Consider the following 72,089-nt stretch of genomic DNA (forward strand, 5'->3'; position numbering starts at 1 on the left):
CAGTCATGGCTAGGATGTAGAAAAAGATTAGTTGAATGTAAGGTAGGTCTGTTCAAGAGTTTGATGGCAGCAGGAAAGAAGGTATTCCTGAGTGAGTTGATACGCGATCACAGACTTTTGCATCTTTTTTCCAACGGAAAGTCGAAGAGAGTATGTCGGGGGTTTGTGTGATCCTTGATTATGCTGGCTGCATTTCTGAGGCAGCGGGATGTGTAGACAGAGTCAATGGATGGGAGACTGGTGTGTGTGATGGACTGGGCTTCGTTCATGATCCTTTGTAGTTGCTTCCAGTCTTGGTTAGAGAAGGAGCCTCTGATGCAACCGGAAATAATGTGTTCTGTGGTGCATCTGTAAAGGTTGCTGAGAGTCGGAGTGGACATGCAGAATTTTCTTAGCCTGCTGAGAAAATAGAAGCGTTGGGGGGGGGGGGGGGGCTTTCCCTTGGCCTGGAGGGACCAGGACAGTTTGTTGGTAATCTGCACACCTAAAACCTTGAAGCTCTTGACCAAAATAAAATGGCAGATTGATAACGGCAGAAAATAAAGGGACAAAATAGAAAGTCTGTGATTGCGTAGAGTACAAGAGAGAAGAAATGCAGGAACTGGTGGTGCAAGGCTACCATGAATAGAAAGAGAACAAGTGAAGATATCAAAATAGTGCGTTCAGGAATTGTGCACTGAGCTTCATTGGAATATGAGAGAAGACGAAGGACAGAGAGATCAGAGTGAAAACAAGTGAAGAATTAAAAAGATAGTGGGCCAGAATTCTGAGCAGAAGTGGAGCCACAATTTTGGACTGAATGGAGAAATCCCAGAGGGTTAGTAATCGATCTTTGTTTGGTCTCCACAATCCAGAGCAGAGCATGATGTGAACAGCAAATACGATTAATTTGGGAGAAGAAATTGGCCTTTCATCTGGAAGTAATGTTAGAGGCGTTGGACATTGAGTACATTCGATCGGGGGTGGGGGGGGGGGGGGGGCGTGCGGGGGGCGGGGGGAGGCGGAATTGCTTTAATTGATAGGACATGGGCGAAGGTGTAAAGAGGAAAATCTCCACTCAGAAAATTGAAAGGACTGCAGAGGGGAGTGGAGTTCTAGTGGTGGCAACAATCTAGAGTTGGCAGAAATGACAAAGGATGATGCATTGAATGAGAAGAATATTGGGGAAGATGGTAAAGTGAAGTTTGGTTATTTATCAGTGTCCCAAGTAGGCAGACATTAACACTGCAATGAAGTTACGGTGAAAGTACCCTAGTCGCTGCACTTCAGCACCTGTTTGAGTACACTGAGGGAGAATTTAGCATGGCCAATGCACCGAACCAGCATATCTTTCGGACTGTTGGAGGAAACTGGAGCACCCAGAAGAAATTCATGCAGCCATAGGGAGAGCGTACTTACTTCAAACAGATAGTGACCTAAGCCAGCAATCGAACCCAGGTTCCTGGCGCTGTAAGGCAGCAGTGCTAATCATTGCACCACTGTGTCGCCGTGATGAAAAGGGGAAAACTTTCATCGTTTTAGACGGGAAGGGATGAGGGTGAAAACAGGGAAGTGGGACATAAAAGCTTGAAATCCCTGTCAACCTCAGTGAGAGCAGATCAACTGGTGAGGAAACAGGAAAATGGATTAGAATTGTTGGTGTGATAAGTTCCATATTCCGTCCTCACTGTTCAGATCCCTAAACACAAATTCCACATGTAAGATTGATTTCTATATTTCTTTTTTTGAACATGTTATTTTGCTTCACAAGCTGTCTGTCATGTTGGGCAGATTATTTATTTATGTATTATTTATTATTTGATTTATTATTGACATATGTATTAACATACAGTGAAAAATATTGTTTCTTGCGTGCTATACAGACAAAACATACCGTTCATAGAGAAAGAAACGAGAGAGTGCAGAATGTCGTGTTACAGTCGTAGCTTGGGTGTGGAGAAAGATCAACTGAATGCAAGGTAAGCCCATTCAAAAGGTTGATGGCAGCAGGGAAGAAGCTGTTCTTGAGTTGGTTGGTACTTGACCTCCGACTTCTGTATCTTTTTTTCGACGGAAGAAGATGGAATCGTCCAGGGTCCTGGGGTCCTTAATTATGCTGGCTGCTTTGCCGAGGCAGCGGGAAGTGCAGACAGAGCCAATGGATGGGAGGCTGGTTTGCGTGTTGGATTGGGCTATATTCATGACCTTTTGTAGTTCCTTGCGGTCTTGGGCAGAGCAGGAGCCATACCAAGCTGAGATATATCCAGAAATAATGATTTATTTGGTGCATCTGTAAAAGGTGGTGCGAGTCGTAGGTGACATGCCAAATTTCCTTCGTCTTCTGAGAAAGTAGAGGTATTGGTGGGCTTTCTTAACTGTCGTGTCGGCATGGGTGGACCAGGACAGGTTGTTGGTGATCTGGACACCTAAAAACTTGAAGCTCTCTATCCTTTCTACTTCGTCTCCGTTGATGTAGACATGTGCATGTTCTCCTTTACGCTTCCTGAAATAGATAACAATCTCTCATTTTGTTGACATTGAGGGAGAGATTATTGTTGCCGCACTAGTTCACCAGATTCTCTCTCTCATTCCTGTACTCTGTCTTATCATTGTTTGAGATCAGACCCACTACGGAAGTGTCGTCAGCAAACTTGAAAATCGAATTGGAGGGGAATTTCGCCACACAATCATAGGCGTATAAGGAGTATAGTAGGGGGCTGAGAACACAGCCCTGTGGGGCACCGGTTCCGAGGATGATCGTGGAGAAGGTATTATTGTCTATCCTTTGTTATTGTGGTCTGTAAGTTCGGAAGTTCAGGATCCAGTCACAGAGGAAGTGACTGCTTCGTGAAACTCTTCTGTTCAGTTAATAAACATCACTCGGATTTCACAGTCTCCTGTCATTTCAATTTTCAACCTTGCTTTATACTGATCTTTCCATCTCAGCCTCCTGCAATATTCCAATGAAAAGCTTAATGTAATTTCCAGGAACAGAAACTCATCTCTCAATGAAACATTTTACAGCCTTCCAGACGCAGCACTGAGTCAAACAATTTCAGACATTAAACTCAGCTCCATTTTGCTTCCAAAATTTCGTTGCAGGTTTTGGTTTTTACCCTCTTGTTTACTCTTGTTTTTGTTTTCACTTCCTTCTCAACACAAACTTGGTTTCTTTACCTCCCGTTTAGACTTACCCCAATAAATGTTTTGTCATTGAAGCATTGCTGTAATTCACTGTGTTTAGATGCAACAAGAGAACAGTTCACTCTCGAATCAGTGATGAGCGACGAATGAGAATTTATTAATGTTCTGACAGAAAATGAACATCTCCACCTTCTCCCTGTAATCCTGTACATTTGTCTTGTTCATGTAACAGCCTAATTCTTTTTAGAATGCTTCAATTGAACTTACCTCCATCACACTCTCCGGCAGTGCATTCCTCATATTAAGCATTCACTGTGTGAGAAAGGTTCTGTTTGTGTTTCTATTCCATCCTTTGCTAATGGTGTTACATCTGCTTTCTCATCATTGATCATTCCAAGATTAGTTATAGTTTGTCCCTATCCACTCCATCCAGACGATTCATGACATTTAATACCTCCATTAAATCTCCTTCAATTTTCACTTCTGCAAGGAGAACAATTCCAAAGTCTTTGATCCATTTCATTCGTGAAGTTCCTCATTCACAAACAATCTCATGAACCTTTTATGCACTCTCTCCACCTAAAGTGTGGCTTCCAAAACAGGCTGCAATACTCCAGCTGGATGTTTTAGTGTCTTACACCTTTTGAACATAACCTCCTTGCTCTTGTACTCTATGACCCTGTTAATAAAGGGTAGAATTCAATATGCTTTATTAAACGTATCTTAACTTGTCCTGACCTGTTCAGTGACATATATACATGCACAACCAGTTCCGTCTGCTCCTGCACCTCATTTTGAGTTGTACCCTTTAATTTATTTTGTCTCTATAATCTTCTCACCAGAATGAATCCCTTCAAAATTCTCTGCTTTAAATTCCACTGGCCTCTTTTCCATTCATTCGAACAACTTGGCTATGTCCTTTTTGAAGATTTGCACGATCCTCCTCACATTTCGCAACACTTCTAAGTTTCACATTATCCACAAATTCAGGAACTCTGCCCTGTACAACGTTACCCAAATCACTAATATATGCTGATGCATTTTCACAGTATTTCTAGCTTGTGTGCAGATACACGTGATTCACTGCAGATTGAGGCGTTTAACGAGAGAAATGAAGCGAATGTAAATATCTGTCTGCAAACTCCACGTAAAAGTCACAAATGCATTGGTGTTGATTTCAAGAGATTTTATTATCAGTATTAACAGAGGATGATTTTGATCCATCAACTTCTGGGTTGTGGGCCCAGCACGATTCCGCTGTACCACTCTGCTACAGCACTCTGAACTTTTGCTGCCCATTAATATAGCCAGATAAATATTCATTTCTGTATTGTTATTTAACCCCAACACCAGTATATCGTCCATAGTTGACCCTGAAAATGTGATGTGAGCTTCCCCCTTGAACTGCTGCAGTCCCTGAGGCGTAGGTACTGCCACAGTGCTCGTAACCTAATCGTGTTCGGGAGGTTGGTCCAGGATTTTGCGACATTGAACGTACGGTGACATTTTTCCAAGCCAGGACGGTGAGTGCCTTGGAGGACAACTTCTAGGTGCTGGTGTTCCCATGTATCTGCTGCCACTGACCTTATAGACGGTAGCAGTTCGTGGGTTTGATTGTGCTGTCCAAGAAGAGTAGATGAAGAAAAACTGTTCCCATTGGCAGAGTGGAGAAGGATGTTTTTTTAATGTGCTGAGAGATTAGGACCTGGAATGCACTGCCTGAGCGTGTGGCAGAGACAGCATCAAATCAGGATTGTCAAAGGGGAAAGGAATTAGCACCTGAAGAGAAATGATTTGCAGGTTTATGATACAATGTTTGGGAAAGAGACGAGATGAGTTGTTCTTGTACAGGACAGCACACAGACAAAGGGTGTAATGGTCTCTCTCTCTCTCTCTTTTGTATCTATTCTAAGATTCAACAGGTGCTGGACGTATTCTGTCTCCGGTACAACATAAGTGTGTGATATTCATTCTAAATCCAGCTGAGACACTTTGCAAATCTGTACTCATTCTACCCGGAAGATATCGAATTGAAATTGGGCCTTTCGATGCACTTAGTACATGATTCCGCACGATCCTCTGCTCAAATTTTTAATGTAACATCATCTGCTTATCTCTGAATTCCATTCTCCATCGTCTCATTACCTAGATTTCCCTTCAATACAGCTGAACTAATCGAGTCAACTGCTCCAGCCTATACCAAGTTCCAAATTATACCGACTGCATGGGAAAGTACGTTAATATTGAATTCTCTATTGGATTTAATGCTGATATCCAATCATTAATTCCTGTTTGATCTGACTCTGCAACACTGACAATTCATGGAGGTATCTTCCGCTCTGTTTCAGTTCTGGGTTGCGGCCAGTAGATGTCAGCACACTCTGGCAGACTAAAGTTTATGCTGTGGAGATGTTTGTGAACAGAACTCCCACTCACCTGCCGAAGGAGCAGCGCCCCGAAAGCTAGTGGCGTTTGCTACCAAATACACCTGTTGGACTTTAACCTGGTGTTGTTAGACTCCTGACTGAAGTTTAGACATTATCTGTTGTGACCCTATCAGTTGCCTAAATTTCAGCCTGCCGACAGTGTGCCGACATCTACTGGCCGCAACCCAGAACTGCAACAGAGCGGAAGAGATTTACATGAGTTGTCCCTGTTGCAGAGGCAGATCAAACAGGAATTAATGATTGGATGTCAGCATTAAATCCCATAGAGAATTCAATATTAATGTACTTTCCCATGTAGTCGGTTTAATTTGGAACTTGTTATATTGAATGATATTGAACCTGGGACGGAGGAATTTAGGAATACTAAATGCATTGGCCTTATCATTTCCAAATTTATCAATAGGCTGCTTTCCCCTGTATTCACCATTTCAATCCCGAAAAATCAGCAAAGGCTATGCTTTTTAAGTGAAAATGTTAGTACCGGCAGGCATTTTATTTTGAACCAAGTGGCATTTTGAATCATTGCTGTTTAGCATAGTTGGAATTTCATTAAGCAACAGCTTAATTATTAGTGCAAACCTATTAAAACATCGGACACAGTAAACTTTACTTCCCTTTGATTGGGGATGGTATATAGAGAGAAACTTTATTTTCTTGATTTATATTACTGACCTATATCTTGGTGTATAGATTTCAATCTCAAAATTTGCCAATGATGGAAGACTTGGAATATAATGAACTTGAGTGAGAAGAGTATTGCACGACTTCAAGAAGATATAGACAGGCATTTGGAATGGGCAGACACATGGCACATGACATTTAATTTGAGGATTTTCACAGTAATTTCATTGCAGTGTTAATGTCAGCCTACTTGTGACTAATAAATAAACTTTAATTTATGTAACAAGTGTGAAGTGATACATTGAAGTCCGAAGGTCGATGAGAGGTGTTATCCTCTTCCTAATCCATGTTGTAACTTTACCATGATGTGGAGATGCCGGCGTTGGACTGGGGTAAACAAAGTAAGAAGTTTCACAACACCAGTGTAAAGTCGAACAGGTTTATTTGGTAGCAAAAGCCACACAAGCTTTCGGAGCCCCAAGCCACTTCTTCAGGTGAGGCACCTTTACCTTACCAAGATTCCAGAGTTTATTTACCCATCTCAAAACTCAGAACAACTTTCCATGATGCAAAACTTGAAAATATTATGCACCGAATGAAGGAGGAAATTGATCGTCGTCAAGAAGATATAAACTGGGTGACGGAATGGGGCAATTACGTGACAGATACAATTTAATGAATGTAAAAAAGTATGAGGTGATACATTTCGTTCAGAAGGTCGAGGAAAGGTGATATGAAATAAAGAGTATACCTTTACCCGTTCTAATCGCGATTGAACCTTTACCATGCCAAGATTCCACAGTCTATTCACCCATCTCAGACCCCATTGAATATCCAGCCTGCAGTCTACATTGCACATTCTATTGGTACAGTGACCATTAAACATTTAGCGTTCCCACTTTCCTATTTACCTTCACCCTGCCACGTCTTCGTGTTCCGTCACACAACCCAGTCAACATTGGCACCTCCACTTTGTCCACTGCCAATGGTGGTTTCTGCTGCCCAATCCTCATTGTGTTTCAGCTTGCTGAGTTATATTGATCAGATTGCACACTGCTTCACCTTTTATATTCTCCGTGAATAATAAATGAACAAATAGACCCATCCATGATTAAACACTGTCACTTTTTAATGTTTAGCGGTGAGTTTCATGAAGTGCCGTGTGTGATTCCCTTCTTTATGCTTCTGTACAAATTTGGTCAAAGGGAAATTAGGGTGGTTCTTGATTAATAAGGTGGTCAGGGGTTATTGGGAATGGGCAGGAGAATGTGGATGAGAAAGATATCAGCCATAATTGAATGGTGGAGCAGACTCGATGGGCCGAGTGGCCTAATGTTGCTCCTATGCCTGGTCTTATTGTCTTATCCAAATATATCTTGAATTCTCTTCTCTTTAACAAAGAACTGAGCGGGTGATGGACACAGTTCTAAAAGAGTTTTTTTTAAAAAAGAGAATGGATTTCAATATTTACACATCTCAGGGTGATATCAATGCTGGGAGAGGTTTTCAGGCTGTAGCAACTAGAATAAGAATTAATTTTATTAATTCGAATTGTTCAAAATCATACAATGGAGCATCCATGTGGATGAAAGGAAACTTTAAACTGTGCTGCTGTGCAGTGCTTCAGGAACTTGTTTCACAGAAATCTTCATTCATCAAAAGTGTTGCCTCACCTGCTGAGCTGTTTCCAGCATTTTCTGTTTGTGTTTCAGATTTCCAGCAACCACACTATTTTGCTCTGTTTTCTGTGCAGGTGTTTAACTGGAACAGGGAACACTTTCTGATCAGCACTGTGACAGGCAGACTAGAATGTGGCTCCAGACGATCAAACCTGCGAGATTGTCCAGGAGAATGAGGAAGAGAGAGAGAGGGAGCAGCATTCTGTGCTGGACAGATTTCGTTTAGAGAAGACACAAATATGTGTATTTGCACAGCGCTTTTCACAGACATAAGATGTCCTGATACGACTTGTAATCAATGAAGTTCCTCTTCACAGTTCTCGATGTTGGAGCTACGAGATTGTTGGACTTTCCGAGAGTTTCTACATTGTCAAAAATCCATACATGAGCTTCTAAATTCAGTTTCGTGCGTAGAAGTCTGTGGCCCAATGGGTAGTGTTTTGAACTTCTAAATGGTAGTCAGCTTTTAAGCGGTTGTGGGTTCGAATCCCAGCAAACTCCAATTTTGGATCAGGTGGGTCGTCGGTTCAGAGCTTCAGCTTTTTAGGTGTCCAGATAACTGACAACCTGTCCTGGTCCCCCCATACCTCTACTTTCTCAGAAGACTAAGGAAATTTGGCATGTCAGCTACGACCCTCACCAACTTTTGCAGATGCAATATAGAAAGCATTCTTTCTGGTTGTATCGCAGCTTGGTATGGCTCCTGTTCTGTCAAGACCGCAAGGAACTACAAACGGTTGTGAATGTAGCCCAATCCTTCACGCAAATCAGCCTCCCATCCAATGACTCTGGCTGCACTTCCGACTGCCTCGGCATAGCAGCCAGCATAATTAAGGACCCCACGCACCCCGGACATTCTCTTTTCCACCTTCTTCCGTCGGGAAAAAGATACAAAAGTCTGAGGTCACGTACCAACAGACTCAAGAACAGCTTCTTCCCTGCTGCTGTCAGACTTTTGAATGGACTTACCTTGCATTAAGTTGATCTTTCTCTCCATCCTAGCTATGACTGTAACACGACATTCGGCACTCTCTCATTTCCTTCTCTATGAACGGTATGTTTTGTTTGTATAGCGCGCAAGAAACAATACTTTTCACTGTATGTTAATACATGTGACAATAATAAATCAAATCAACAGAGAGGGAAAGTTGCGGCAACATTTTCTGCTCTGCCATCTTTCCACGCTGTTTCTGTTTACTCGGTTCCCAGAAAAACCACGGACTTGAGGGCGGCACGGTAGCACAGTGGTTAGCACTGCTGCTTCACAGCTCCAGGGACCTGGGTTCGATTCCCGGCTTGGGTCACTGTCTGTGTGGAGTTTGCACATTCTCCTCGTGTCTGCGTGGGTTTCCTCCGGGTGCTCCGGTTTCCTCCCACAGTCCAAAAATGTGTGGGTTAGGTTGGTTGGCCATGCTAAAAAAAATTGCCCTTAGTGTCCTGAGATGTGTAGGTTAGAGGGATTAGTGGGTTAATATGTCGGGATATGGGAGTAGGGCCTGGGTGGGATTGTGGTCGTTGCAGACTCGATGGGCTGAATGGCCTCTTCCTGTACTGTAGGGTTTCTATGATTTCAAATAAATCGCAAATCCTGTTTTTCTTTAATAGTGTTTGGCACAACGTTCGCCAGTTCGGTTAGTAACAGTAAGAACATCAGAACATAGGAACATGAGAAATAGGAGCAGGAGTAGGCCATCTAGCCCCTCGAGACTGCCCCGCCATTCAATAAGATCATGGCTGATCTGATAGTGGATTAATTCCACTTACCCACCCGCTCCCCACAACCCCTAATTCCCTCATTGATCAGAAATCTATCACCCTGTGACTTAAACATATTCAACGAGGTAACCTCCACTGCTTCAAACGGCAGAGAATTCCAGAGATTCACTACCCTCTGAGAGAAGACGTTCCTCCTCAACTCTGTCTTAAACTGACTTCCCCTTATTTCCTCTAGTTCTTGTTTCCTTTCTAAGTAGAAAGAATCTCTCTGCCTCTACCCTGTCGAGCCCCTTCATTATCTTATATGTCGCTATAAGATCTCCACTCAGCCTTCTAAACTCCAACGAGTACAGGCCCAATCTACTCAATCTCTCCTCATAAGCTAACCCCCTCATCTCCGGTATCAACCTGGTGAACCTTCTCTGTAATCCCTCCAAGGCCAATACATCCTTCCGCAAATAAGGGGACCAAAATTGCACACAGTACTCCAGTTGCGGCCTCACCTGTACCTTGTACAATTGCAGCGAGACCTCCCTGCTTTTATACTCCATCCCCTTCGGGATAAAGGCCAACATTCAATTTGCCTTCTTGATCACCTGCTGCACCTGCAAACTGAGTTTTTGCGATTCATGCACAAGGACCCCCGGGTCCCTCTGCACAGTCGAATGTTGTAATTTTTCACCATTTAAATAATAGTCCATTTTACTGTTATTCCATCCAAAGTGGATAACCTCAAACTTGTCAACGTTATACTCCATCTGCCAGATCCTCGCCCACTCACTTCGCCTATCCAAACCTCTCTGCAGACTTTCCGCATCTTCCACGCAATTCGCTTTCCCACTCATCTTTGTATCATCCGCAAACTTTGTTGCCCTACACTCGGTCCCCTCCTCCAGATCGTCTATGTATATGGTGAACACTTGAGGCCCCAGCACCGATCCCTGTGGCACGTCACTTGTCACCAACTGCCAACCAGAACAGCACTCATTTATTCCAACTCTCTGCTTCCTGTTAGATAGCCAATCCTCAAGCCACGCTAACACTTTACCCCCAACTCCGTGTCCCCTAATCTTCTGCAGCAAACATTTGTGAGGCACCTTATCGAACGCCTTCTGGAAATCCAAAAATACCACATCCACCAGCTTCCCTCTGTCAACCGCACTCGTTACATCTTCATAAAAATCCAGTAAATTCGTCAAACACGACTTTCCCTTCATGAATCCATGCTGCGTCTGGTTGATCAAACCATTTTTTCCCAGGTGTCCTGCTATTTCTTCTTTAATCATGGATTCCAGCAATTTCCCAACTACGGACGTTAAGCTAACCGGCCTGTAGTTACCCGCATTATGTCCACCTTTTTTAAACAGTGGCGTCACATTAGCTGTTTTCCAATCAGCTGGCACTTCCCCAGAGTCCAGTGAAATTTGATAAATTACAACCAATGCATCCGCTGTTACTTCTAGCATTTCTTTCAGTACCCTGGGATGCATTCCATCCGGGCCCGGGGACTTGTCTACCTTTAGTCCCATTAGCCTACCAAGCACTACCTCTTTAGTAATAGTAATCGTTTTAAGGACCTCACCCCCGACAGTCCCACGACCATCAATTTTCGGTAAGCTATTTGTGTCCTCGACCGTGAAGAACGACACAAAATACTTGTTTAAGGCCTCGGCCATTTCCTCATTTCCCATTATTAAATCCCCCTTCTCGTCTTCTAAGGGTCCAACATTTACTTTAGCTATTCTTTTCCTTTTTATGTATTTGTAAAAACTTTTACTATCAGTTTTTATATTTTGTGCTAGTTTAGTTTCATAATCTATTTTTCCTTTCTTTATCGCCTTCTTGGTAGTTCTTTGTTGTTTTTTAAAGCTTTCCCAATCATCTAATTCCCCACTAGTTTTGGCCACTCTGTACGCATCGGTTTTTAATTTAATACTCTCCTTTATTTCCTCAGTTATCCACGGCTGGTTATCCCTTTCCTTACATTCCTTTTTTATCACAGGAATATATTTTTGCTGAGTACTGAGGAAAATCTCCTTAAAAATCCTCCACTGTTGCTCAGCTTTCCTACCAACAAGTCTGCGCTCCCAGACTACATTAGCCAATTCTGCCCTCACCCTTTTGTGCTCCCCTCTGTTCAAGCAGAGAACGCTGGTTTGGGACCCTGTAACATCCTGTTCAATTAGATATTTAGCTTATTTACACGAAACGAACCGTAAAGAAGATGAAGGAACACACACAAACAAACAATTTATAAATAAATGTAAATAATAAATACATGAAGGGTGGATCAGTAAATTTGCTGATGACACCAAGATTGGTGGAGTAGTGGATGAGGTGGAGGGCTGTTGTAGGCTGCAAAGAGACATAGATAGGATGCAAAGCTGGGCTGAAAAATGGCAAATGGAGTTTAACCCTGATAAATGTGAGGTGATTCATTTTGGTAGGACTAATTTAAATGTGGATTACAGGGTCAAAGGTAGGGTTCTGAAGACTGTGGAGGAACAGAGAGACCTTGGGGTCCATATCCATAGATCTCTAAAGGTTGCCAGTCAAGTGGATAGAGCTGTGAAGAAGGCCTATAGTGTGTTAGCTTTTATTAACAGGTGGTTGGAGTTTAAGAGCCGTGGGGTTATGCTGCAACTGTACAGGACCTTGGTGAGACCACATTTGGAATAATGTGTGCAGTTCTGGTCACCTCACTATAAGAAGGATGTGGAAGTGCTGGAAAGAGTGCAGAGGAGATTTACCAGGATGCTGCCTGGTTTGGAGGGTAGGTCTTATGAGGAAAGGTTGAGGGAGCTAGGGCTGTTCTCTCTGGAGCGGAGGAGGCTGAGGGGAGACTTAATAGAGGTTTATAAAATGATGAAGGGGATAGATAGAGTGAACGTTCAAAGACTATTTCCTCGGGTGGATGGAGCTATTACAAGGGGGCATAACTATAGGAACATTTAAGCGGTTATTGGATAGGCACATGGAGCACACCAGGATGATAGGGAGTGGGATAGCTTGATCTTGGTTTCAGATAAAGCTCGGCACAACATCGTGGGCCGAAGGGCATGTTCTGTGCTGTACTGTTCTATGTTCTATGTATAATAGTGTCCTGCAAAGAGCTGTTGTTGTTCCGATGTATGTGCTGCGCTTTCCCTTCTAGGTTGAAGTGGTAGCAAGCTTGGAAGGTGCTGTCAAAGGAGCCTTGGCGAATTTCTGCAGTGCAACGTGTCGATGGGGCACACTGCTGCCATTGTGCGACCGTGGTGCAGGGAGTGAATGTGTGTGGATAGGAAGCGAATGAAATTAGATGCTTTATCCTGGATTGCGTCAGACAGACGTAGTGTTGCTCAAGATGCAGACACCCAGGAATGTTACCTCTGGAAACCAGGTGTTCTGACTTCCTCCCACATTCAAAAGATGTGCAGGTTGGGTGGATTGGCCATGCTAGATTGCCCCTCTGTTTCCCAAGATGTGCAGGTTAAGTAGATTGGCGGGGTGGATGCATGGCGCTCTGGGGATAAGGCCTGCGTGGAATGCTCTGTCGGAGAGTCGGTACAGATTCAATGGGCGGAACGTTCTCCTTCAGTACTGTTGTGATTCTATGATTCTAAGGCAAACGGACTGTGTTAGAAATTCACTAAGAGAAAGGGGGAAAGCTGTGTTTGGAGCATTAAAAGGAGTGAGTTTGTTGCAGTTTACTTCAAGCGAGAGCTGATGAAAATTCCTGTATCCTCTAAATAAACAGCAGAGATATTTGCGGGAAGTATCGAAATGTGGTTATTTTGTATCTCTGCAGAACACCTACTGGAAAGTGAAAAACAATATTAACTTGCAAGAAAGTGATATTTGGCCTTGTGCGATAGCAGAGATCACTTGAAAGAGATTTAACCAGCTCAGCCGCAGAACCCGATAGTCTTTGTCGCACTCCAATGGAATGTCGGAAATAAATTTCAGCTGTGGTAGTATCTGTGAAAATAGAGATAGCTCACATTTCAAATCTTGGCCTTTCACTAGACCGACCTGTTTCTCTCTCCACAGATGTAATGGGTTGGGTATAGAATCATAAGTCAAAAAAATACAGAATCCCTCCAGTGGCCAATCGAGACTGCACCAATTTCCCAGTAAACCTTTCAAATCTGCCCTCCCCCCCCCCCCCCCCCCCCCCCGACATTGTACATCAGAGAATATCACACACATCACTCAGTGAAACCACTCGGCTAAACATTGAGCGGCCTATCGTGAGCTGGGTTCCATTTACTGTGTTCAGATACATATCTGATATAAAAGTAGCCATGTTCAGGATGTGATTCACACACCCAATTTTCTGCTCTGAATTCAGATGTGCTCCTCCTGTGACAGGAGATGATTTCTTTAGAACTTCATTTATACGGGACATGTGTCTCGCTGGCCCGGGAAGCATTTATTGTCCAGAATTAATTATCTCTCAGAATTTGACAGTGAATTCATTATTGAGCCACTGCACACCTTTCCGGCAGGGAGTTCCAGGATTGCGAGCCAGCCACAGAAACGGCGATATATTTCCAAGTCAGGATGGCGTGTGTCCATCGGAGTGGGACTTGCAGATGGTCGTTTTTTTCTGTGCATCTACTGCCCTTGTGTTTCCAGGTGGAAGATTTCGCGGGTTTGGATGGTGCCTGGCGTAGGAGGAAAAAGCAATGCCAGGCGTGGAATTTGAACTCACGCCGCGAGAGGAGACAGCGACCTTAACACAGCGCCTTAAACTGCTCGGCCAGCCTGACTCCGTGGTTAGACAGCCGAATCTGCACAAGTCGATTTAAATTCCATCTTCATTGTCATCTCATTTAAAATTCGATGTACTTTTCCATTTTTCAACCCCAGCCAGAGGCCCGTATCTGAGTCCCATCATTCCCGAAGCCGCCGGGTGGAGGGGGGGGGGGGCGCGGGGTGAAGAGTTTCTTATTGCTGCATTGCACTGTTTGCTCAAATCAACAAAAATCCAATTCCCGTCCTACCTGTTCCTTACACGAAGATTTTGAGATTGTAAAATCTGAGCAACGTGAAGTATCCAATTGGAGAGTTACATCCTGGCAACAGGAATATCTCTCCACAGCTGCTTTCAGAACTGCTGAATATTTCCAGCATTTCCTGTTTCTCATTATGTGTCTTCATTTCAGGAGTGCATTTACTGGCAACCCAAAACGTGTCTCTCGAACACAGCTCCAGACACAGCTGTTCTGTGATCTTCTCACAGACAAGTTCACTCTTCACCTTCTGACACACATGCTTTAAAATTGGCTGTTTTCACACTCAGCATCCTGAGGCATTGCCGTCAAACCTCACCGCATCCCCACCCGCCCACCAGGGTCACAGGAGTAGAAGTGTTTTGTCATAGGATTTGACAAGCGCAGGAGCAGCACTGTGCTTGTGAGGGAAAAGAAGGGAGTAATCCACACTCACAAACAGACTGATAATGAGTCAATCTCTCTCTCTCCCTCGCGCACACACAAACACACATACACACACGCACACACACACACACACACACACACACACACATACATCCCCTGCCACGGCAGATGGTGAAATTCGAAATCAATAAAAATATCTGCATTAATGACCTTGAATCGATTGTCGTAAAAAAAACGGATTCTGTAATGTTCTATGGGGAAGGGTTTCTTGGTCTGGCCGACATGTGACTTCCGACACACAGCAATGTAGTTCACCCTGAGCTGCTCTTGGAGTTGACCTACCAAAGCATTCGGTTTGAGGGAAATTTGGAGGCGATGGTTTTGTGGTATCATTGCTGGAATATTAATCCAGAAATTCAGTTAATATTCTGGGGCCATTGCAGCTGGTGACATTTGAATTCAATAAAAAATATCTGTGATCAAGAATGTACTGATGACCATGAAATTACTGACCATCGTCGGAAAAACTTATTTTGTAAAGTAATGCACTTTAGGGAACAACATCTGCCGTCCTTGCCCGGTCTGGCCTAAATGTGACTCCAGAGACACAGCAATGTGATTACCTCTCAACTGCCCTCGGTAGCTAGGTTTGAGCAATAAACTAACCTGGTGGAGTTTTTTGAAGAAGTGACGAGAATGGTTGACGAGGGAAGGGCCGTGGATGTCGTCTATATGGACTTTAGTAAAGCGTTTGACAAAGTCCCTCAAGGTAGGTTGGTGCAAAAGGTTGGATCTCATGGGATAAAGGGGGAGGTGGCTAGATGGGTGGAGAACTGGCTTGGTCACAGAAGACAGAGGGTGGTAGTGGAAGGGTCTTTTTCTGGCTGGATGCCTGTGACTAGTGGTGTTCCGCAGGGCTCTGTATTGGGACCTCTGCTGTTTGTGATTTATACAAACGATCTGGAAGAAGGTGTAACTGGGGTGATCAGTAAGTTTGCGGACGACACGAAAATGGCTGGACTTGCAGATAGTGAGGAACATTGTCAGAGGCTAGAGAAGGATATGGATAGGCTGGAAATTTGGGCAAAGAAATGGCAGATGGAGTTCAATCCAGATGAATGCGAAGTGATGCATTTGGTAGGACTAACGTAGGGGGGAGCTATACGATAAATGGCAGAACCATAAAGGGTGTAAATACGCAGAGGGACCTGGGTGTGCAAGTGCACAGATCCTTGAAGGTGACGTCACAGGTGGAGAAAGTAGTGAAGAAGGCATATGGCATGCTTGCCTTTATAGGACGGGGCATAGAGTATAAAAGTTGGGGTCTGATGTTGCAGTTATATAGAATGTTGGTTCGGCCGCATTTGGAATACTGCGCCGAGTTCTGGTCGCCACACTGCCAGAAGGACGTGGAGGCTTTAGAGAAAGTGCAGAGGAGGTTTTTACCAGGATGCTGCCTGGTATGGAAGGGCTTAGTTATGAGGAGAGATTGGGTAAACTGGGGTTGTTCTCACTGGAAAGACGGAGGATGAGGGGTGACCTAATAGAGGTGTATACAATTATGAAAGGCATAGATAGGGTGAACGGTGGGAAGCTTTTTCCCAGGTCGGTGGTGACGTTCATGAGGGGTCATGGGTTCAAGGTGAGCGGGGGGAGGTTTAACACGGATATCAGAAAGACGTATTTTACACAGAGGGTGGTGGGGGCCTGGAATGCGCTGCCGGGCAAGGTGGTGGAGGCGGACACACTGGAACGTTTAAGACTTATCTAGATAGCCACATGAACGGAGTGGGAATGGAGGGATACAAAAGAATGGTCTCGTTTGGACCAGGGAGCGGCGCGGGCTTGTAGGGCTGAAGGGCCTGTTTCTGTGCTGTATTGTTCTTTGTTCTTTGTTCTTAAATGCTGCCCAGCCAGTGACGCCCAAGCCCCAAAATGAATAAAAACATAATGTTGGCTCTGTCAGCGACGCTGAAAAAAATGCATCGGAAATTCAAAATGAAGAGATCCATCAACTCGTTTACAATCCTCGAGATTGCAAATACGGAATGAATTCAAAACTAATTTTTACAGTTCCCGGAGCTGAGTGTCAGAACAAATCGCTTGTACACGCACAGTTCCATGACAGAATGAGAAAGATCCCAACCCTCACACAGCAGCAGATAATGGAAAACACAGTCTGAATATGACACAGATATAAAGGTAAAGTCAGCATAGTCCCAAATGACCATCCACTGATCCCCACCTCAACAGGGAGGGTCTACTGGTGATGACTTAGTCTCAGGATTACCATACCTCAGCCGAGAGGCAAGGCTGAGAATATCTAAAGTGCTATCTAATAGCTAATCAGCATTTTCTTTGCAGTAAATTGTTATCAGATCCTTGCTTTTGGTTATAAAGCCACGGATACTGTCCGCTTTATTAACGGCACTTCCAACCTGTCCTGCCACCTTCAATGATTTATACAAATGCCCACCCATTTCCCGCGGTTCCTGCGCCTTGTTTTGTAATTATACCCTTTCTTTTATATTGTCTCTTTGTGTTTTTCCCACCAAAAGGAATCACTTCATTCTTCATCTGCCACATGTCCTCCCATTTGACCAACCTGTCTGTGCCCTATGGGAGTTCTACTGAAATTTCTGTAGCTCTTTTCAAAACCACAGGACGTCCCAAAATATTTTAATGACAATGAAGTATTTTTGAAACTATACAATTGCTCAATTTTTGAACTGTTTGTTCAACGACGTCAGAAATTCCCACATGAGAATGGGGAATAAATGCTGCAGCTGCGGCTCTGTGGCGCAAAGAATGACATGTTGGACTTCTCATCATTGTCTGGTGAGATATTCAAAGGTTGTGGGTCAGAATCTCATCGGAGTCGGCTTTTTAGATAAAGTTTGTAGAAATAAGGAACTGGTGTATCAATGTTCTCAGAGAAGTGAAACTGCCGCCTCGAACTTCATAGAATCCCCACAGTGCAGAAGAAGGACATTCGGCCCATCGAGCTGCACCGACAACAATCCGACGCAGGCCGCATCCCCGGAACCCCACATATTTACCGTGCTACAGTCGCACCTCACAATTTAGGGCAATTTAGCATGGCCAATCCAGCTAATCCAGCACGAATTTTAAAGACTGACCTGCCGATTCCGGAAAGACAAAATCTGCCACTCGGGCCGCAAATGAAGCTGGAGTCTACTTTGAGGCTTCAGAAACCACATGTTCTCGTGGTGCCAATCTCCCGCCCAAAGCTAGGGTCCTGATTTGAATCGATTGCCAGATCGAGTTTCTCATTGGATTCGGAATCTGGAATATGGATTTGAGTTGGAATATCCACCCATCAAGATTGTCCAGCTCTGTGTCCAAACTTCATCTTGGTTCCGTGAATCTCAAAACACCAAAGAATCATCAGTTCACACTCAATAAAGAGAAAATGCACCACCGACGAGGATGGGATTCGAACCCACGCGTGCAAAGCACAATGGATTAGCAGTCCATCGCCTTAACCACTCGGCCACCTCGTCATGCAATGGCTACTTTTCTAATCACCTCCTGTGATTTTAACACATGGAACAAAGAACACATTTCTCCTGTAGGATAATTTTGTGTTTCTACCTTCTTGTTAATTTTGGTTCGCTGTTACTCTTTCATTCGATGTAAATCCCGAGCAAGAAAAGAGGGAGTCAATTCCCTGTTTGAGTTTTGAATTCACCGAACATAACCCAGATGTAAAAGAGCAGTAAAAGCTGTGAGCTTGTGGCGCAACGGTAGCGCGTCTGACTCCAGGTCAGAAGGCTGCGTGTTCAAATCACGTCAGGCTCATGGGGAGTGACAGATCTCGAAACTATGGAAGGAGTTACATTTTATGAATGCTTCCGGTTCGCATGCTCAGTACTTTTATATTTGAACAATGTGTCAGGGATGTGATTCGTGCATTGCTTGTAAAGTAAAAGCAAGGTTCACAGTCCCAAGTGTTTCTCGGGGTCATCAAAGGGGATAGATAACTGGTGGTGATTTAACCGAAGGAGTCGCACATCAGGCGAGGAGCAAGGCTGAGAAGCCGGGGCCTCCATGAACAATCTCAATCGATACAAGAATTGATCCCGAGCTTGTAGCTGAAAAAGCTGTCCAGCCAACTGAGGCAAAGAGTAAGGATAACGAGACTGGTAACTTCAGTTATCACAATCTGTTTTCGACCAGGTGGTTGAGAAAATTGGGCAGCAGCCAAATGTTTCATTTGACGTGAGTGAGTGAGAATATGACAGCAAGAGAATGGTTTCAATCCAGCGACCTCTGGGTTATAGGCCCAGCAGGCTTCCGCTATGCTACTCTGCTCCGGAATGTTTTCCGGTTCCTGCCAATTCCTGGTGCGCGGGAGAGAGGAAGCTGTTCATTGCATTTTTATTTCAAACAAGACCCCCGTGTTGGGAAGCTCACCCTGGCTGGACAATGACATGTAACTCTTCTCTCTTTTGTGGAACGGGATCTGCCGTTGACAGATCTTCACTGTGTTTGTGTCAAATTCTTCCCTGTTGTGTAAATATGTGTTCCCGGTTGTGTATATATGATCCGTCTTGAGCAGAAGTTTTCTCTGTTCTGTAAAGGTGTTTCCTGTTGTGTGACATGTTTTCAGTTGTTCTATATGTTGTCTGTGGAAAACAATCGACGGAAATTACAAGGCCACCATTGCAGAGACTTGCTTTCAATTCCAGACTTCGATTGGCTGAATGGCCTCTCCTGTTGCTGTTTTCTATCCATGTTTCTATGTATTAAATCAATGAATTTAAATTTCACCAGCTGCCGCGTTGGGATTTACTCCGTGTCCCCAAAGATTAGTGCGGGTTTCTGGATTACCAGCCCAGCGACATAACCTTTCATCCCTGTAAACAAAAACAGTTCATTTAGATAATGATTAAACCTCTTCCGAGGAGATGAGAATTCCCTCCACAGAATTTAATGAAACCGATCGAAACAAAGCATTTTATTCTCGTTGAGAACATCAATAATTTATCCAGAACAAACAGATATTGTGGAATTGTTCGGAGGTAAAATTATTAGCATGAGTGGGAATTTTATTGACAAAATAACAAGGAAATGTATTGTGAGAAACAGACCTGCAATGTTTGAATAAAAAAGTGGACTTCATATGACGCGAAAAAACTCGGTTCCCAGGAAGTTCCACCAGATTTCGCTTTAAAGCGGCCGCGGCAAGACTCGAACATGGAAACTTCTGATATCATCGTAAGAAATACCACAGTCAGGCCATGCGGTCAGCTCACGTGCGCCTCAGCTGACGTGATCATCATGTGAATAAATAATAGAAATCCTCCAGTGCAGAAGGAGACCATTCGGCCCATCGAGTCTGCACCGACCACAATCCCACCCACGCCCTACCCCCACATATTTACCCGCTAATTCCTCGAACCTACGCATCCCAGGAATCTAAGGGACAATTTTTAACCTGGCCAATCAACCTAACCCGCACATCTTTGGACTGTGGGAGGAAACCGGAGCACACCCACGCAGACACGAGAAGAATGTGCAAATTCCACGCAAACAGTGACTTGAGCCGGGAATCGAACCCGGGACCCTGGCGCTGTGAAGCAGCAGTGCTAACCACTGTGCTACCGTGCCGCCAATATCATGGCAATATTATTTTTCATTCCATTGTAAGGTGATCCACAGATTCCCAGATCCCCGAAAATACAAGGGAAAGCTCCAGCAACGTACGTAATACTTTTCGACGTCGAAAAAGCCTTTTACCCTGTGAGTCGTGAAGAATCGTGGAGCGTCAGGAATGGAGCATGAGTGTATGATTATAAGAGCAGCAAGGCAATGTTGGAGCGGCACAAAACATTGGTGAGGCCACAGTTTAAGTACTGATTGCAGTTCTGGTCTAATCACGATAGGAAGGATAGGATTGTACTGGAGAGGGGACTAATGCAATTCACCCGGATGTTAACTGGAAGGGAGATTTCATAGGCTCGGGTTGTTTTCTTGAGAGCAGAGAAGGCTGAGGGGAGACTTGATTGAGGTGTATAAGATTATGAAGGTTCTGGAGATTTTGGATAGGAAGCAGATGTTCTTCTCAGTTTCAGGATTGATAACAAGGGGCAGCATTTTAAGGTGAGGGGCAGGAAGTTTAGAAGGGATTTGAGGGAAACATTTTTTTTCATCCAATGCTTGGTGAGAGTCTTGGATTGCAATCCCTGGGAAGGTAGTAGAGGCGGGAAAATGTCACTAAGTTTACAAAGCATGTGGATGAACACTTGAAATGTCATAACGTTCAGGACCATGGGCCCAGTGCTGGAGGGTAGGATTGGTGCAGGTTTCATGTAGGATTGTCGGTGCAGATTTGATGAGCTGAGGCGCCTCTTCTGTACTGCATGACTCTCTCGCCATTATCCTCAGACTTGTCTGCTCACTGACATGTGTTACCATCCTCTGCCTACTCCACAATCACATGCAGTCAGTGACGCTCACCAAGTGAAACAACACAAACCCCGTTCAGTGAAGTCTGCAACCAAACAAGATTGTGACATTGCCCCAATTCTCTTTTCCATTTTCCTCACTGCAATACTGCACCTGTCACCCAGCAACTTACTCTGGAGATTACCAAAGGAAGGACAGGACATTGTTCAACCTGCACCCTCTTCATTTGAAAGACACAGTTTCTCTTCAGTCATTGAGTTCTAGGCTGCAGGGAAAGCTTGAGTGGTTGTTAACTCAGAAACATAGCCTCAGCTCACTGAGCGTTCCTTCTGAGAAGCAGATAGGACTTGGTCGGTAACATTCAGAAAACTAAAGATCATTTCCAACATCCCTGATTCAGAAACACACACAGAAACAGCTCCACAAAGAACTAACTGAAGGATTGCAGATTAATAGGAAAAATCAAACCCCTCCCAGCTTCACACAGAACACTGACTGACCATCGGAACACACAGGTCCTTTCAAACATTGTCTGAGCATTGAGTTACAGGTATCTCCTCCTGCCTGTCTGCATTCGCTGATGGAACTTGTTTTTTCAAATAATTGCTGAAATTGCCAACTCGTCTTTCTCATAGGATTAGAAAGATGGGTATATTGAATGGTGCTCTACTATTCACTCCTCAAGCATATCAAACGCTGTGTCCAAACTTCACCTCCTGTGACTGTGTGGCCAAATTCCTCTCCAGCTCGATTTTCAAGTCTCTGTCTCTGTTAGTCATTAGTACTGTGTGAGAGTGTCAGAGACATTCTGATCTTGAGTGAGTGAGCGAGTCTTGAGTGAGGATACATTTTCAGTGGAGCTATAGGTGAATGTTAGATTTATTCCCTTTCTGCCATTTTCTGGTACATTGTGTCTGAGATATATTTCATCAAAATGTTTCATTTCCTCCAGTCTGGTCAATGAAGAATCTCGCTCTGAACCACTCGTCTTCGCACAGCCGCCCATTCCATGTGTCCAGTTGGAAAGCTTTCTGAAGGAACATGCTGTCTGACAGAGCGCCGACGATAATCCTCCACTGTCTGATCTAAAGCTACAACAGGAGCTGCTCCTTTCATCTGTGATAAACGTGTTGGTCTTTACGTTCAGTGGTGTAGATTCACATCATCCTTCTTTCGAGCTGTCTGTCACAAAGATTCTGGAAAATCTATTGAGCAGGTACCCGCTGATGTAAATGTCCAGTTTGCAATCTGCCCGAGGAGTGAGCAGACAACATTTTGGAACGATTTGAATTTTCTGCTGAATGGTTGTTCTGAGATTGTCATGAATTTATTTCTGTGAAGTTGCTCTGATGGGAAAGTGGGGAGTGATTGGAGTTGCCTTTAACAGAATGAAGCTCGGGCCGGCAGTTCACTTTTCAGAGAACATTGAAAAACCTGTTCCTACTTTTTCAAACTTTGTGTAAAGGAAGACCTGCTGGGATTCGAACACACAGCCTTTGAATCTCTTATCAGACAACAATTCGAAGTTCAACATGCCAGCCGTTGCACCTTAGAGCCACACCTCCAGCATTTATTTCACATCCCATTTCCCATATGGGAATTTCTGACATTGTTGAACAAACAGTTCAAAAGTTCAGCAATTGGACAGTGACGACATTTCAAAATACCTTACTGTCAGTAAAATGGTTTGTGAGGTCCTCTGGTTGTGAAAAGAGCTACAGAAATTCCAGTAGAACTCGTGGAAGATTGTATGTCAGAGTGTGTGGGGAAGTTGGTGGAATGGGAGAACATGTGGCATTTGAAGAATGAAGTGATTCATTTTGGTGGGAACAACAGGAAAACAAAGATGAAAATGGAATTCAAAACAGGTTGTGTGGAGAGTGTATATGCATTACCAAGTGTGTCACGGTGGTCGACTGGTCTAAGGCGCTGTAATCAGGTCGCAGTTTTCTCTGGAGGCGTGCGTTCAAATCCCTTTCCTGAGATTATCTGTTTTTACCCTTGACGAGACACCATCCAACCTACGAACTCTTTCACTTGGATGCCCAAGGGCAGCAGATGGAGTAAAACAACGGCCATCTGCAAGTTCTACTTCAAGCCCACCCTGACCAGGAAATATCTCCCGTTTCTGTGGCTGGCTCGCAGTCCTGGAATTCCTTCCCGAACAGCAAACTGTATGTCCATACATTACATGGATTGCACTGGCTCAAGAGTAAGCCGACCACCAAATTATTGGTTATATTCAAAATTAATTGCCTTTACATCAAACGATTGTATCTTTCAGTCTTTCCGCGGTGTTTTATTTGCAATGTGTGGAAACAAGTTGGATGTGATGTTGAAGTGTTTCACATCAGTTCATTCATAACAACCCCAGAGCTGCTGTGATGGAAATGGAATTTACTGACAGAAACTACATTTCCAACATTTCACATCTGGCTGCGGAGTCAGGACCTGTGTGAAAGCCAACCTTCTTTCAGATTTTTGAAGGGTGTTAACAGCTGTTTTGGTAAAGCATTTCCTGATAAGGTGGCTGAGTGGTTAAGACAATGGACTACTGGTCCATTGTGCTCTGCACGAGTCTCCTTGAATCTCATCCTTGTCAGTAAGACGTTCCCTATTGAGGGCGAACCAATGATTTGCTTTGGAATTCACGAATGAAATTTCGAGTCGGATTTGGATGGTGAGGAGTTCAGCACTATTCCATGTTTTCGTATTCCTAACCGCAGGAGAAATTCGAGCTGATGATCGATTCAAATCAGGACACCAGCTTTGGGCAGGAGTTTGCCACCATGAAAACATGTGGTTTCAGAAGCTTCAAAGCAGACGCCAGCTTCATTTGCGGCCCTCGTGACAGATTCTATTTTTCCAGAATCGGCAGATCAGCCAATAAATGAAGAAAAAATGATTTCATAAAACCAGAAGACTTGGGAACAGATGACTGTTCAGCCCGCCGAATCTGCTCCACCTTCGTGAGATCATGATAGATCCGATATGATCAAAATATCTGTCTACCTCAGCTTTAAGCATGCTTACTGACCCAGCCTCTACAGCTTCCTGTGGTAAAAATTCAACAGGTTCGCAAATGTCTGAGAGAAGAAATTGCTAAATGCCTATTTTTTAACTGGGCAGCGCCTTTATGTGAGATTATGCCATCTGGTCCTCGACTCTTCCATATGGAGAAACAAACTCTCTGCATCGACCCTGTCAAACACCCTCGGAATCCTATGGCCTATCCCTCTCTTGTCCCTCCTACAGCCCCAATACACAGTCTGACAGTTTGCCTCCCCTATCTCCTCACTCTGTTGGAATGCATAGCAATCTTTCCTTGTTCTCTCTCTGCAACTAATAACTACTGAACTCTATCCTCCCCACCTGAAGTCTACAGGCTCACACTGAAGCTTGGTGTCACTCAGTTCCTAATTTATAATTTATATCCCGTTCTCTGCTCTTTATTCCCTGTCTGTTTCCGTTGAACTCGGTGAGTTTTGACCATTTGATTTGATTTGATTGATTATTGTCTCATGTATTGAGATACAGTGAAAAGTATTGTTTCTTGCACGCTATACAGATAAAGTATACAATTCATAGAGTACATAGGGGAGAAGGAAAGGGGAGGGTGCAGAATATACTGTTACAGTCATAGCTAGGGTACAGGGAAAGATCAAGCTAATAAACGGTCTGTCCACTCAAAAGCCCGATGACAGCAGGGAAAACGCTATTCTTGAGCCCAGGGAGAGGTCTGTCATGATCTGCCGCAATGGAACAGCAGGCTCGAAGGATCAGAAGTAGGCAAATTCAACTCTAAATCCCATGTTGCTGTGAAGTCAGCTGGTAAGTTTAGTTAGTACCTTTTTCCGAAATGAAAAACGTGGAAGATTGTATGTCGGTGTGTGTGGTGATGCTGGCCGCTTTGCTGAGGAACTGTGGATGGAATTAATGGATGGGAGGCTATTTTACGTGATGCACTGGCCTACGTTCGCAACCCTTCGTTGTTTTTTGTGATCTTCGTCAGAGCAGAAGCCATAGCAAGCTGAGATGCATCGAGAAAGGGTGTTTTCTATGGTGCATAGGTAAAAACTGGTGAGAGTCGCAGCGGACATGCGAAATTTCCGAAGAATTCTGATAAAGTAGAGGTGTTGGTGGGCTTTCTGAGCAATAGCATCAGCATGTAGTGAGCAGGACAGGTTGTTGCTGACCTGAACACCTAGAAATTTGAAGCACTCGACCATTTCCACTTCATCACAGTTGATGTAGACGGAGGCATGTCCTCCACTCTGCTTGCTGAAGTGGATGACTATCTCCTCCGTTTGACTATCCATTTCACAGATTAGATTTCACTCTAAATACCGTTAACCCATTCACTCTGTGCTCACTGACAAACGCTGACTCGTGGTTAAGCAATGCCTGCATTTTAAAATTCTTACCCGTGTTTCCAAGTCCCTCAATTGCCTCAGTTCTTTCAACCTTTTTCTCATTTCCAGCCCAACACCCCACTGAGATATCTGAACTCCTCCAGTTTTGGCCTTCTGAGCATCCCTGATTCGATTCACTCCATCAGTGATGGCCGTGCTTCCAGTTTTTTGGGACTCAGCTCCAGAATTCCTTCTCTAAACCTCACTGCCTCGATCATGCTTTCCTCCTCTTCCATTTCTATCGCGTTTCCTCCATTTATTTCCTCTCTTCTTTCCCCCAAGTTCGACTTCGCTCACGCTCTGACTTTCACCAATCCTGTTGTTGCTTTTACAGCCAAAAGAGAATTATGGTTGTCCAATGGTAATTCTCATAACGGTTCCGCTTTAAGAATTATTTACCCGTCTCCAGCTATCTGATTTCTCAGAGGCTTCGGCCACAGATCGCAACATGCAGATCCCGGTATGACGCATGACGCTGGTTTGGGAGAGACGCTGCTGGAGTCGAACAACAGCGCCGCAATCCGATTGGTTTGTGTGTTACAGCGGCGTTCTTCAATTGGCTCAAATCGATGTCAATCGTACTGTGGGCGGGTGTTGAGCGGAGCAGGTCGCTCTGCTCCCGGCCGTTATGAAGCGTCATTTCCATTGTTCGCGCACATTTCAGACAGACTGAGCTCACCGATTGGATGATCAGGATCAATCAGCGCAAAAGCGTTTACAAGAATGTCTCAATTTCTGATTGGTTTCGTTCGCTGTCGGTGACAGGTCGGCTTCTGTGATTGGACAGAGGACGGGATTACTCTGGGCCCATCAGGCACCTGGCGACAATGTCTGGATCCTGAGTCAGCAGTGGAACTCCAGATGCGCGAAGGGTTTTGGCAGCGGAGATCCCGTTCCGCCTGGCTGCAAAACCGCAGCTGAGTGTTTCCAATGGCAGCTTCCTGTGTAAACATGTCACGCTGCAGTTGCCCAGTCTAGGCAGTGGCGGCGCTGCAAACCTCGTAGAGTCAGACCAATCAGCACAGAGACTGGGATCTTCCTGTGCTATGTGTGTGGGTCTCAGTGCCACACCGGGTTAGAGCATTTCACATTGCAGAGGCCAAGGAGACAAACTGGGATATTCCTGTCCTGTGCTTTGGGGGTGAAACTTGGTTTCTCTGAATGGATCTCTCTCACTGTTTGGTTCTAATTACAGCCTCTCTCTCTCTTACAGTCAGTCTGGGTGTTTCAGACTGGGCAGAATGGCCTGATCTCACCCGAGATGATGATGATTCTGAACTCCACCCTTCTCTACACTCGCTCACTGAGGCACAGCCGTTCCTTCTTCATTCGTTTCCTCAGGTTGTCAGGTACATTAACATCTTCATCTGCTGTGAACAGTGACCTGACAGTGGAAATATATTGGAGCATGATGGTGCAGCCAACCATGTCAAAGGTGTGGACAGGTGGAGAGGGATGACGAGGGTTGCCCAGCTGGGTAAGACTGCACTCGCCTCGTCCTATTCTTATCTTTCTCGTCAGAAGCACAATATCACCAGCAATGGTTTATCTTTTCCCTCCTGTGTTGTTACCTTCCGAATCCCCCAAGGATCTATCCTTGGCTCCCTCTTTTTTCTACACCTTACCCCTCAGTGACACTTTCTGAAGAACAGTGCTCGTTTTCACATGTATGCCGACAACACCCAGTTCATGCTCACCATTACCACTCAGAACCAATCCCTCTTAATAAATTATTAGACTGTTTATCCGACATCCTGTACTAGATAAGCGGAGAATTCCCCATTAAATATCTGGAAGACCAAAGCTCCCACCACAAATTCCATTCCCAGTCAATGATTCCATCTCTCTCCCTGGTCCCTGGCACATCATCACACTCGGAATTTAGATTCTGACCACATATCTGTTTCAGCACAAACATCACCTATTTCCAGCTGTGTAACTTCACACGTTGTTGATAATGCCTGAACTCACCTGTACATGAAACCCTCATCCATGCTTTTGTTACCTCTGGACTTGCTGATTCAAATACACTCCTCCTGCCCAGCAGATTTCCTTCCCTAAAGGGCATTAGTAAACCACATGGGGTTTTATGACAAATCGAGAATTAATTCCAGATTTGTCTTGAATTAAAATTTCACCAACTGCCCTTTTGAACCCAAGTCCCCATTACCCAGGATCTCTGGATTACTTGTCCACGATGCCACTGCCTCTCCCAAACAATGTCAGGAATGGGATTTGAACCCTCGCCTTTTCCATTGCCCTCATGAAAATATCGAGCAATTTCATTAAATATGATTCACCTTTCGTAATTACGTAGGGCTTTTCCTGATGTTGAACTGATTGGATTGATTCTTACAACCTTTTCTGAAGTGGTGTGTTTTCCATTTGCAGTTCTTCAGTCCTCCGGCACCATTCATATAACGAGCTGGGTGAGAAAAAAATTACCCATTGCCTCTGCAATTTCCACCCTTATTTCCCTCAGTATCCATGGATCCTTCTCTTCCAGTAACAAGAACACAGCAATTAAGAACAGACACTGACCTCATGGCACATTGACTCTGTTCCACCATTCAATTCGAGCAAGAGTTATTTTGTTTATTTTTTACCAGACAGTGAAAAACACAGTGACAGTATTAAAAACAAGAACAGCAACAACAACATCAGACAATACATAGATAGAAAACACTCTATGTTTCTGACAAGTGTTCTAAAAGTCACGACACTTTTCAGCATTCACAAAAAATCAGGAAAAGCATATCAACAATTCTATGCGGGGAAAAAAACTGTGACTATTAACTGTGAATCAATTTTCTGTAGTTTAGACTGACGCCCACACAAAATACTTTATCTATGGATAATTAACTTTTCAAGCTTGTGTAGTAAGGCCATGTATCATAGAATCACAGAATACGACAGTGTAGAAGAGGCCCTGGCCTGCACACCTAATACCGCTTGCCAGGACTCGGCCCATAGCATTGAATGTTATGGTGTGCCAAATACTCATCCAAGTATCTTCTAAAGGATATGAGGCACCCGTCCTCTACCACTTTCCCAGGCAGCACATTCCTGACCGTCACCTCCTCTGAGTAAAATCCTTTTTCCTCAAATCCCCCCTAAACGTCGCACCACCCACTTTTAACTTTTGTCCCCTCGTAGCTGACCCTTCAACTAAGGGGGCTAGCTGCTTCTTATTCACCCTGTCCATGCCCCTCATAATCTTGATCACATCAATCAAGTCGCTCTCAGTCTTCTAGGCTCCAACGAAAACAAGCCAAGTCTATCCAAGATGTCTTCATGAATTAAATGTTCCGCCCCAGGCAGCATCCTGGTAAATCTCCTGTGCACATCCTGCAGTGCGTTCACGTCCTTCCTATAATGTGGCGACCAGAACTGCACACAGTATTCTAGCTGTGGCCTCACCAAAGCTCTATACAACTCCATCCTGACCCCTCTGTATTTCAATCTATACCCCGATTGATAAAGGCGAGTGTGCCATATGCCTTTTCCACCATCCTCTTAACCTGCCTTTCCGCCTGCAGAGATCTATGGACAAACACGCGAAGGTCCCTTTGTTCTTCAGAACTTCCCAGTGTCAGACCTTTCATAGAATACTTCCATGTCAAATTAAAATATATCAATTTATAAACTTGAACTGAACCATGAATCAGCCTTCTCTAAAGATTGCAATCCAATAACTCTTAAATCCCTCATAAAGTAGTCCTGCATGCCTTCCATTTTTCTGGTAACACATCTTCGCACTCTCTCCATTAGCTGTATTTTTCTTTGAAAGTGTGGATTCCAAACTGTGGGTGCAGACTCCGGATGTGGGCGTACCAACTGCTTGTAGAGTTTCAGATCTTCGCTTTCACCTCCATTTTATTCCTTGATTCTCTGAGAAACCAAAGTTTGTCTATTTCAGCCTTAACTGTCAGACAATCCTTACCATGCAGATGGAGGCCATTTGGCCCATCGAGTCTGCACCGATTCTCTGACACAGCATCTCACCCAGAACCTATCCTGGTAACCCCACATATTTATCCTGCTAATACCGCTAACCAATATAGTTGGGACACCAAGGGGCAATTTAGCATGGTCAATCCACCGAAATGCAAACAAGGGGAGGACGTGGAAACACCACACAATCACCGAAGGTGGAATTGAACCTGGGTCCCTGACACTTTGGTACAGTGTGTGTGTGGGATTTACTACTCGCTGATATCGTGAGAGTGTGGGATTTACTCACTCTCTGTTAGTGTGTGAAGGTGACGATCATTCTGTATCTAACAGTATCGGGCACTATGTGGCTGATGGAGTCATTCTGCCTCTGGTTGTGTTGGAGACTCATTGTGTGTTTGCAAGTTAGTGGGGGCTGAGAGTGAGTGCGGGATTCATTCTCTCCCTGGAATGGTATGCCAGTTTGGGATTAATGTTTTAACTGTCATTCTCGGCCACTCCATGAGGGGGCTGGGTTTATTCTTTACCTATCAATCTCTGCAACTCTCTGTGGGAACCATCCTCTAATTGTCAGTCTCTGGCAGTGCAAATCAGTGTGTATTCTTTGGCTATCAGAGAACAAATAAAATTACAGCATCGGAACAGGCCCTTCGGCCCTCCAAGCCTGCACCGACCATGCTGCCTATCTGAACTAAAACCCCCTTTCAGTCTGGGGCACCGAGTGTGCTCTCTGCTCAATTTGATATTGGAATTCAACATGTATCCGTCAGCTAATCGCAATGAATGGGAATGTGGGAATCATTCTCAAAATCTGAGCATCTTTGACACCAATTCTCTATCTGTTTATCTTCAGCGCTGTTTGTGAGAGTAGGATTAATTCTGTCAGTCGGTGGTGCTGTGTGTGGGATTGGGATGAATTGTTCGGACCTTGTATATAAATATACGTAGCCTCAAGCATGTGTAAGTGAATCACATTGAAAAGGATGTGAAACTTTAGTTATTGAGATAAACTGGGGAAGTTTGGACCACTTTCCTTGGAGCAGACGAGATTGAGAGGAGATTTGATAACAGTATTCAGAATCACGAGGAGTCTGGACAGGGTAGACAGAGAAAAACTGTTCCCATTGCTGGAAGGATTGAGAAGCAGAGAGAACAGATTTAAGGGAATTGGGAAAAGAAGGAATGGATACATGATGGGAAACGTTTTGATTCAGCGAGTGATTATGATCTGAGATGTGGGTCCAAACAGTTTGCGAGAGGTTGCTTCAAATCGAGGCATTCAAGAAAGAATCGGATCATTGCCTGAAATGGAAGAATGTGCAGAGATGTGGGGAGAGTGGCACTAGGTGTGTTACTCGCTTGGACAGCCAGGACTTGACAGGCCAAAAATCCTCTTTCAGTGGTGTAAGAAGTGTGTCTCTGTGTGCTTGACTATGTTGAATACACATACCAGATTCTGGTGCTCTATGTGAATGTGGAATTCATTCTGTGTCTGCCAGGATCTGATGCTGGGTATGAGTATGGCATTATTTTATTATAGTTCAGTGATCCTCCCTGGGAATGTGGAAAACCTGTATGAAAATGTGGGTCTGTAACTCTCATTCTTTAATATGGAGTGTGTAGTGTGTGGGCACATTCATCAGTATATGTGGATTTGTGATGATTTCTGACTTTGTGAGTGGTTCCATATCTGTGTTTCAGATTGATTAGTGTCATTGAGGATGAGTTCAGTTGCTGTCAATGAGTTCAGTAACAGTCTGTATCTGTCAGTGTCTGGTAATGGACATGTGCTCGAGAATGGTTCTTGATCTGTCAGTTCTGCTACTCGAACAGTGTGGTATACATTACAGAACCTCAGGCTCTGGGACTGTTTAACAATCTGAGTTCATTCCATATTGAAATTTCAGGACAGAAACAAACCACTAATGTGGGTTTTAATGAAATGATTGAGAATTTGGCCTAGTATTAAATCACTTTCTATTTGAACACAATTGGGAAGGACCATGTATCTTTTCATCTCACAATCGTTGCAAAGTGAAAGAAAGTGTTATTCAATTTTTATTAATCAAATTGATGCTTTCATGATTCACTCTGGTTGCAAGAACTTTATACTTGAATGTTGAGCTTAGTTTTCACTGTTAGAATATAATATCTGCCATACACTGTATGAGGCATTAGGTTGGGTATGTAATCTGTATCTCTGGCTGTACTCATCAAATTTATATGTATTCTTATTTTAATAATCACATTTGTGTCTCGGGTTATACTATTATTCAGTCTTATTTGGTATTTAATTTAATTGCAGCTAATGCTGCAACATTGCAGGACTGACACACTGACAACCTGATCGTGGGTGAAAATTTGGACGGAGATTTATGTATCTACCTGTCAGTGGTCCTGAGTTGGAGTGACATGGAAACAATGTCTGTCTCTCCACCTCTGACTGATTGTGGTATCTCAGGAAACACATTCAGTCCATGGTGGCTATCCGTGCAACAATCCAGTCAGTCCCATTCCCCTGCACTATCCCCATAGCCCTGTACGCTTACTTCCCTCAAATGTCAATCGCAATTCCTCTTTGAAAATTTTCAACGTCTCTGCTTCTACACTCAGAGGCACCAACTTCCAGGTTGTTACTCACTGCATGAAAAGTATTTCCACACGTGCCTTCTCTGTGTCTTCCCAAAACCGTCAACTTGTGCCCCCTCGTCCTTGTACTATCAGAGAATGGGAACAGCTTTTCTTTGTCGACCTGATCCACACATGCCACAATCCTGTCCACCTCTATCAGATCTCCCCGTCAATCTGCTGTGCTCCAAAAAGGTCAACCCCAGCTTCTCCAACCCAACCTTGTGGTTAAAAGCCCTCATTGCTGAAACCATTCTGGCAAATCTCCTCTGCACCCGCTGAATGATCCTCACACGTTTCCTCAAGGATGCTGAGCAGAACTGGACTCAATACTCCAGCTGTGGTCCAATCAGAGCTTTCTAAAGGCTCAGCGAAACGTGCATGATTCTGTACTCAATGCCTCTGTCCTCATGGGGAGGGTCACTTGTGTGGATGAGGAGGGTTTGAATTAAACTGGCAGGGGGATGGGCAACAGTATTTCGAATTAGAAAGGAGGAATATCCAGAGAAGGAAATAGGACCATATAAGATCGGAGTGGATGAAGATGGAATCTAAGAGGAATACAAGGACAGGTTTAGAAAGCATGCGTGTAATCACACAGAGGGTGGTGAATACGGTTGGTGAGTTAGAAGCACAAAACTCCACACAGGAATACATGAGAATGGCAATGATGAAAATGCGGTTCAGAAATGGAGAACACCGGGCAATTACTATTCAATACAATGTGAACAGGAGTGATAGAGAAGGAAAAAAGAGAGGTGTGGTGAGAAAGAGATAGAGGAGCAAATCTGTATGCAGATCATGGATGACAGATACAGAATTAATTACATTCTCTCACAGACTGACGTGGAGTTGCCGGCGTTGGACTGGGTAGGCACATTAAGTAGTCTCACAACACCAGGTTAAAGTCCGACAGGTTTATTTGGTAGCACGGGCTATCTGATGAAGGCGCTCCGAATGCTCGTGCTACCGAATAAACCTGTTGGACTTTAACCTGGTTTTGTGAGACTACTTACTGTGCTCACAGACTGACAGGAAGGTTGACCACATGAACCAAGTGTCAGTGGGTGGTCACTTGGGTAACAGTGATCATTGTATCACAAGCTTGTCATTAGCACGAAACAATCTGAAGAAACAATCTGAATTGGAAGAGAACTAACTTCAATGGGAGGAGCTGGGATGAGCCAGAGTCAAATGGAGCCAAAATCTGGCAGGAAAAACTATAACAGAACAATGGGTGATCTTTCAGGAGGACATGTTTCAGGCAAAGATTCGGTACATTTGAATTTGGGTGAAAGGGAGGGGAACCAAAGTCAGGGCTCCTTGTATGATGAGGGATGTAGAAAATATCATTAACAATGGGCTAAAAGTGGTCACGAAAAAGCGTTGGCCAGCAGGATTAAGGAAAATCCCAAAGTTGTTTATACATACGTAAAGAGCAAGAGGGTAGCCAGGGAGAGGGTTGGCCCACTCAAGGACAAGGGAGGGAATCTCTGCGTGGAAGTAGAGGAAATGGGTGAGGTATTAAATGAATACTTTGCGTCAGTTTTCACCAAAGAGAAGGACTAGGTTGATGATGAGTCTGGGAAAGGACGTGCAGACAGTATCAGTCATGTTGAGATCAAAAAGGAGGAAGTATTGGTATTGTTGAGAAAAATTAAGGTAGACAAAGTGGGCCTGATGGGATATACTCCAGAATATTGAGAGAGGCAAGGAAGGGAATTATTGGAGCCTTGAGAGAAATCTTTGTATCCGCACTGGCGACAGGGGAGGTCCCAGATCATTGGAGAATCACCAATGTTGTTCCTTTGTTTAAGAAGGGTAGCCAGTATAATTCAGGTAATTACAGGCCGGTGAGCCTTACATCAGTGCTAGTGAAATTATTGGAGAGGATTCTTCGAGATTGGACATATTCCCACATGGAAATGAATGGACGTATTCGTGAGAGGCAACATGGTTTTGTAAAAGGGAGGCCGTGTCTCACGAACTTCATCGAGTTTCTGAATGGAGAGCTGTGACAAGTGGGCGATCCCCGGGGATCAGTGCTGGGACCTTTGCTGCTGCAATATTATATAAATGAGTTGGAGGAAAATGTAACTGGTATGATTAGTAAGTTTGTGGACGACACAGAGGTTGGTGGATTTGTGGATATTGATGAGGACCATCAGAGGATACAGCAGGACATAGATCAGTTGGAGACTTGGACAGAGAGATGGCAGATGGAGTTTCATCCGGACAAATGTGAGGTGATGCATTTTGGAATGTCTAATACAGATAGGAAATACACAGTAAATGGTAGAACCCTTAAGAGTATTGATAGGCAAAGGTATCTGGGTGCACAGGTACACAGGTCACTGAAAGTGGCAGTGCAGGTGGAGAAGGTAGTCAAGAAGGCATACGGCATGCTCACCTTCATCGGCCAGGGCATTGAGTTTAAAAATTGGCAAGTCATGTTGCAGCTTTATAGAACCTTAGTTAGGCCTCACTTGGAATACAGTGTTCAATTCTGGTGTCCACACTACCAGAAGGATGTAGAGGCTTTGGAGAGGGTACAGAAAAGATTTAGCAGGATGTCGCCTGGTATGGAGGGTATTAGCTATGAGGAGAGATTGGAGAAACTTGATTTGTTCTCACTGGAACGACGGAGTTTGAGGAGCGACCTGCTACAAGTCGACAAGATTATGAGAGGCATCGACAGAGTGGATAGTCAGAAGCTTTTTCCAAGGGTGGAAGAATCAATTACAAGGGGGCACATGTTTAAGGTGTGACGGGCAAGGTTTAAAGGCGATGTATGAGGCAGATTTTGTACACACAGGGTGGTGGGTGCCAGGAACTTGTTGCCACGGGAGGTAGTGCAAGTGGATTTTTCAGTGACTTCAGTGACTTCAGTGACTTCAGTGACTTCAGTGACTTTTCAGGGGCGTCTTGACAAATACATGAATAGGATGGGAATAGAGGGATATGGTCCCCGGGATGGTAGGGGGGATGAGTTAAGTCGGGCAGCATGGTCGGTGCAGGCTTGGAGGGCCGAAGGGCCGGTTCCTGTGCAGTAATTTTCTTTGTTCTTTGTTCACCAAGAGAAAATCCACGCAAATACGGGAGAACGTGGAGACTCCACACAGACAGTGACACAAACCCGGGTCCCCAGTGCTATGGGGCAGCAGCAACTTCCTATTCACTCTGTCCATAGTCTAAAAATCGCATACACCTCAATCAGGTCTCCACTCAGCCTTCACAGATTGAAATAAAACAACCTGGCACAATCCAGTATCTCTTCATCGCTCAAATTCTCCATCCCAGGAAACGATCTGGTAAATAGCCACTGCACCCACTCCAGAGCAATCAAATCCTTACTGTCGTGATTTGTGGTGATGTGGCGTCACCAAAATTTGGTCCAGCTCGATCTGAACCTTCCTGCTCTTACAGTCATTCAGTAATACTCCATCCCTCACGCTGCATGAATCTTCACAACTCACAGACTCAAAGGTTTTTCCAAGATTGAAAAACACAATGTGCGGCAGCTGGAGGTTTCTTTTGTATTTTCGAGGATCTGGGAATCAGTGGATCAACCAAAAATAGAACTGAAAAAATATAAAATCACAGTATTTATTGACAGTATGCTAATATCAGGGCAGTTGTCAGGTGTTGACTACGTGGTATGATGGATAAAGTATCTGGCTTCCATCTTGCCAATGATTTAGTGGTAACGAAAAATTGCAGGTTCGTGTCCTGCCGCAGTCACTTTATGTAGCATCTGTGTTGTTTGCTGGGAACTGAGTTCTCGCTCATCATCTGAAATCCACTTTTTCTTCCAAACGTTGCAAGGCTCTTTCTCAGAATTTATTTCCTTTTAATTTTACCCATTAAATTTTCAGTAATGTCGGTATTTTTAGCTCCCAACAATTCCACAATGTCTGTTTGATCTGGATACATTATTGATGTTCAAAAGTCGAACAAAATTTGAATCAATCGGTTGATTGAAATTATGTAGAGGAAATCCTAATCTCCTCAGGAAGAGGATTAATAATGAGCTGAATTGACTGTTTTTGTTTACACGGATGAAAGGTTATGTCACTGGGCTGGTAATCCAGAGGCCGTATTGACCTTTGGGGATACGGAGTAAATCTCACCACTGCAGTTGGCGAAATTTAAATTCGCTGATTTAATACATAGAAACATGGATAGCAAACAGAAACAGAAGTAGTCTATTCGGCCTAAATAAGTCTGTAATTGAAAGCTAGCTTCAACAGCAGCGGCCTTGAAATTCCCGTCCATTGCTTTCCCACAGAAAACATCTTCGCAGAACAACTGAAAACATTTCACGCAACAGGTAACACATTTATAGAACAGAGAAAACTTCTGCACAAGGCGGATGATGTTTACACAACCGGGAACACATTTACACAGCAGGTAAGAATTTGAAACAACCACAGTTAGGATTTGTCAGCGGCAGAGTCCCAGTTCCACAACAGAGAGAGCCGTTTCGCAGCAGAGAGCACAGTTACACAACAGGAAATACATTTCAAAACAGGGCCTACCTTTGTGTAACAGGAAACAGCTTTTCATAAATAATCAGCTGACCAGCTCAGTATCTTGCTTGTTTGCTCCGCATCTTTTCTGTCTGCATTGTGTGTGTGTCCTGATGGTCTCTGACTGCTTTTCTGTGTGTCTTTCTCTGTCTGCTACATTCGGGTTGATGTTACGTATTATTGTCCAACGAGGGTGAGCTTCCCAACACGTGGGTCTTTTTTTTAAATAAAAAGAGACAGTGAATCGTTTTTTTGGCTCCCGCGCAACGGTAATAGGCAGGAGAGCTTCGACGTATGGAGCAGAGTGGCGCGGCGAAAGCGTGCTGGGCCCACAACCCAAAGGTCGATGGATCGGCCGCTGCCCACTGGCATATCCTGAATTTCTCAGCATTAAATTTGCCTCATTAACTTGATCTCCATTACAGTGGGTGGAACAGTGCATTTGTCCAAGTTGGCTAGACAGTTCATTGAGCCAACAACTCGGGATCATTTCCTGTATTGGTTGAGATTATTCACGAAGGCCCCGCCTTCTTAGCCTTGCTACTCGCCTGAGGTGTTTATCCTCCGGATAAATCACCAGCAGTCAGCTCTCGTCTTAGACGATCCAAAGAAATATCTGGGAATGTGGATCTTGCTGTAATTTTACAAGCCATGGACACATCACGTCCCTGACACCTTGTCTGGATGTAAAACTGTGCAAACAAAAATATAAACTGAGCATGTGAACAGGAAGCATCCCTAAAATATCATTTCTATCAAAATTTAGAAATTCATAATTTTGGGAACATTTGCAAACGATCAACTTTACCAAGACACAAAATCTAAAGACCAACTGCAGAAACGTTCCGTGAACCTGACGCGATTGGAACACGCAACTTTCCAACCTGGAGTCAGAACGCTACCGTTGCGCCACGAGAACTGTCTCCCTTTTTAGCCTTCTGTGGATTTACATCGAATGGAAGAGTAACAGTGAAACAAGATTAACGAGAGAGCAGAAACACAACATAATCCTGCTGAGAAATATGTTTTTGTTCCGGGCGTGAATAACACAAGAGTTGCTTTGGTGCTACCTTTAGCATGACGCGGTGGCCGAGTGGTGAAGACGATATAACTGCTCCTCTACTATGCTCTATACAACTGGGTTTGAATCCCATCTTCGTTGGTGATGATTTTGCTCTGCCTCCGCATTGAGGGTGAACTGATTATTCGTTCAGTTAATGTGTCGAGGTTCACGGAAACAAGATGAAGTTTGGACCAACAGGCTTGAGGGGTGAATAGACCAGCAACATTCCATATTCCCATATTTCTAATCCAATGAAAAACTCAAGCTGACAATCGATTCAAATCAGGATACCAGCTTGAGGCAGGAGTTTGCCTCCATGAAAACATGTGGTTTCAGAAGCTCAAAAGAAGATGCCAGTTTCATTTGCATGAGTGGTGGCAGATTTTGTCTTTCCCGAATCGGCTGTAGTAGCACCATTGATCATGCGAAAATGCCCATTTGTGTCAGGAGGATAAGCACGGTAAAAATGCTAATTCGGGTTCGATTCCCGCTTAAGAAAGTTATTTTTCCTTCCCAAAACAACTGATGAGATCACATCGGTCTCTGGCGGAGAATTCTTTTTTATCACTTATTTATTTCACGAATAGCAGTGATTACTAGAACCACGGAATCTCTGCAGCGCAAAATCAAACCATTCGTCCCATCGAGTAAGGACGGAACTTTCATCATTTCACCATCTTGCTCTGCACTACCACTGACCGAGGCCAATAACATCGACGCTGATACGTGGGACACTTCGCAGTTTTGCCTGACATCCCATATACTCTTGGTAACTTTGAAAACATTTGAAATATTGTACAATAGAGTGCTTGTCGTGAAATAAATAAGTGATGAAAAAAATTCTCCGCCAGACCCCGATGTTGTTGTTCTGGGAATGAAAAGTTGTTTCCGAGACTGGGAATCAAACCAGAGCTGTGGCGGTAAAAGCGTCGAATCATAGAAACCCTACAGTGCAGAAGAAGGCCATTCGGCCCATCGAGTCTGCACCGACCACAATCCCACCCAGGCCCTTCCCCCACATATTTTACCCGCTAATGTACGCATCTCAGGGGCAATTTTTAACCTGGCCAATCAACCTAACCCGCACATCTTTGGACTGTGGGAGGAAACCGGAGCACCCGGAGGAAACCCACGCAGACACGAGGAGAATGTGCAAACTCCACACAGACAGTGACCCGAGCCGGGAATCGAACCTGGGACCCTGGAGCTGTGAAGCACCAGTGCTAACCACTGTGCTACCGTCCCAACCACGAAACCATCAGGGCGTACATGACAACAGAGGCATCACCAGGAAGGAGTGCTACCTTCTAGTCGGTGAACACTTCAGCTGTCAAGGGCATTCAGCCTCTGATCTTCGGGTCAGCTATCTGCAAGGTGGCCTTCAAGACACACGACAACGCAGAATCGCCGAGCAGAAACTGACAGGCAAGTTCTGCATGCATGAGGAAGGCCTCAACCAGGATCTTGGGTTCAGTTCACATGACACATAACCCCCAACATACTTTCTGGGTTTGCAAAATCCTACTAATTGTCCTGATTTACGACAATTCACACCTCTTTAACTTATGTTTATCCCTCCCTCCAGTCGCACTGTCTGTACCTTTAAAGACTTGATTCTTTGTAAAGACTCGTATTCGAACTATTGTTCACATTCCAAATTGAAATTACCTTGCAATTGTGTTTTTGCCTGTCGATGCCCGGTTTGTGAACCAACCTCCACTCACCTGATGAAGGAGCAGCGCACCAAGCGCTCGTGATTCCAAATAAACTTGTTGAACTTTAACCTGGTGTTGTGAGACTTCTTACTGTGTCCACCCCACCCAAACATTGGCATCGCCACATCAAAGGTGAGCCAAAATGCTGAGGAATCGAACGAGCGTTGATGTCAGGTTAGGGTTGATCTCAGGTGAGGGTTTTGTTTTCAATCTTGGAGAACAACACAGGAACAATTTGACAAAATAAAATTGCAAGATGCTCCCCGTCGGGGAATTGAACCCCGGTCTCCCGCGTGACAGGCGGGGATACTAACCACTATACTAACGAGGAAGCTATGCTTGATGCATTGTACACTTGCCACTTACACTTTCAGAGCGGCAACTGAGTTCTGACGAGATCAGTTCTTTTCCCCAATACGGAGTACCATTTAATGCAGCAAACAGCGGGTTTAACCAACAAATAAAGACTTTTGGATTGGCAGGAAAGACAATGAGATGGATGTATGAAAAAGAACAAGAACCAGGTGGAGACAGAAAGGCGCATTTACCGTTCATTTCAAACTGAATGTTCTTTTTAATTTTGGAGGAAAAACGGCGTGTCTTGAAATCTGAACATGCTGGACAATCTCAGCTGGTCTCTCTCCACAGATGATGTCCGACCTGCTGAGATGTTCCAGCATTTTCATTTGTTGTTTCAGATTCCAACATCGGCAGTATTTTGCTTTTATCTTGTCTGGAACTGCGTTTTTATTTCCAAACCGCTGGAAGTTCCAAAGTGCTTTACAGCTGAGATGCTTTTCTTCAATTATATTGTCTTTTGCATTGCCCGAGGGATAGGTGCAGATTGAGCAAAGACAGACAATATCATTCCCACTCTCACATAATCATGGAAAAATTATTTCTGTGGCTATTATCTTCTCATCAGTTGTTTGATTTCGATTCATTTGATAAAAGCTGCCTCAGTTAAAATCTTATTGGTGCATATCTCGTGAGCCACTGGAAAATGAACCAAGTTTACAAACCGTTTCTGAATTCATGAAGTTGAAGGTTAATTATTCTGTATCTCAGATGATAATTTTAAGAAGCTCAATTGAGGCTCTGCTGTCCATGGTTCGGCCACGGATTCGATAATCAAACAGATTTCCAAGCAGTGTCTGCAACATCGAACCACGTAATCCCTGCAGCGCAAAAGCAAGCCACTCGCCAGAGTCTGATGCGATCTGATCAGTTGTTTCATTTGATTTGATTTGATTTGATTTGATTTATTTTTGTCACATGCATTAGCCATACAGTGAAAAATATTGATTCTTGCGCGCTCGACAAACAAAACATACCGTTAATAGAGAAGAAAACGAGAGAGTGCAGAATGTAGTGTTCCAGTCATAGATAGGATGTAGAGAAAGGCCAACTTAATGCAAGGTAAGTCCATTCAAAAGGCTGACAGCAGCAGGGAATAAGCTGTTCGTGAGTCGGTTGGTACGTGACATCTGGCGTTGGTATCGTTTTCTCGACGGAAGAGGGTGGAAGAGAGTACGTCCGGGTTGCGTGGGGTCGTTAATTATGCTGGCTGTTTTGCCGAGGCAGCGGGAAGTGTAGTCAGAGTCAATTGATGAGAGGCTGGTTTGCGTGATGGATTGGGCAACATTCACAACCTTTTGTTGTTCCTTGCAGTGGAGCACAGATCACGATCCACACCAAACTGTGATAGAACAAGAAAGAAAGCTTTTTTCGTGAATCTGTAAACGTTGCTAAGAGTCATAGCTGACATGCCAAATTTCCTTTGGGAATGAAATTCCTTTGTTTTGGGAATGGAAAGTAGCTTGCCTGACTCGGAATGGAACACAGGCCACGGTGGTGAAAGCGCCGAATCCTAACCACCAAACCACCGGAAAGTGTTTGCGGCCTCAACGACATCACCAGTTTGCAGTATTGCCTTCCAACAGGGGAACTCTTCCGCAGTCAAGGCCATTCAGCCTCCGATCTTCAGGTCTCTTCAAGACAAACGACAACGCAGAATCGCCGAACAGAAACAGACAGGCAAGTTCCACATGCATGAGGAAGTGCTCAACCGGGATCTTGGGTTCAGGTTACCCGACACATAACTTCCACCATACTCTCTGAGTTTGCAAAATCATTCTAACTGTCCTGACTTGACAGAAGACACACTTCTTTAATCTGTGATTATCCCTCTCTCCACCCTTGCTGTCTGTAGCTTTAACGGCTAGATTACCTGAAAAGACTCGCATTCGAACCATTGTTTTCATTTCAATCTGTAATTCTCGTACTATTGTATTTGCGTCTATTTGTCAACCTCCTTCAACTCATCTGAAGAAGGAGCAGCGCTCCGAAAGCTGGTGATTCCATCTTTAACCTGGTGTTGTGAGACTTCTCACTGTGCCCACCTCAGTCCAACGCCGGCACTTCCACATCAACACTAGTGCGAGCAGATCATCTTTTGAGGACATAGAAAATTGATCAGAATTGTTGGTTGATGTGTTCCATTTTCCATCCTCACTGCTCAGAGCCCTCACCACGCAATCCAGGTGTCACATTAATTTCTATATTTCTTATCTGAAGGCGTTATAATGCTGATAAAGTTGTCTGTCATATTGGGCAGACGTTGTGAAACACCTGTATTCAGTCAAGAAACATTACTTGGATTTCAGTCTTCTATCATTTTAATTCTAAATCTTGCTTTATACTGATTTTTCCATCTCAGCCTCCTGCAATGTTCCAATGATGCTCAATGTAAACTCCAGAAATGGAAACTCATCCTTCAATGAAGCACGTTGCTGCCTTTCAGACTCAGCATCGAGTCAAACAATTTCAGACATTAAACTCAGATCCATTCTGTTCCAATTTTCTTTGCAGGTTTCTATTTTATTCTCTTGTCTACTCTTGTTTTTCTTTCGGGCTGTTCATCATTCTGCCATCCTCACCACATTTTAGACACATATCTGGTTTCTTCCCCTTCCCCTTGAGATTGATGTAGGTAAAAAATACCTCAGGCTAGCCGTACATCAAAATGCAGTGTTTATTTTCACAATTGTGGCAGAAGCCAGGTTCCTAACAGCGGAGCCCCAGCCTTTCTCCTCGAACACAAGTAAGAACAGAGTTTTATACAGACCGGTTCCCGCTCTTTATTACATTGCAACTTTCCAAGATGTATGTGACTGTTCATTGTTCATTGTGAGATCCTTGCTGCACCGACAGTTTCTTCCCTTGCGTAGTTTGTGCAATCTCCAAGGCCGCGACTGTTTCTGCTCTATCCTGTTCGTCATTCATAGCCTTGAAAAACATCACAGGTTTTGCACAAACAAGTTAAATGATATGTATACAAGGGTATCAGGGTCTGTATAACACTCTATATCTATATAGTGAGGATGAATATCATGAATATATGTGAATCTATGATTATACGGTCACAGAAGGCATACATGTCAACTCCATCATGTTAAAGAAAGTAACAAAAAATTGAATCCATCTGAGCTTATTCGAGCTGGGTTAGCCGCGTTCCTGAATACGATTAGCTGGAGACAGCAGGAATATTTGTTCCTCTTATCTGGTCTGGATGCACGAAAATAATGAATTTTAACAAAAACAATGAATTCTCCAGTACCCCTCACGAATCTCTTAAGTATTACAGAGGTGAGTCTAAATGCTGAAGTGTTCCAAGATTCATTCACCCATTCCCGTCTTCAAGACGTACACCAACAACTCTTCTGTCATTTAATCATTGCTGCACTTCACCTCGTATGGAGACGACAAGCGAACCGTTCAAACTCAATTCAGTGATGAGTGACGAATGAGAATGTATGAACGTTCTGGCAGTAAATGAATATCTCCGCCTTTTTCCTGTAACCCTGCACATTTTTCATTTTTTTAATAGCAGTCGAATTCATTTTGAAATGCTTCAATTGAACCTTCCTCCAGTCTCCAGCAGTCCATTCCACACATTAAGCACTCGCTGCGTGAAAAAACGTTTTCCCCGTGTTTCTTTTCCTTCCTTTGATAATGATGTTAAATCTCTTCTGTTTCATTCTTCATCATTCCACGAGCAGGAACAGCCCTGTCTTAGATTTTAGAAACGGTTTGGAATCTGGCTTTATTTTCCAGTGGCTGGCAGAGATATGCACGAATATGATGTGAACTGACGCAGCATTTATCAAAAGAATCTATCTCCAACAATTACTGAGATGGTCGTTACTGCATTAAAAAAAATCTTTCCATAACTGTGTGTGATTGGCAATGATAATTTCAATGAATCTGCAACTATACCATGGTCAATACAGAAGAAAATCATTTTTAAAATCTGAGCTGTTCGCACTTTGGGACTTGCAGCGGCTGCGGGGGCGGGGGGTGGGGGCGGGCGTCGGTGGCTGCGGGGGCGGGGGGGGGGGGGTGCGGGGACGGGGCGCGGGGGCTAGTGACAAAAACGAATTCATCGCCAGGAGATAAGAGCAACATACTGCAGATGCTGGAATCAGAAAGAATAAACAAAAATACTGGAAGATATCAGCGGCTCTGACGTGATATGTTGAGAGAGAGCAGCTGAACTTGTCCAGCATGTTCAGATTTGTAGACATGCCATCTTTGATCCAAAAGGAAAACGAACATGCAGGCGGACGTTTCGAACTTCACCTTCTTGATGTTTTCATGCGTCCTTCTCAAACTATTTACTGCTAATGTACAGACCACATAGTTTCGTTTCACGTTAGTATAGTGGGTAGTATCTCCGCCTGTCACGCGGGAGACCGCGGTTCAATTCCCCGACGGGGAGTTTATCTCAATTTCGGTACGTCACGTGGTCCCTTTGAGATCGCCAATGATTTAATGTCACAGAAATGACTCTCCATTCAAAATGCTTTCCAAAATGCGATTCTTTACATGCCTTGGACATTTCTCGTCGCTGCAGATCAATCTTCCTTCAAGTCAACAACTTTTTACTCACCTCTGATGTGGGCATGCCGGCGTTGGATTGGCGGGGTTACTGTAAGAAGTCTCACGAAAACAGCTTAAAATCCAACAGGGTTGATTTGGAATCGCGAGATGTCGGATTGCTGCCCCTCCACCAGGTGAACGGAGGGATGTTCACATCACGGCATCGTCAGGCCAAGAAACAATCGGAAAACAATTACCATTTGGACTGTGAACAATGGTTAGAATGTGAGTCTTTACAGTTTATCCAGTGTTGAAAGGTACAGACAATGCGAGTGAGGAGAGGGATGACAGGATACTGATGTGTGAATTGAGTGATGCGAGTGCAGTTATTAAGATATTGTAAATGCGGGCAGCATGGCGAGGGTTTGGAGTCGTGCGACCTAAAGCCAAGTATGTGGAACTTTCCTGTCAGTTTCTGCTCGGAAATTCTGCGTTGTCATGTGTCATGAAGGTCGCCTTGGAGAACGCTGACCCGAAGATGGGAGGCTGAATGACCGACACTGCTGATGTCTTCCCCGAATAGAAAGTGACACTGCTGCCTGATCATTCCGAGCGCGTCTCGCGTGCTACTTGATGGTCTAGTGGTTAGGATTCAGCGCTCTCACCGCCGCGGCCCGGGTTCGATTCCCGGTCAGGGAATGTTATGTTCATTCCCAGAGCAACTGATCACTCCACATCGGGCTTTGAAAGAGATCTTATTTTTGTAACGCCTGTTTTGCAATAATTCAAATGTTTGTTGAACTACCAACTGTATTTGGGATGTCAAGTCATGCTGATAAGTGGCCCACCTGTCAGCGTCTCCATTATTTACCCGAGCAAAGTTTTGGGATAGAAGAAGGTGGCGAAATGGTGAATCGGCTGCCCTGACGCGAGAGGATAAATTGGCTACCTTTTCCGCTGCAGGCATGATGTGGTTCGACCTTTTAGAAATGTGCGTTATTTTTCGAATCCGTCGCAACACCGTGGAGTTTTAATTGAGCTCCTTAAAATGATCATCGGAAACACAGAATATGTAAACAACGACTTCAAGATTTTAGAACCGGTTTGGCATCTGGCTTCATTTTCCAGTGGCTGGCAGCGATATGCACGAATACGATGTGAACTGAGGCAGCATTTATCAATAGAATCTATATCAAACAATTAATAAGTTGATCAACAAAATCTTTACATAATTGTGTCTGATTGTCAATGATAATTGCAATGAATCTGCAACTAAACCACGGTCAGTACAGAAGAAAATCATTTTAAAAATCTGAGCTGTTCGCACTTTGGGACTTCCAGCGGGTTGGGGGAGGTGCGGGGCGAGGCGGGGCGGGGCGGGGCGGGGGGGGGGGGGGGGGCGGCGTGGGGGAGCGGCCAGTGGGCGTGGGGAAGGGGGGTGGGGGGGCCGAAGGGGGACAAAAACGAATTTCTCGCCATGAGATAAAAGCAAAATACTGCAGATGCTGGAATCAGAAAGAACAAACAAAAATACTGGAACATATCAGCAGCTCTGACGTGATCTGTTGAGAGAGAGCAGCTGAATTTGTCCCGCATGTTCAGATTTGGAGACATGCCATCTTTGATCGAAAAGGCAAAAGAACATTCACGCGCAACTTTCGATCTCAACCTTCTTGAAGTTTTCATGCGTCCCTCTGAATCTCTTTACTGCTAATCCACAAGACGAAGTCAACTGCATTCAATGGCACTCCGTCATCGGCTAAAATAACACATCTCGGTACAGTTCTGTCGTTCCTCGGCAACAAATGTACAATGCGTACCTGAGCTCAACGCGCCCACAAGCGTGGGGCATTGTTTCCTCGTTAGTATAGTGGGTAGCATCTCCGCCTATCACGCGGGAGACCGGGGTTCAATTCCCCGGCAGCGAGTTTATCTCAATTTCGGTACCTCACGTTGTCCGTTTGAGATCGCCAATGTTTTAATGTCACAAAAATGACTGTCCAGTCAAAATGCTTTCCAAAATGCGATTCCTTACATGCGTTGGACATTTCTCGTCGCTGCAGATCAACCTTCTTTCAAGTCAACAACTTTTTACTCACCTCTGATGTGGGCATGCCGGCGTTGGATTGGCGGGGTTACTGTAAGAAGTCTCACGAAAACAGCTTAAAATCCAACAGGGTTTATTTGGAATCACGAGATGTCGGATTGCTGCCCCTCCACCAGGTGAACGGAGGTATGTTCACATCACGGCATCGTCAGGCCAAGAAACAATCGGAAAACAATTACCATTTGGATTGTGAACAATGGTTAGAATGTGAGTCTTTACAGTTTATCCAGTGTTGAAAGGTACAGACAATGCGAGTGAGGAGAGGGATGACAGGATACTGATGTGTGAATTGACTGATGCGAGTGCAGTTATTAAGATATTGTAAATGCGGGCAGCATGGCGAGGGTTTGGAGTCGTGCGACCTAAAGCCAAGTATGTGGAACTTTCCTGTCAGTTTCTGCTCGGAAATTCTGCGTTGTCATGTGTCATGAAGGTCGCCTTGGAGAACGCTGACCCGAAGATGGGAGGCTGAATGACCGACACTGCTGATGTCTTTCCCGAATAGAAAGTGACACTGCTGCCTGATCATTCCGAACGAGTCTCGTGTGCTCCCTGATGGTCTACTGGTTAGGATTCAGCGCTCTCACCGCCGCGGCCCGGGTTCGATTCCCGGTCCGGGAATGTTATGTTCATTCCCAGAGCAACTGATCACTCCACATCGGGCTTTGAAGGAGATCTTATTTTTGTAACGTCTGTTTTGCAATAATTCAAATGTTTGTTGAACTACCAAATGTATTTGGGATGTCAAATCATGCTGAAAAGTGACCCACCTGTCAGCGTCTCCATTATTTACCCGAGCAAAGTTTTGGGATAGAAGAAGGTGGCTAAATGGTAAATCGGCTGCCCTGACAAATTGAAATCATAGAACCCCTACAGTGCAGAAGGAGACCATTCGGCCCATTGAGTCTGCACCGACCACAATCCCACCCAGGCCCTACCCCCACCCCCACATATTTACCCGCTAATCCCTCGAACCTATGCATCTCAGTGGTAATTTAAACCTGGCCAATCAACCTAACCCGCACATCTTTGGACTGTGGGAGGAAACCGGAGCACCCGGAGGAAACCCACGCAAACACGAGGAGAATGTGCAAACTCCACACAGACAATGACCCAAGTCGGGAATCGAACTCGGGACCCTGGAGCTATGAAGCAGTAGTGCTAACCACTGTGCTACCGTGCCCACGCCACCTTCGGCTACCTTTTCCGCTGCAGGCATGATGTGGTTCGATCTTTTAGAAATGTGCGTTATTTTTCGAATCCTTCGCAACACCGTGGAGTTTTACTTGAGCTCCTTAAAATTATCATCGGAAACACAGAATATGTAAACAACGACTTCAAGATTTTAGAACCGGTTTGGCACCTGGCTTCATTTTCCAGTGGCTGGCAGCGATATGCACGAATACGATGTGAACTGAGGCAGCATTTATCAAAAGAATCTATATCAAACAATTAATAAGTTGATCAACAAAATCTTGACATAATTGTGTCTGATTGTCAATGATAATTGCAATGAATCTGCAACTAAACCACGGTCAGTACAGAAGAAAATCATTTCAAAAATCTGAGCTGTTCGCACTTTGGGACTTCCAGCGGATTGGGGGAGTTGCGGGGCGAGGCGGGGCGGGGGGGGGGGGGGGGGGGGGTGGCGGGTGGGGGAGCGGCCAGTGGGCGTGGAGAAGGGGGGTGGGGGGGCCGAAGGGGGACAAAAACGAATTTCTCGCCATGAGATAAAAGCAAAATACTGCAGATGCTGGAATCAGAAAGAACAAACAAAAATACTGGAACATATCAGCAGCTCTGACGTGATCTGTTGAGAGAGAGCAGCTGAATTTGTCCCGCAAATTCAGATTTGGAGACATGCCATCTTTGATCGAAAAGGCAAAAGAACATGCACGCGCAACTTTCGATCTCAACCTTCATGACGTTTTCATGCGTCCCTCTGAATCTCTTTACTGCTAATCCACAAGACGAAGTCAACTGGGTAAACCTGCAGTTCGCTCCATTCAATGGCACTCAGCAATCGGCTAAAATAACACATCTCGGCACAGTTCTGTCGTTCTTCGGCAACAAATGTACAATGCGTACCTGAGCTCAATGCGCCCGCCGGCGCGGAGCATTGTTCCCTCGTTAGTATAGTGGTTCGTATCTCCGCCTGTCACGCGGGAGACCGGGGTTCACTTCCCCGACGGGGAGTTTATCTCAATTTCGGTACCTGACGTTGTACGTTTGACATCGCCAGCATCTTAATGTCAACAAAATGACTCTCAAGTCAAAATGCTTTCCAAAATGCGATTCTTGACATGCCTTGGATATTTCTCGTCGCTGCAGATCAACCTTCTTTCAATTCAACAACTTTTTACTCACCTCTGATGTGGGCATGCCGGCGTTGGATTGGCGGGGTTACTGTAAGAAGTCTCAGAAAAACAGCTTAAAATCCAACAGGGTTTATTTGGAATCACGAGATGTCGGATTGCTGCCCCTCCACCAGGTGAACGGAGGGATGTTCACATCACGGCATCGTCAGGCCAAGAAACAATCGGAAAACAATTACCATTTGGATTGTGAACAATGGTTAGAATGTGAGTTTTTACAGTTTAACCAGTGTTGAAAGGTACAGACAATGCGAGTGAGGAGAGGGATAATGACAAGATAATAATGTGTGAATTGAGTGATGCGAGTGCAGTTATTAAGATATTGTAAATGCGGGCAGCATGGCGAGGGTTTGGAGTCGTGCGACCTGAAGCCAACATCCCGGTTGAGGCCGTCCTCGTGTATGTCGAACTTTCCTGTCAGTTTCTGCTCGGAAATTCTGCGTTGTTATGCGTCATGAAGGTCGCCTTGGAGAACGATGACCCGAAGATGGGAGGCTGAATGACCGACACTGCTGAAGTGTTCCCCGAATAGAAAGTGACACTGCTGCCTGATCATTCCGAGGCTGGCACGTGTGCTCCCTGGTGGTCTCGTGGTTAGGATTCGGCGCTTTCACCGCCGTGGCCCGATTTCGATTCCCGCTGATTGGATGTTATGTTCATTCCCGGAACAACTGATCACATGACATCGGGCTTTGAAAGAGAACTTAGGTCATCTTATTTTTATCACGTCTGTTTTACAATAATTCAAATGTTTGTCGAACTACCAACTGCATTTGGGATGTCAAGTCATGCTGAAAAGTGACCCACCTGTCAGCGTCTCCATTATTTACCTGAGCTCAATTGTGGGATAGAAAAAGATGACGAAATGGTGAATCGGCTGCCCTGACGCGAGAGGGTAAATTGGCTACCTTTTCCGCTGCAGGCCTCATGTTGTTCGATCTTTTAGAAATGTGTGTTATTTTTCGAATCCGTCGCAACACCGTGGAGTTTTAATTGAGCTCCTTAAAATTATCATCGAAGACACAGAATATGTAAACAACGACTTCAAGATTTTAGAACCGATTTGGAATCTGGCTTCATTTTCCAGTGGCTGGCAGAGATATGCACGAATATGATGTGAACTGAGGCAGCAATGATCAAAAGAATCTATATCAAACAATTAGTGAGATGGTCAACAAAATCTTTCCATAATTGTGTGTGATTGGCAATGATAATTGCAATGAATCTACAACTATACCGCGGTCAATACAGAAGAAAATCATTTTAAAAATCTGAGCTGTTCGCACTTTGGGACATCCAGCGTTTTTGGGGGGCGGGGGCGGGGCGATGGGGGGGGGGGGGGGGTGGGGTGGCGGGCGGCAGTGGGACAAAAACGAATTTCTCGCCATGAGATAAAAGCAAAATACTGCAGATGTTGGAATCAGAAAGAACAAACTCAAATACTGGAACAGATCAGCAGCTCTGACGTGATCTGTTGAGAGAGAGCAGCTGAATTTGTCCCGCATGTTCAGATTTGGAGACATGCCATCTTTGATCGAAAAGGCAAAAGAACATTCACGCGCAACTTTCGATCTCAACCTTCTTGAAGTTTTCATGCGTCCCTCTGAATCCCTTTACTGCTAATCCACAAGACGAAGTCAACTGCAGTTCGCTCCATTCAACGGCACTCCGTAATCGGCTAAAATAACACATCGCGGCACAGTTCTGTCGTTCTTCGGCAACAAATGTACAATGCGTACCTGAGCTCAATGCGCAGGCGGTCGTTTTGTGCAGAAATCTGGGAGAACTCCCGGCAAACCGAGATTGCCTTCTTCAACTGAAAGCTCTGCATTTTCTTGCACACACTGCAGGGCGCTTTCTCAGAATGTATTTCCTTGTTGTTTTGTTCATTAAATTTTCTCATCTCATTATTTTATTCTCCTCCCAAGAAATCATTTTCTCTTTGTGTGATCTTAATAAATTATTGATGTTCCCAAATGGAGCAACAGACTTTGCAGCAAATGGTTTGATCAAATTCTGTGGAGGAAAATCTAATCTCATCAGGAAGAGGTTTGATAATGAGCTGAATGAACTGTTTCTGTGTTCAGGGATGAAAGGCGATTGGGCTGGTAATCCAGAGGCTCTCACTAATCTTTGGGGACACGGAGTAAATCCCACCACGGCAGCTGATGAAATCTAAATTCACTATTTAATCAATCTGGAATTGAAAGCTTGTCTCAGTAATGGGGGCCTTGAAACTACGGTCGATTGTTGTAAAATATAATCTGGTTCACCGATTCACTACAGATAAATAATTCTGGCCTCCTTAACTGGTCTGGCCTACATGTGACTCGAGAGTAAGAGGGTGAATCTTACTCGATCTCTGAAATGGTCAAAGAAGGCATTCTCAGTTGAAGGGCAATTCGGGAAGGGCAACAAATGCTGGTCCTGCAGGCGACACCAACAGCCCATAAAAAGAAGAATCATTGAGTGGAAAGAGAATGGCCTGGTAACGGACTGAGAAACTGGATCCTTCTTCTCCTCTCATAACAAGGCTGAGGAATGGCCTGATGCTGGGATTTAAATTCGTGAAAGATTTTGAAAAAAATCATTTCAATCAAATGGGACCAGAGAAGGGCAGATAAGAATGTATCTCACTCACACATGCCATTGATGGTTGGTAGATTTAGTGCAATGATGTACATCCGACCAGTGTATCAGCGTATCCTAAGAGTGTGAGGGAAATTCCATCAGTAATGCTTCCCCGGCATCCTCCAGATTGAAGCGAGGTAGCATTCATGCCGATGACTGGGAGGAGCTTGAAAATGGGCAAAACATATTCCCAATTTGCAGCATACTTTTATGAGGCAAAATGGCGGGAGAGAAGAAAGCTCTGTGGGCCGAGAATGGGCCTGATCACTCACATGAAGACCCATAGAAGAAACTCACGGCCCTGAATGGATGTCATCCTCGAATCGAGGGACAGACAACGATAACAACTGCTTGTTACAAAATAACTATCATAAAAAAACACGTCCAACATTACTGTTGTTAAACTTTCCCACCCCCAATAGAATTTGAACAATTCTTGTTTGTTTGTCCCTGTCTGGTCTGTGAATGTGCTGACATCTACCGGCTGCAACCCAGAACTTCAAAAGAGGGAAGACATTCACATCCAGTGAGGGTGTTGCAGGAATAGGTCAATATGAAGAATTAATGCTGGGGTGTGATAGGATAGGCCTCGTAATTTAATCATTAAATCCACTATAGAAATTACTCTTAAATTATCATTGAGTTGGCAGCATTTGCAATTTGCAATCGGCGAAAGCGTTGGCAGTTGGCTTGTTGGCCTTGGGGTATGATTCTCGCTTGGGGGAGTATTAGCATGTTAGAGATCCCGGGTTCACAATCACGGACAAGCCGAACCACCGTTTATTAAATCGGGAGCAGGTTTGAGCTCACGAGAATTCCCAGCAGTGAAGATATCACTGCAGAACACAAGAAGAAACGATTACACGATTTAAATTTCGGTTGTCCAAACAAAGATACGGAAGGATACGAGACAGGAAATTTGCCAACAAACTGGAAATAATTTTGGGCGGCACGGTGGCACAATGGTTAGCAGTCCTACCTCACAGCGAGGGTCCCAGGTTCAATTCCGGCCTCGTTTCACTGTGTGCAGTTTGCACGTTCTCCCCACATCTGCGTGGGTTTACTCCCATAACCCAAAGATATGCGGGCGAGGTTGATTGGCCATGTTAAGTTGACCCTCGTGTAAGGGGGATCATCAAGGTAAATGAGGGTGTTAGCACCGGGGCGTGGGTGGGAATGTGGTCGGTCCAGACTCGATGCGCCAAATGGCCTTCTTTTGCACGGGATGGATTCTATGATTGGAGACGATTAGCACAGCTGTATTTAATGAAAAACTGGGTACGTGTTTGAGAGTGAATGGATTTCAGAGACAAAAAGATGAAATAGTTTGGATGGAGGATCGTGTTGAGCACTTTATCAATTAGAAAGATATGGTCCCAATTTCATTGAGGTCTATTATTTATTGAAGTATTCCAGATCTACAAAGTGGCTCAGAGACTGGGAGACAAACAATAAATCCGCAATCACAGTGTGAACAAAATACAGAGTGATACAGAGTGCATCATTCACTCATATACACCCACAGAGACTGACAGATGGACAATGAATTCCACTCGAAATTCCTGCATCACACACCAAGGGACACAGAATGGTTTTCACATCCATACACACAGAATAGTTACAGCACAGGAAAAAATAATCGGACACTTTGTGTCTGGGAGTTGTCATCTCCATAGAAGCTCAGCTATCGCAGCCCACAGCTGAAAGCACGGCAGCAAAATTTGCCGAAGACACAATATATGTCGTAAAGTAACTTGTGGAGAGGAGAGGACGTAAGGAGCTTGGAGATAGTTCTAGACAGGTTTTGTGCATGTGTAGAAACGTGGCAACTGGAATATAATGTGAAGTTATTCACTTTGGCGGGAAGAGAACAAAATCAGATTATTAGTCAATTGTAGAAGGGCTGCAAACTTCCCCAGATGCAAAGGGATCTCGTTTTTCGAGTGTACGAGTAACAAATATTTAGTGAGCGGGTACAGCAAGTAATAAAAAAGGTCAATGGAATGTTTGCTTTGTTTCAAGCATTTGACCATGTCAGAAAATCATGTTATGCTTCAGTTGTTTAGGTCATTAATGAAGTATCTCGAATATTATCTGAAGTTTTGGGATCCACATCGAATAAAGGATGTAAGTGCGTTGCAAACGGTCCAGAAGAGATTACCAGGTTGATAACTTGAATCGTTCGACAATGCAGAGCAGATTTACCAGATTGCGAAGAGGAAAGAATTTCCTCTGTTTGGGCATCTTTGCACCGGAGATACTCCGAGTAGGAGGTACCTTGTTCAAAGCATATCAGACCTTGAATGGTCTTCACAATTGCACGTGGAAATGATGTATCTTCTTGTGAGTGAATGCAGAACAACGGGCACTTAAAGAAAACTGAGCTTCCTCTTTTCGGACGGCGAATTCTGTTCTCTCGGAGCATTGCGCGACTTTGGAACGCTGCCTCAGAAGGCGGTGGGCGCGACGATATTGAATATTTTTTAGCGTGAGGTAGGTAATTCCTATTTGGCAACAGAATCAAAGGTTGTCGGGGACAGATGGAAATGTGGAAATCGAAACATAAACAGATCAGCCATGATCTTAGTGAATGGCGGGGCAATCTTGTGGGGCCGAATGGCCTTCTTCTCCCCTTATTTCCTCTGTTCTGTTCGTGTGTCCGTCGCCTGATTGTAAATTTCCCCTGAACAGGACTGCTGAAAAGCACCAATACTCACGGTTCACGCAGAGCACCGGAATTAAACTAAAACACGGAAAAATGAAAATCAGACCGTGGGATTCCCAGTTCTGTCAGACTGTATGGTTGCTTTTCGACTTCTGCAGCGATATTTTCTCTGCAATGAGTTCTCGGGAACTCACCATTGTTTCAGCTTTCGCTCATTGGCGCCGTTTTCATTGCAAATAATTACGTTTAAAAACATTTGTGGGGCTCGTCCGGGATTTGAACCCGGTATCTCTCGCATTTCAATACTACTCCCAAAGCGAGAATCATAGCCGTAGACCAACGAGCCTCCCACTGCAGCCCACCCACTGCAGCCCACCCACTGAAAACAACTTTTCGATGGATCCCAAAGTTTAGCAACTATCTTTTCACAACGCAATTGTTTATCGACGATCTTTTCTCAACGCATCAGCGATGTTAATGAGCAGTGGTTCATTTCACTGTGTGTTCTGTTGAAGGTCAGAAGCAGTGATATCTGTTTTCACCAATCGCCAAGTCGGCCTGTGGTTGTGACTCACCAGTCCCCTGGGGAATGTCATTCTGCCAGTCAGTGAGTTCAGTTGGCATTTTAGTAGAAATTCGAAGTCATCCTGGCTTCATCAGTGGCCTCATGGTTAAAGTATGAGTGATGCGAATCATGATGTGATCAAATGAGTTTCTGTTTCAGTCTTTCCGCGGTGAGTTTTCATGCTGAGGAGAAACATGTGGGACATGGTCTGGGAATGTTTCACCCGACTCCATTCCCAACATTCCCTGACCTGATGGAATGGAAATTTCTTCTGTTTGCAGCAGCTACATTTCCAGCATGTTCCATCTAGCTGATCATCCAGGAGCGATGGTGAGGGAGACCTTCTTCCCCAACTCTTCATGGATAGAAAATCAAATGGATGAAGACGGTTTACAAGTTTCTGTGTAGTTGTTGAGATGGTCGAGTGGTTTTGGCGATGGTCTGTTAATCGATTGCATTCTGCACGGGTGGGTGCAAAACCCACTCTCATCATCAATCTATGGAACGTTTCATACATTGCTTCTCTGCATTTGAACACAGGTAGCTGTGTTATTCCACATTTTGTTTCTTGGCGGCACCTCACGACAATGTCTGCACTGATGTGATTGGAGTCCCTTTAGCTGAGAGAAAATACAATCCCAACATTGAACTTTTCGTTCAATACTCAAGGTGTAAGACAAAGAGAATCACATTTCCCTGTGAATCTGCTCTGTTGTCCTCAATTTTCTATTACTCTATCATGGTCTGCAAAGACAGCTGGTCTGCTTTAAGCGGAACATATTTTGATCGGCTCAGCTCCTTGCATGTCACCGGTTCGTTGATCTCGTGGTGTGATTCTCGCTTTGGGGGCTTCATAGAAACATCGAAGAAAGGAGCAGGAGGAAGCCATTTGGCCCTTCGAACCTGCTCTGCCATTCATTACGATCATGGCTAAACCTCCAAATCAATAGCCTCATCACGCTTTTTCCCATAACCTCTGATCCCATTCGCCCCAAGTGCTATATCTAGCCGCCTCTTGAATGCATTCAATATTTTGGCATCAACTACTTCCTGTGGTAATGAATTCCACAGGCGCACTACTCTTTGGGTGAAGGAATATCTCCTCACCTCTGTCCTCAATGGTCTGCCCTGAATCCTCAGACTGTGACCCCAGTTTCTGGACTCCCCAACCATCGGAGAAATTCGACCTGCATCTATCCTGCCGAGTCCCGTTCGAATTTTATAAGCCTCGATGAGATCCCACCTGATTCGTCTGATCTCCGGCGAAAGCAATCCTAACCTAGTCAGTCTCCCCTCATACATCTGTCCCGCCATCCTTGGAATCAACATGGTAAGCTGTGCCCCAGGGCTCTGTTCTGGGACCCTTGATGTTTGTCATTTTCATAAATGACCTGGATGAGGAAGTGGAGGGATGGATTGGAAAGTTTGCCGACGGCACGAAAGTTGGTGATGTTGTGGATGGTTTGGAGGGATGTCAGAAGCTGCACCGTGACATAGATAGGATGCAAGACTGGGCAGAGAAGTGGCCGATGGACTTCAACCCGGATAAATGTGTAGTGGTCCATTTTGGCTGGTCAAATGGGATGAAGGAGTATAATATTAAGGGTAAGATTCTTAGCAGTGTAGAGGATCAGAAGGACCTTGGGGTCCGGGTCTATAGGTCTCTTAAATCGGCCTCGCAGGTAGAGGAGGTGGTTAAGAAGGCGTATGGTGTGCTGGCCTTCATCAATCGAGGGATTGAGTTTAGCAGTCGAGAAATAATGATGCAGCTTTATGAGACACTCGTCAGACCCCACTTAGAGTACCGTGCTCAGTTCTGGTTGCCTCATTACAGGAGGTATGTGGAAATTATTGAAAGGGTGCAGAGAAGATTTACAAGGATGTTGCCTGGATTGGTTGGCATGCCTTATGAGGACAGGTTGAGGGAGCTCGGTCTTTTCCCCTTGGAGAGACGAAGGATGAGAGGTGACCTGATAGAGGTGGACAAGATGTTGAGATGTATAGATCAGGGGCATTCTCGGAGGCTTTTTCCCAGGGCTGAAATGGCTGCTACGAGAGGACACAGGTTTAAGGTGCTGGGGAGTAGGTACAGAAGAGATCATGGATCATAGAACACTACAGTGCAGAAAGAGGCCATTCGGCCCATCGAGTCTGCTCCAACCACAGTCCCACCTCGGCCCTGCCCCCATATCCCTACATATTTTACCCGCTGATCCCTCTAACCAACGCATCTCAGGATACTAAGGGGTACTTTTAGCATGGCCAATCAACCTAACCCGCACATCTTTGGACTGTGGGAGGAAACCGGAGCACCCGGAGGAAACCCACGCAGACACGAGGAGAATGTGCAAACTCCACACAGACAGTGTCCCGAGCCAGGAATCGAACCCAGGTCCCTGGAGCTGTGAAACAGCAGTGCTAAACACTTTCCTGCCGTGCTGCCCCGTCAGGATAACTGTCAGGGGTCCCGCACCGTCAGGGGTAAGTTTTTGACTCAGAGGGTGATGGGTGAGTGGAATCGGCTGCCGTCAGTAGTGGTGGAGGCAAACTCGATAGGGTCTATTAAGAGACTTCTGGATCAGTACATGGAACGTAATAGCATTGAGGGTTATAGGTAAGCCTATATATAAGCCTCAGTAGGTACGGACATGACCGATGCAAATTGTGGCCGAAGGGCCTGTTTGTGCTGTATTTTATCTATGTTCTATACTTTCCCCTGTCCCATGTGCTTTAATCTTGCACGATAATCTCTCGTGCAGGACTTTGTCAAACGCTTACTGAAAGTCCAAATATACCACATCAACTGGTTCCCCTTTGTCATCTCTACTAGTTACGTCTTCAAAGAATGTCAGAAGATTTGTCAAGCATGATTTCCCATTCATACCTTCATGCTGACTCTGTCTGATCCTGCCGCTGCTTTCTAAATGCTCTGCAATAAAGCCCTTGATAAAGGATTCGAACATTTTTCCCACATTTCGATGTTAAGCTTCCTGTTCCATAATTCCCTGTTTTCTCTCTACCACCCTTTTTGAATATTGGAATGGAATTCGCTTCCCTGCAATCAGCAGGGACTGTTCCAGAATCTATAGAATCCTGGAAGATGACCACCAATGCATCCATTATTTCGAGAGCCAGTTCTGTAAGTACTCTGGGATGTAGATTATGAGGCCCTGGGGATTTATCCGCTTTTAATCCCTTCAATTTTCCCAGCACCATTTATCTACTGATATTAATCTCCCTCAGTTCTTCCCTCTCACTAAATCTGGCATTCTCCAACATTCCTGGCATTTGATTTATGTCTTCTTTTGTGAAGTCAGAACCAAAGTATGCATTCAGTTGCTCGGCCATTTCTTTTCCCCCAATTATACATTCCCCATTTCTGTCTGCAGAGGATCTACATTTGTCTTCACCAACCTCTTTCTCCTCATGCATCTATAGAAACTCTAATCGTCAGTCTTTATGTTTCCTGCAAGCTTACATTCGTACTGTATTTTCCCCTTCTTAATCAATCCCTTGGTCCTTCTTTGCTGAATTCTAAACTGCTCCCAATCCTCAGACCTACTATTTTTCTTGGCCAATCGGTATGCTTCTTCTTTGGATTGGATACTGTCTCTAATTTCCTTTGTAGGACATGGATTGGCCCTCTTCGCCATTTTGCTTTTGTGCCGGACATGAACAATCAGTTGCTGCAGTTCCCCCATGTGTTCCTTGAATGTTTGTCATTGTCTTCCTTTCAATTAACTCTCCCCAATCTATCAAGGCCAACTCAAGCCTCATATCCTCATAGTGTCCTTTATTATGATTCAACACCATAGTCTCCGAACCAACAACTTCACTCTCCGTCTTGATAAAAAATGCTATCATGTTATGGTCACTCACCCCCAAGGGTCTTGTCCAGCTAGATTGGCAATGATTCCCCTCTCATGACACAGTACTCAGTCTGAGATGACTTGATCTCTCGTTGGTTCCTGGACATATTTTTCAAGAAAACCATCCAGTATGCGCTCCAGGAATTCTTCATCTTTTCCACTGCGGCTCATTTGATTTGTGCAATCCATGTGCAGATTAGAATCACCCATGATCACCGATATCCCCTTATCACATGCATCTCTAATTTCGTGTTAAATGTCATTCCCATCATCACCACTGCAGTTTGGGAGTGTATATATGACACTCACTCATGCTTTTTGCCCCTTGGTATTTCTCAACTCTATGCATACATACTCCACGTTGCCAGAGCTAATATCCTTTCACACTATTGTGTTAATTTCCTCTTTAACCGGCAGTGACACTCCACCACTTTTTTCCTTTATGTCTGTCCTTCCTAAACGTTGAATCCGCCGGGACATTCAATTCCCACCTGCAGCCGTATGGTAGCACAGTCGTTCGCACTGCTGCCTCACAACGTCAGGGACCCGGGTTTGATTCCCGTGCTTAGGTCACTCTCTGTGTGGATTTCGCACGTTCTCCCCGTGTCTGCTTACATTTACTGCCACAGTCTGAAGGACGTGTTGGTTCGGTGCATTGACCCGAAAAGGCGCCGGAGTATGGCGATTTGGTGGAATTTCACAGTAGCTTCATTACAGTGATAATTTAAGTCCTTCTTATGACTAATAAATTAACATCAACTTTAAGCCGTTTCTCCACAAAGAATGAGTGTGCGAGAGGTCCCGGATTCAAATCCGGGACGAGCACTCACCTGTTGCCAGTTTTGGTCCCAACTGTCGATTGTTTATTTGAAAACAAACGTTACGTTTCAGACACGGGGTTTCCCTATTTCGAGATTAGGTTTTGGAACCTGCAACGCATTGCAGCAACTTTCTCAAAACTGCACACGTGGAGAAAATGTGGAAAAGTTTTAAAGAATGTTTTCGCGCGTAACCGGACTGCAAACCTATCTCAATAAACCAATCGGGTTGCGGGGGGGGGGGGGGGGGGGGGTGCGGGGGCGGGGGGAAGTGGGGGGGGGGAGCGGGGGGTGGAGTTTGGTTTTGAATTGATTATATTCTAACTGAGGGGTTTTACTGAGCAGGATATGAATCTTTTTGATGTTGTTCGGCATTCCAGTCCCGAAATAATTCACACAATTAGGTTTCAGAGAGGTTTTCTGCACTGAATTAGACACTGCGACTGGGGTGATCGGCATTCAAAGATACAGAAGGACATGGCAGTTTTGATGTTTCTGGCCTCTACCATCTTCCCAGGCAGTACAATCCAGGCTCCCACCGTCCTCTGGATGAAAAAAAAATTGTTCCCTCAAATCTGCTTTATATTTTTTGACCCTCACCTTAATATTCTGTCCCCTTGTTGTCGAGCCTGCAAGTAAGACAAACAATTGGTTCCTATCCAACCTGTCGATACGCCTCATAATCTTATACACCTCAGTCAGGTCTTCCCGCAGCCGTCTCTGCTCTCAAGAAAACAACCCGAGCCCATCCAATGTCTCTTTGTAGCTCATATTTTCCAAACAGGAAACATCCTGGTGAATACACTCTGCACGCTCTCCAGTGGAATCACGTCCTTATTATAGCGATGTGACCAGAAATGCACACAGTCCTCCAGCTGTGACCTCACCAAAGTATTGTCCAGCTCCAACTGAATCTTCCTGCTCTGAGAATCATACATTAATACTCCATCCCTTACGCTCCCTGTATCTTAACAACTCACAGATCAAACGGCTTTTTCCACATCGAAAAACATTATCCACGGGAGCTGGAGCTTATCCTTGTATTTTCGAGGATCTAGGAATAACTGGGCGATCTAAGAATAGGTCTAAAAAACATATATAATCACAATATTGATTGACATTGTGCTAACATCAGGTTAGCAGTCGATGCGTTGACCACGTGCCCTGATGGATCAGGCGTCTCACTTCGATTTTTCTCGTGATGGTTTGCAGCTTCGAGTCCAGTCGCGGTCGCTTGTGTCAGGAATCTGGTGGAACTCCCATGGAACAGAGTTCTTTCCCGTCAGCTGAAACACACCTTTTCCTCCAAGCATTGCTGGGCTCGTTCTCAGAATGTATTTCCTTGTTATTTTGTAAATCTAGTTCTCAGAGATGTCGGTATTCTCCTCCTCCTCACCCACCCCCCGCCCCCCCCCCCCTCCACGCCCCCCCCCCCCCCCGCCCCCCACCCCCGCCAACAATTCCGCAATATCTGTTTGGTCGGGATACATTATTGGTGTTCCTATGTAGAGCATTTTTTAAATTCAATTGGTTGATTGAAATTCTGTGGAGGGAATTATAATCTCCTTCGGAAGAGGTGTAACAATTAGCTGAATGAACTGTTTCTGTTTTCAGGGATGAAAGGTTATGTCACTGGGCTGGTAATCCAGAGGACCGCACAAATCTCCGGGGACACGAAGTAAATCCCACCACGGCAGCTGATGAATTTAAATTCACTGATTTAATACATAGAAACATGGATATAAAATAGAAACAGGAGTATCCCATTCGGCCGAAATAAGTCTGCAATTTTAAGCTAGTTTCAAAAACGGTGCCATTGAAATTCCCGTCGAATGTTTTCCCATAGAAACCATCTTCACAGAACAATAGAGACCATTTGACACAACAGAAAACATCGTTACAGAGCTGAGAAAACTTCCACTCAAGACGGATCATATTTACATAACGGGGAACACATTAACACAACAGGGAAAAATTTGACACAATCGCAGTGAAGACCTCTTAACGGCAGAGTCCCAGTTGCACAACAGAGAGAACGTTACACCGCAGAGAGCACAGTTACACAGCAGAAAATACATTTCAAAACAGGGCCTGTATTTGGGTAATAGAAAACATATTTTCACAAATAATCAGTTTTTTCCATTTCAGTATCTTGATGGTTTGCTCGGCACCTTTTCTGTCTGTCATTGTGTGTGTGTCCTGATAGTCTCTTACTGCTTTTCTGTGTGTCTTTCTCTGTCTGTTAGAGTCGGCGTGATGTTACCTGTTATTGTCCAGCCAGGGTGAGTTTCCCAACACGGAGGTCTTGCTTGAAATAAAAAGAGACAGTGAATCGTTTCCTGGCTTCTCCACAACAGTGATAGGGAGGAAAAGCTGACCCCCCCCCCCCCCCCCCACCCCGGCACTGAGTGGCGCAGCGGAAGCGTGCTAGGTCCTTCGCGAAGCGGTCGATGGATCGAATCCATCCTCTTGCTGTCATATTCTCTCTCACATCAAATGGAAACGTTCGGCTGCTGCCCAATGGGATATCTGTATTTTCCAGACAGTTCATTTGCTTCATCATCTTGATTTCCATTACCGTGAACGCATTTGTGCAAGTTTAGCTCAGTTGACTGGACAGCTTATGAAACCAAACTCTCGTGATCAATTCCTGTATTTTTTAAGGACGTTCATGAAGGCCCCACCTTCTCAGCCTTGCTCCTCGCCTGAGGTGCGAATCCTCCAGTAAAATCACCACCAGTCAGCCCCGAGACTCCCCGAGAAACATCTGGGATTGTGAATCTTACTTGAAATTTACAAGCAATGGACGAATCACATCCCTGACACATCGTTCAGATATAAAACTGTGCTTAAAAAAAAACACTGGGCATACGAACCGGAACCATCCCTGATATATCTTTTCCGTCTCAGTTTCGAAACTTGTCATTTCAGGAACAATCGGAAACAACCAACTTGCACCAGATACAAAATCCAAAGCCCGACACAGAAAAGCTCCGTGAGTCTCATATGATTTGAACACGCAACCTTTTGATCTTGGAGTCAGACGCGCTATCGTTCCACCAAAACCTCACGATGCTTACTGTCTTTTACATCTGGGTTATGTTCAGTGAATTCAAAATCAAACAGGGACCAGAGAGGGGAACTGTCTTTCTCTTTAATTTCTGTGGATTTACATCGAATGGAAGAGTAACAGCGATAGACAGAGATCAACGAGAGTGCAGAAACACAGCATTATCCTTTTGGAGAAATTTGTTCGTTTTTACGGGTGTTAAAATCACAAACAATGGCGGTTGGTGCATGTGACGAGGTGGCCGAGTGGTGAAAACGATGGACTGCGAACCCATTGTCTTCTGCACAATCCCAACCTCATCGGTGGTATATTTGCTTTGCCTCCTTATTGAGGGTGAACTGTTGGTTCGTTTAGTGTTTTGAAGTTCACGGGACCAAGATGAAGTATGGACACAGAGGCTTGAGAGATGAGTCGTCCAGCACAATTCCATATCCCCATAATTCTAATCCTATGAGAAACTCGATCTGACAATCGATTGAAATCAGGGTAACAGCGTTGAGCAGGATTTTGTCACCATGAACATATGTGGTTTCAGAAGCTCCAAAGCAGACACCAGCTTCATTTGTGGCAATAGTGGCAGTTTGTCTTTCCAGAATCGTCAGCCATGAGAATTAGTGCTGTATTAGCTGGATTGGCCAGGCTGAATTGGCACTTGGTGTCAGGGGGATTAGCACGCTAAATATGTGAGGTTACAGGGATACGGACTGGGTCGGATTGTTGTCGGCGCAGCCTCGATGGGACGAATGCTCTCCTTCCACACTGTGGGGATTCGATGAAGTTCGAGGCGGCAGTTTCACTTCTCCGAGATCACTGACACAGCAGTTCCTTATTTCCTCAAAGTTTACCCGAAAACTTGACTCCGATGAGGTTCAGACCCACAACCTTTGAGCATCTCGCAAGACAATGACTAGCAGTCCAACATGTCAATCTTAGCGCCACAGAGACATAGCTGCAGCATCCATTCCCCATTCGCAGATGGGAATTTCTGACGTCGTCGAACAGATAGTTCAAAAGTTCAGCAATTGTACAGTGACTGCATTTCAAAAATACTTTATCGGCATTAAAATAGTTTGGAACGTCCTGTGGTTGTGATAAGTGCAGCAGAAATTCCAGTCGAACTCTGACAGGGCACGGACAGGTCGGTGGAATGGGAGGTCATGTGGGAGATGAAGAAGGAATTGATTCATTTTGGAGGGAAGAACACAAAGAGAGAACATAAAATACAAGGTATCATTCCAAAGGTGTGTGCAGGAACAGCGGGACATAGTGGACATGTATTTAAATCATTGACGGTAATAAGAACCTTGAATTAAAAAAAAATATCCTCGACTTTACAACCAAAAGCAAGAAGTTAATACAAATTTACTGCGAAGAAAATGCAGATGTGCGATTAGATAGCACATTAGATATTCTCAGCCTGAGGTGTGGCAATCCTGAGGTTAAATGAATACCAGTAAGCTCTGCCTGTTGACATGGGGAACAACCGATTGTCGAATGGGATTACGGTGACTTTACCTTTCTGTCCGTATCATGTTCAGACTGTGTTTTGCATTATCTGCTGCTGTCTGAGAATTGGGATATTTCTGATTCCATCATTGGAACTGTGCGTGTAGAAGGGATTTGTTCTGGCAGTCAGCTCCCGGAACTGTAAATTAGTTTGGAATTCATTCTTCATTTGCAATCTCTGGGACTATAAACGAGTTGATGGATCTCCTCATTCTGAATCTCCGATGTATTTTTTTCAGCGTCGCTGACTGGATCAGCAATTTTTTTCTCATTATTTCATGGGACGTGAAATGCGGCTAACCAGCATTTATTGACCAACTCTAGTTGCCCGCGAGCAATTGAGAGTCAACCAAATTGCTATGGCTCTGGAGTCAGATGTCGACCAGACCGGGGAAAAACGGCAGATTTCGGTCCCTGGCGGGCCAGTTAGATTCAGACGAGAATCGACAAAGGTTTCATGGTCACCAGGAGATTCTTAATTTCAGATTTTATTTCTAATTGAATTCGAATTCCATGAGTTGCTGTGGTGGGATTCGAGTCAGGGTCTCCTGAACACTAGCTGAGTTTCAGATTTCGGCGATGATATCACAAGTCCAAGGCCTCGAAATTTCTTCTGAAATACGAGGGCAGCCACATTGCTGTTGGTCGGGAGTTACACGTAACTGAGGCCAGGTAAGAATTTCTTCCCCGAAGAACATTAGTGATACAACCATTTTTTTTTTACGAAAATCGATTCAAGGTAATTAATTCCAGATATTTTTATTGATTTCGAATTTCGCCATCTGCCGTGGCAGGATATCTGTGAGTGTTGGATTGGGTGATGGCCTGAGTACTTGTTGTGCAGGGGCAAATCCACTGGGGTGCTCTCAACCACCCTAGCCTTACCCTTCCTGGCCATCACCCAATTGATTTTTAAGGAGATCCTTTTCAGTTCTCAGCAAAAATATATTCCAGCAAAAAACAAGGATTGTAAGAAAAGGGAGAACCAGCCGTGGATAACGAAGGAAATAAAGGAGAGTATTAAAATAAAAACAGCTGCGTACAGAGTGGCCAAAAATAGTGGAGAAACAAGTGATTGGGAAAAATTTAAGAAACAACAAAGAGAGACTAAGAAAGCGATAAAGAAAGGAAGGATAGACTATGAAGCTAGGCTAGCAATTAATATAAAAAATGATAGTAAAAGTTTGTATAAATATATAAAAAGGAATAGAGTGGCTAGAGTGAATGTTGGACCGTTGGAGGACGAGAGGGGGGAGTTAATAGTGGGAAATGAGGATATGGCTGAGTCTTTAAATAAGTTTTTTGTGTCGGTCTTCACGGTGGAGGACACAAATAGTTTGCCAAATATTAACGATAGAGGGTTGGCAGCAGGAGAAATACTTAATACAATTAATGTTACCAGAGAGGCAGTGCTGGGTAGACTAATGGGACTGAAGGTGGACAAGTCCCCGGGTCCGGATGGAATGCATCCCAGGGTATTGAAAGAAATGTCAGAGGTAATAGTGGATGCGTTAGTGATTATTTATCAAAACTCGTTGCATTCTGGGGTAGTGCCAGTTGATTGGAAAACGGCTAATGTTACGCCGCTTTTTAAAAAGGAAGGAGACAAAAGGCGGGTAACTATAGGCCGGTCAGCTTAACGTCTGTAGTAGGGAAAATGCTGGAATCCATTATTAAAGAGGAGATAGCAGGGCATCTGGATAGAAATGGTTCGATCAATCAGACGCAGCATGGATTCATGAGGGGAAAGTCGTGCTTGACGAACATGTTGGATTTTTATGAAGATGTGACTAGGGCGGTTGATGGAGGAGAACCGGTGGATGCGGTGTTTTTGGATTTCCAAAAGGCGTTTGATAAGGTGCCCCATAAAAGGCTACTGAAGAAGATTAGGGCACACGGAGTTGGGGGTAGTGTGTTAAAGTGGATTGGGGACTGGCTATCCGACAGGAAGCAAAGAGTCGGAATAAATGGGTGTTTTTCCGGTTGGAGGAAGGTAACTAGTGGCGTGCCGCAGGGATCGGTACTCGGGCCGCAACTGTTTACCATTTATATAGATGATCTGGAGGAGGGGACGGAGTGTAGGGTAACGAAGTTTGCAGACGACACAAAGATAAGTGGAAAAGTGAATCGTGTGGAGGACGGAGAAGATCTGCAGAGAGATTTGGACAGGCTGAGTGAGTGGGCGAGGATATGGCAAATGGAGTATAACGTTGAGAAATGCGAGGTTATACACTTTGGAGGAAATAATAACAAATGGGATTACTATCTCAATGGAAACAAATTAAAACATGCTACCGTGCAAAGGGACCTGGGGGTCCTTGTGCATGAGACGCAAAAGCCCAGTCTGCAGGTACAACAGGTGATCAAGAAGGCAAATGGGATGTTGGCCTATGTTGCGAAGGGGATAGAATATAAAAGCAGGGATGTCTTGATGCACCTGTACAGGGCATTGGTGAGGCCGCAGCTGGAATACTGTGTGCAGTATTGGTCCCCTTATATGAGGAAGGATATATTGGCATTGGAGGGAGTGCAGAGAAGGTTCACCAGGTTGATACCGGAGATGAGGGGTTTGGATTATGAGGAGAGGCTGAGGAGATTGGGTTTGTACTCGTTGGAGTTTAGAAGGATGAGGGGGGATCTTATGGAGACTTATAAGATAATGCGGGGGCTGGAGAGGGTGGAGGCGGAGAGATTCTTTCCACTTAGTAAGGAAGTTAAAACTAGAGGACACAGCCTCAAAATAAAGGGGGGTCGGTTTAAGACAGAGTTGAGGAGGAACTTCTTCTCCCAGAGGGTGGTGAATCTCTGGAATTCTCTGCCCACTGAGGTGGTGGAGGCTACCTCGCTGAATATGTTTAAAGCGCGGATGGATGGATTCCTGATCGGTAAGGGAATTAAGGGTTATGGGGATCAGGCGGGTAAGTGGTACTGATCCACGTCAGATCAGCCATGATCTTATTGAATGGCGGGGCAGGCTCGAGGGGCTAGATGGCCTACTCCTGCTCCTATTTCTTATGTTCTTATGTTCTTATGTTGGTCTGTGAGAGGTTGCATGTGTATGTGTGTGTGTACTTGTGTGTGTGTCGGGGGGTGTGGGGGGGGGGGGTGACAGGGATTCACTAATTTTTAGGCTGTGAGTGTGAAATAACCCCTTGTATTCATACACTGACACAATGATCCCCTTGCCCTTGTGAATTCCTAAGAAATAATTATACGACTGCGACCCTGGTGGGCGGATGGAGGGTGGGCTGAGGATTGAAGGCAATGCCACAGGGTGCTGAGAGTAAAAACATGTGTGTAGGAAAGTGAAGAGTGAACTTGTCTGCGAGAAGATCGAAGAAAAGCTGTGTCTGGTGCTGTGCCCGAGAGACAAGTTTGTGCTGTCAGTAAATGAGATCCTGTCATGAAAGCACAAAATCAGAAAGAGGAAATGCTGGAAATAGTCAGCAGCTCCGAAAGCAGCTGTGGAGAGATATTCCTGTCGCGTCAATGTAGCTCTCCAATTGGACACTTCACGTTGCTCAGATCTGACACTCTCAACATCTCAGTGTAAGGAACAGGTAGGGCGGGAATGGGCATTTGTTGATTTGAGCAAACAGAACAATACAGCAATGAGAAGCTCTTCACCCACTGGCTATCTGGGGAAGGATGGGACTCAGATACAGGCATCTGGGTGGGGTCGAAAAATGCAAAAAGACGTCGAAATTCAAACGTCATGAAGATCTAGCCGCTGGATTCAGGTCGCAGTTTCCTCTGGAGGTGTGGGTTCAAATCCCACTCCTGACACCGATTCTTTTTGGTGCACCAGGTGCCATTCAAACCCATGAAATCTCTCACCGAGAAGCACAAGGGCAACAGATGCAGAGAAACAACGACCACATGCAGCTCCACTCCGAGACACACGCGATCCTGACCTGAAAATATATCGCCGTTTCTGTGGCTGGTTTACAATCCTGGAACTCCCTCCCTAACACAAATGTGTGTGGACATAAACTGCAGTGATTCAAGAATGAATTCACCGCCAAATTCTCAAACATAATTAATTTTGGACAATAAATGCTTCCTGTGTCAGTGACAGGTAAATCCCTTGTAATATAAATGCTAAAAAAAAAATATCACCTCGTCTCACAGTCGGAACGCATCTGATTTCAGAGCAGAAACAGCATGTTTGAATCACATCCTGAACACGGCTACTTCTATACCAGATGTGTGTTTGAATACAGTAAGTGGAACCAGCTCACTATAAATCGCTCAGTGTTTAGCTGACCATTTTCACTGAGTGATGTGTGTGTTCCCTCCGATGTGTTTGTTTAATGTCGGGAAAGGCAGATTTGAAAGGTTTACAGGGAACTCGGTGCAGTCTCGATGGGCCACTGCAGAGATTCAACTATTTGTCTTTCATGAATATATCCGAGATCCGTATAGATTGGTAAATTGACCCAAATGTCAGGGAGATTGGCAGGGTAAATATGTGGGGTTATGGGGATAGAGCCTGGATGGGACTGTATACGGTGCAGACTCGATGGGCGGAATGCCCTCCTTCTGCACTGGAGGAATTCTATGATTCCCTGACCTGCCCCTCCCACCTTCCCACTCCCTCCCGACAGCATTGTGCATGTGCCTACTGACTGCAGTAGCTGAGGCAAACAACGCAGCACCACCTTTCCCAGGGCAATTATGGATGGGCAATAAATTCTGCCCGAGCCAGTGATGCCCAAATTCCATGAATGAACACAACAAAAATACGGAACAAAGAGGTTTCTTCTTATCTCCGTCTGAAATGGGAGATGTTTATTTCTTATGCGCTGTTCTCCTAGTCACATTGCCGGTGTAATTCTGAGCACAATCGAGATTGTTTGGTAAGTGCAGCCTCATTGCAGAATTACATTGTGGAGGAATGCGCTGCCTGGTGGTGTAAATGGTGCATTTTGTCCTCATGGTTCACTGCATCCACTTAAGTATGGGCTGCCCAGGACACAGTCACTGTGGGAAACATTTAAAAAGTTTCTGCCTCTGGTACAATTGTGTATCTGAATTTGACTGGGGGTAATTCCGAGGGTGTCAATTATATAGATTTATCGGTCAGGTGCAATTTTAAGTGCCTTGCTGCTGTTTGTGGTACTCAAAGTTCATTCTGTACCTGCCAGTGGAATTAATTCTCTGTGTAAGTCTATGATGCTGTTTGAAATTATAGGTTTAATTTGATACTTTTCAGTCATGTCTCACTATCTTATCTTCCATTAGTATGCTTTTCACTCTGTGTGTCTTGGGCTCTTTCTAAATCTCTCAGTGACACCACTGATATGTCAGATTTATTACCTATGACTCAGATTCAGCTCCTGTGAGTGAGTGCAGCAAACAGTCTGTATCTTTCAGCTCCTGACACTGAACTTGTTTTTGAGAATTATTCTCTCATCTGTCAGTCTCTATGTCTGCTCTATTGTGGGATTGACATTGTGATTATCTGATAGTGCGTGAGAATCTGGACTGGGATTTAAGAATCCCCCTGTCCATGGTACTGATTTGGGGGGTGACATGGTCACAACATCTGTCTCTCCTGCTCTGTTTGATTGAGGAATTGAAAATTGTCGTCTCTGTAACTATTTCTGCTGTCTGAGACTGTGGAACTGATGAGCCGTCTGTGTCTCTGAGCTCTGTCAGTTACAAGGCACGGACTGTGTGTGAGAAGGAGCAGCCGATAATCTTCCCTGCAACTTCTGGAGGAAGCATCACATTCATTCTGATTCCTACAAATATTTGTCTGTTGAAACAAAATAAATTGTGTAACTCAAATACAGATTCCGTCAGCGTAATCTCTATTAATAATCATTGAGAGCGGTTTGTGAGGTTGCAGGAAAAGTCACACTCGGATTGGTGACTCTCATCTCAATCCCACGTTGAACCGATCGGAGAGTCAGAGAGAAGGAATTGGAAGTTTGATTGGTTGAAATCCTTAAAAAAATATGTCACTCTCACCTCCCACCGCTGGTGTCGCTGTCTCTCCCTCTCTCGCTCTGTCACTCTCTCTTCCCATCGCTGGTGTCGCTGCAGCTTTCCCCCTCGCTCTCTCACTCGCTCCTCCCACCGATGGTGTCGCTGCCTCACCCTATCGCTCCGTCACTCTCTCTTCCCACCGCTGATGTCGCTGTCTCCACTCCCTCTCGTTGTCTCTGAGAGTATGTGTGTTTCTGAGTTTGTGCAGAATCACCACAGTGCAGAAGGAGGCCATTCAGCCAATTCAATCGACACGCAGAATCCCAACCAGACGCTATCCCCATAAGCCCATCTACTTACCACGCTAACCACCCTAACCTGCACACCTATGGACAGTTCTGGACAATTTAGCATGGCCAATCCACCTAACTTGCACAGATTTTGAGTGTGGGAGGAAGCTGAAGCACCTGGAGGGCACCCACTTAGATACGGGGAGAAAGTGCAAACTCCACACAGACAGTGACCCAAGGTTGGAATTGAGCCACGGCCTCTGGTGCTGTGACGCAGCAGTGTTAACCATTGTGCCACTGTATGTGTGTGAGAGCATGTGTGTGTGAGAGAGTATGTGTGTGCATTAGCTGTTCTCCAGTTCTTTGGCAGCTCCCCGGTGGTCAGACAGGAATTAATACTTTGGGTCAAAGACCTTGCAATCTCCTCCCTTGCCTCCCAAAGCATGACGAGAGAGGAGGCATAGAGAGAAATAGGGGCATAGAGAGAGGGGAGGTGACAAGCAGAGAGAGGCCGGCAGAGAGAGAGGGAAGCAAAGAGGTGGGCAGAGAGAGAGGGTGGGCAGCGAGAGAGAGGGGACAGAGAGAGAATCATAGAACCATAGAAACCCTACAGTGCAGAAAGAGGCCAACTGGCCCATCGGATCTGCACCGACAACTCCAAAACCTTGTCCCTTCCTTTGTCAATTGGCTGAAGAACATCACAGTCACTGTCTCTCTTCCCGCCTCTCCTCTCTAACTCTCTGCCCCTTTCTGCCTCTCTGCCCCCGCTGTCTTGGCACGGTCCGGTAGCACAGTGGGTAGCACGGTTAGGGCGGCACGGTAGCACAGTGGTTAGCACTGCTGCTTCATAGCTCCTGGGACCTGGGTTCGAATCCCAGCTCAGGTGACTGTCCGTGTGGTGTTTGTACATTCTCCTCGTGACAGCGTGGGTTGCCTCTGGGTGCTCCGGTTTCCTCCCACAGTCGAAAGATGTGCGGGTTAGGTTGATTGACCATGCTAAAATTGTCCCTTAGTTCCTGAGATGAGTAGGTTAGGGGTATTAGCGGGTAAATGTGTCGGGATATGGGGGTAGGGCCTGGGTGGGATTGTGGTCGGTGCAGATCCGATGGGCCAGTTGGCCTCTTTCTGCACTGTAGGGTTTCTATGGTTCTATGATTCTCTCTCTGTCCCCTCTCTCTCGCTGCCCACCCTCTCTCTCTGCCCACCTCTTTGCTTCCCTCTCTCTCTGCCGGCCTCTCTCTGCTTGTCACCTCCCCTCTCTCTATGCCCCTATTTCTCTCTATGCCTCCTCTCTCGTCATGCCCCCCTCCCGCTCGGCATGACCCCCTCTCTCTCTGCACCCCCCTCTCTCTCTGTCCCCCTGTCTCCCTCAGACAGTAAATAGCAGGACCATGTTGTTAATGCTGGGTGAGTTTATTGAGGGATGTGTTGTGTCTTAGTTGGGGACAGGGACAGTTCGGAGGGTGAGGCCGGCTGCTGGACCCTCACTTGGCCTAGAAGCCGAAGGTGCCGTGAGGTTTGGCACAACCGAGCTGTGTCCAGTTGGTGAGTGAGTAGAAGATACCCAGATTGTTGTCAATCCTGATGGGCTCCTCCAGCAGCAAGACCCCATTAACTCGGCCCGGGAGTCACTACAACTGGTGAGCCTCCTGCACAGCCTCTGTCAAACGCAACC

At 44.9% G+C, this 72,089-nt stretch overlaps 4 non-coding genes across 4 annotated transcripts; 2 read left to right on the plus strand and 2 right to left on the minus strand.

The window, feature by feature from the left end:
- Positions 1-18,412: 18,412 nt before the first annotated feature.
- trnas-gcu (transfer RNA serine (anticodon GCU)) lies at positions 18,413-18,494 on the minus strand. Its single transcript has one exon. It is a non-coding gene; the product is annotated as a tRNA-Ser (tRNA).
- A 226-nt stretch (positions 18,495-18,720) lies between these two features.
- On the plus strand, positions 18,721-18,792 carry trnaw-cca (transfer RNA tryptophan (anticodon CCA)). The gene has a single exon. It is a non-coding gene; the product is annotated as a tRNA-Trp (tRNA).
- A 21,170-nt stretch (positions 18,793-39,962) lies between these two features.
- Positions 39,963-40,034, minus strand: trnad-guc (transfer RNA aspartic acid (anticodon GUC)). Its single transcript has one exon. It is a non-coding gene; the product is annotated as a tRNA-Asp (tRNA).
- Positions 40,035-45,211: 5,177 nt separating this feature from the next.
- trnae-cuc (transfer RNA glutamic acid (anticodon CUC)) lies at positions 45,212-45,283 on the plus strand. The gene has a single exon. It is a non-coding gene; the product is annotated as a tRNA-Glu (tRNA).
- The last annotated feature ends 26,806 nt before the right edge of the window (positions 45,284-72,089 follow it).

This window comes from Mustelus asterias, unplaced genomic scaffold, assembly GCF_964213995.1.
Source record: "Mustelus asterias unplaced genomic scaffold, sMusAst1.hap1.1 HAP1_SCAFFOLD_35, whole genome shotgun sequence".
Classification (NCBI taxonomy): domain Eukaryota; kingdom Metazoa; phylum Chordata; class Chondrichthyes; order Carcharhiniformes; family Triakidae; genus Mustelus; species Mustelus asterias.